The sequence below is a fragment of the Oratosquilla oratoria genome, chromosome 29, assembly GCF_046742065.1.
Source record: "Oratosquilla oratoria isolate Oo_2021 chromosome 29, ASM4674206v1, whole genome shotgun sequence".
NCBI classification, from domain to species: Eukaryota; Metazoa; Arthropoda; class Malacostraca; order Stomatopoda; family Squillidae; genus Oratosquilla; species Oratosquilla oratoria.
Genome location: NC_134805.1, coordinates 27537917 through 27605416, shown reverse-complemented (window position 1 = coordinate 27605416; position 67500 = coordinate 27537917). Strand labels below are relative to the sequence as shown.

Here is a 67500-nt window from a genome sequence, read left to right as displayed (position 1 = left end):
GAAAAAGGAAGGGGGTGGAGTTATGTTCCTGACTAAGAAGGATATAAACGTGAAGTGTGTCACATATGGAAAGAATACAGTAGAGATGATAATGATGGAAGTAGAAGACAGAGATAAGAAGAACAGAAAGTTTGTGATAAATTATGTGCCCCCGAAAACAGCCTCATGGGAAGAGAGTGAACATAAAAGTATGTTAGAGGACACAAAGATAGCATTAAACAAGATAATGGAAGAGGGAGGAAAAATAGTTATGATGGGCGACTTTAATTGCAAAGAAATCTGCTGGGAAGAAATGACAGTAAAGGGTGGAGACGGCTCATGGGGAAACGCTCTACTTGAGATGGTTACTGACCATACAATGACACAATGGATACAGGAGAACACTAGGTATAGAAATGAAGAAGAGCCATCGAGACTAGACCTAATAATTACATCTGAACCTAGAATAGTGGACAAAATTGAATATAAAACACCAATAAGTAAAAGTGACCACATATTGATTGAACTGGAACTTAATGAAGAAAAATATATGAAAAGAAATGAACAATATAGAAAAGGAAGAATGATGTATGAAAAAACAAACTTTGATAAAATAAGAGAATTCTTTCAAAAGGAAAACTGGGAAGAAATATACAAAGAAGAAACAACAATAGAAGAGAAATGGAATATTTTGACAAAAATTTACAAAACAAATAGTGGAAAAGTATGTCCCAAGACAAAAACAAGAAAAAGAATATGTAAAATGCTGGTACAACAAAAGTTGTAGGGAGTTAAAAGACAAAAGAGACAAAGCCTGGAACAGATGGAAAAAAGACAGAAGACCTGAAAAATGGAAAATATATACCTGTTATAGAAATGAATATGTACAAACGTGCAGAGAGGAAAAGAGAAAATATGAAAAAGATATCATAGAAAAGTGTAAAGATCAACCAAAACTATTCTACAGATTTGTAAACAATAAACTGAAAAACAAACAAGACTTGGAGAAATTAAGACAAGAGGGAGTTGAATACACTGAGGAAATGGAAATGGCGGAAATTATGAACAAACATTTTAAATCAGTGTTTACAAGGGAGAACATACAACCTGAAGAGAACGAATGGAAAGAGAAAGTCCCCCCTATGGAAGAAATAGAAGTAACAAAGAATGAAATATTAACACACTTGAGTAATCTTGATGTCAGAAAATCGCATGGACCAGATGAAATAGCAAACTGGATACTGAAAGAATGCAGGAATGAACTAGCAGACAAAATACATAGCATACTAAACAGTTCCTTGAAAGAAGGAAAAGTTCCAGAAGATTGGAAAAAAGCAAATATAGTACCTATATATAAAGGAGGAAATAAAGAAGAACCTACCAACTATAGACCAGTCTCTCTAACAAGTACAATAGCAAAAATTTGTGAAAGAATTATCAAAAGTAGATGGGTAAAATATTTAGAAAAAAACAAAGTGTTAAATCCAAGGCAATTTGGATTCAGACAAGGACGATCATGCGTCACCAATTTAATATGTTTCTATTCAAGGCTAATAGATATAATACAAGAAAGAGATGGATGGGCGGACTGTGCATTTCTAGACCTAAAGAAAGCTTTTGACAAAGTACCACATAAGAAGTTGATTAAGAAATTAGAAACTGAAGGAGGAATACAGGGCAAACTACTAAATTGGATGGAAGACTTTTTGCAAGAAAGAAAAATGAGAGTAGTGATAAGAGACCAACACTCAAAATGGGATGAAGTAATAAGCGGTGTTCCGCAGGGAACAGTTCTGGCCCCAATAATGTTTGCTATATATATTAATGATATGGATGAAGGAATTGAAAGCTATATGAGCTTCTTTGCAGATGATGCAAAACTACTGAAAAGAGTGAAAACTGAAGAAGATTGTGAATCACTACAGAGAGATCTAAATAAAGTACAGGAATGGAGTAGGAAGTGGGAGATGGAGTTCAATACAAAAAAGTGTAGTATAATGGAATTTGGAAAAAGCAAAAACAGAATAACAGGAGCATATAAATTGGGAGAAGAGGGAATAAAAAAAGTAGAAAATGAGAAGGACCTGGGAGTCATTGTTATGAATAATATGTCACCTGAGAAACATATAAATAAGATTTTTGGAGAAACTTATAATTTAATAAGAACAATCAAAGTTGCATTTACATACCTGGATGAAGAAATGGTGAAGAAAATCCTAATCACCCTGATAAGACCAAGATTGGAATATGCAGCAACGATATGGTCACCAAGTACAAAAAAATGTATAAGAAAACTTGAAAGAATACAAAGAGCAATTACAAAATTGGCACCAACACTCTCAAAACTATCATATGAAGAGAGACTAGAAAAACTTGAACTACAGACACTAGAGCAAAGAAGAGGGAGAGGAGATTTGATAGCTATTTACAGAATCATGAAAGGCATGGAAATTACTGATAGAGAGAATCTGATAAAATGGGATGACAGAAATACAAGAGGACACGGAAAGAAAATAAAAAAAGACAGCTATAGAAGAGATTTGAAAAAGAACAGCTTTCCTCACAGAGTAATAGACAGTTGGAACAAGTTAGATGAGAAAGTGGTGTGTGCAAAAACAATACATGAATTTAAAAATAGTTTAGATAAAATGAGATATGAAGACGGTACCCCACGAGCATAGCTCCCCTTCCCGTAAAATACAACTAGGTAAATACAACTAGGTAAATACATATATATATATGTATATATATATATATATATATATATATATACATATATATATATATATATATATATATAACATACATACATATACCAAGGCTTTTTCCCCCTTACAAGGGAGGTAGCCAAAAAGGAAAAGGCATAAAATCATTCCCATCCATTCCATCCCTGAATACACTCCACACCCCTCCACCCTCCCTCTTATCTTAGCACCTCCTGGATGACGGGTCATCCCTGCACCATGTCCACTGCCCTGGGTCAGAAGCAGTGTCGCAAGACACAGCACATCCACAGCAAGGCCGCTTCATTAAATCGGCGACCCCCCCCCCTCTCCGTCCCCCCATGCATATCAGGAGAGGACGGGGAGAAATCCCTTCGGGCTGCGTCAAATTTTGCTCACACATACTACCTCACCCCCCATCCCCCCGCCCATTCCACCTCATGCATCACAACATCATCCATATACAACCATTTTCCATTCACCCCTGTCTTCTGCCCTCTCCCGTCCTTCCTCAACAGACATTCCACTCTTCCGCAAAGCCCCCTTCACCCCATCCATCCACCTCATCTAGGACGTCCCCTCCCTCCACATCTGCCTTCCACACCTCTTTTAGTAGTCTTCCTTCACTCATTCTTTCCATGTGTCCAAACCATCCTAATATTCTTCCATCAACCCTATCTCCCAGCTCCCTTTCCACCCCTGTTCTTCTCCTCACCTCCTCATTTCTCACTCTATCCAGCCTAGTAACCCCCATCATACTTCTCAGACACCTCATCTCAAACACATTCAAACTCCTTCTCTCTTCCTCTCTTATGTTCCATGTTTCTGCCCCATTCAGTGCTGTTGGCACAATCACTCCTTCATACAGTCTCCTCTTAGCATCCATTCCCAAATGTCTATTCCTCATTACATTCTTCAATCCACCAAGGCATTTACTCTCTTCTCTCAATCTACATTCTACCTCCACCTTCACTCCACCTTTTCCTGCCACATCTGCACCCAAGTATCTAAAACTATCCACTTCCTCCAGTCACTCTCCCTTAATACTCACTTCCAGTCTACTGCCACTTTCACCCCTTGTACATCTCATTACCTTACTTTCACCTACATTTATCTTTAGATTTCTTCTATCACATACTCTCCCAAACTCTGCCACCAACTTCCTCAGTCCCTCCTCCAATCCTGCCACAAGCGCAGTGTCGTCCGCAAACAACAGCTGGCTCACCTCCCACTTTTCTCCATTTTCTTTAACCACCTCCAATCACTGACCCACTATCCTTACATTTACCTCTCGTACTACCCCATCCATGTATAAGTTGAACAGCCAGGGTGACATAACGCATCCTTGACGAAGTCCCACCTTCACCTCGAACCACTCACTCTCTCCATTTCTAATCCTGACACAAGCTCTACTACTCTCATAAAAACTCTTGACAGCTCCCAAAAGCTTTCCTCCTATCCCATATATCTGCATAACCTCCCACAGTGCCTTTCTGTCTACCCTATCATAAGCCTTTTCCAGATCCATAAAAGCCCAAAAAACAGCCTTACCTTTTCCTATAGCTTTCTCACATATCTGTCTTACCACAAAGATCTGATCTACACAACCTCTACCCGTCCTAAATCCACACTGTTCCTCACCAATTACTCCCTCTGTTCCTCTCCTAATCCTCTCAATCAAGATCCTCCCATAAGCCTTCCCAACTACACTTAACAAGCTAATCCCTCTGAAACTACTACATTCACACTTGTCCCCTTTTCCCTTGTAAAGTGGAACTATACAGGCACTCCTCCAGTCCTCCGGCACTCTGCCCTCTCTCCAGCAAACATTAGATAACCTCACCAGCCAGTCCACCATCGCTGTACCTCCTTTTTTTAGACATTCTGCATGACATCCATCCAGACCAGGTGCCTTACCTGCTTTCATCATCTTAACTGCCTTCACTTCATCCTTCCTTATTTCTCCTCCATTTTCCTCACTCATCACGGTCATTTTCTTAGCATTTCCCACTGCAACTATCTTTCCCTCCCTATCCTCCTTCACATTTAGCAACTCCCTAAAATATTCTGCCCATCTTTCTCTCACTGCCTTCTCTTCCATTATCATCTCTCCATCTGCACCTTTTACCTTTTCTTCTCTACTTGATTCGCCTCCTCTTCCTCTCTTAATTTCTTTCCAAAACATCTTTTTATTACTTTCAAAAATTTCTGTCATACTCTTACCCCATTTCACATCTGCTCTCCTCTTTGCCTCCTTTACCTTTTGCTTTACTTCTCTTTTATTTTCTTTGTACCTCTCATATGACTCCCTCGTCCTATTTTGTAACCAATCTGTGAAAGCTCGCTTCTTCTCTTCTACAACCTTCTTTGTTTCCTCATCCCATCATTCACTACCCTCCCTTCTATTTCCTCCTGTCCTTCTTGTTCCACACACCATCCTTGCACACTTTGTGACTCCCTCTTTGAACCATCCCCATTCCTCCTCCACACCTACCTCTACTCTATCCTTCACTCCCTCCCACTTCTCCTTCAGCTTCTTCTTGTACTCCTTCTCCTTTTCCTTTTCATTTAAAGAATTCACTCTAAGCACCTCCCTACCTTTTGTCCCTTTCCTCTTTCTCCATCTATCCTCCACCCTCAACTTACTTTCCACCAAAAAATGATCTGATATTCCCCCACCCTCTCCCCTTAGCACATGTACATCCTTAACTCTTCATATCATAATCCTATTTACCATTACATAATCCATCAACGCTCTATCTACCACCCTTCCCTCCACCACCCTCTCCCATGTGTACTTATGCTTGACTTTCTTCCGAAACACTGTATTTGCTATCATCAACTCTCTTTCTAGACACATTTCCACCATCAACTCTCCACTACGATTCTTTCCTGGAACTCCACATTTCCCAACCACTCCATCAATTGGACCATTTTCTACCCTAGCATTAAGGTCTCCCAGTACTATTACATTGACATTTCTCCCTAAATCCTCTATGCACTCATTTAAATCTATCAAAAAGGTCTCCCTTTCTTCTACACTCTTCTCACTGCCAGGCCCATATGCACTTACAAAGACCCACTTCTCCTTTTCCAGTTTCACCTTCATCCACATTATCCTTGAGGAAACCTCCTTCCACTCCACTACACATTTACCTATCTCTTCACTTACTAGAATAGCCACCCCTTCCCTCTCTCGCTCTCTCTTCACTCCTGATAACCTCCCACTTACACTCCCAAACTTACACTCACCCTTCCCTTTCAACTTAGTTTCACTCAAAGCCAACACATCCATCTTTACTTTCATCTATACCACATCCACGACAGCGGCGGCGCCAGGAATTTTTAGTTGGGGAGGAGAAGGGGGGGCTGAGCAAAATTTTTGGGGGCTAATAGTAATATGATAATACACATATATTATCCTCATTTCAGGGCTAGCACTGATGGCTGACAAATCTTTAGCCCTGGCAATTAAAAATTCCACTTAATAAAATTATTTCAATGAGTGTTTTGAATTTTCAATTTGCTCATTTCAGTTGGGGGGCTAATGGGGGGGCTGGCCATTTTTTTTTTTGGGGGGGGGGGTAAAGCGCCCCCCCCACCCAACCCAACACACACACACACACACACTTTTGGCGCCGCCACTGATCCACGCACATTAAAACACCCAAACCTTAGGGTGCTGGTCGGAAAACTCCCAGACCCTCTTATGCCTTTACTTTTTCGTTTAGGAATGTCCCCTGTGGGGCTACAAGGAGAAGATGCCTAGCCCCACTCCCCGTCCCTTTCTTCTCGCCTCTTACGATCCAAGTGGAAATACTTGGTGGCAGTATTCTTTTCCCCCACCACAGGGAATTCCCCCACAGCAGAAAATGAATACTCAGAGAAATGGTACGGGACAGCAGCAAGGGGTTTGGGGACAGCATAACGGAGGGACAGTCGTAGTATAAAAGTGTCATCATTTCTTTATGAAGAGTTTTCCTCTATCATAGACAAAATGATGTGTGGCTCTGGTCCGTAGGGGCGCCCCATATAGACCCTAAAGTATCAACGGCATGCTACTTTGCCACAATAACAAACAGTCAATGTATATATATGCATGCATGTGTGTATGTATGTATGTGTCAACGAGGTTTATGCCTTACCTTACTTTCCCTGCCAGGTCCCTCCACAGGGCCACGTTGTATCCAAAACGGGATCCTTTCTGGGGTCCTTGGTACTCCCAGACGCCCTTGTCGCTGGTCACCAAGTTGTAGGCCACGACGCCCCAGGAACTCTTGTGGTACGGCCCCACGAGGAGGATCATAAGGAGGAAGAGGAGGAGGGGGAGGAGGTTGGCCCGGACAGCGGGTCTCGAACTCCTCCCCGGCTTCTTTCCCCACGGGGAGAACATGACCTCTGAAAGGAGAACAGGAGTCTTCAGCTCCTGTGGTTACGAACTTGAAGCTTCCGTTGCTTCTTTATCGCTCCAGCCGCAACCAACAAGTTTATTCCACTGAGCCCCAATCTCACTCCTCTGTTTTGGTTTATGAGTTATTCATTCTGGTTGCCACCAAGCGATGTTATTCAGCCGAGGGTACTCCACCCCACTCCACTTCCCTCCACATTGAGAGGGTTAAGAGAACTTCTGGGAAAGGTCACGTGATCTCCCGTAATGCCGGGGACGTCCTGTGTAGCTTCCCCTGCCACCGAGTCCCAAGCCACATAAGAGAATAAAATCACCTGGTGACAAATATTATGAAAGATTAAGTACCGATGGAGCCAATGCAGATGAATAAAATCACCTAACGATAATAAGGAAAAAATGGATCAGTTGTAGAATTTCCTCCTCCACACGCGCTTAGGGTGGAGGTTGTACAATTAAGTGTTGCTGGGTGTGGACATTCTACAGTTGATTATGGCTCGTGATACATAACCTAACTTGACCTAACCTAATCTAACCAAACCTAACTTTATTAGGAAGGTGGGAGTCTACAGCTGATCTGTATGTGTGTGGGGGGGGTGGTGGAATTCTACAGTTGATTATGGCTCGTGATACATAACCTAACCTGACCTAAGTTGACCTAACCTAATCTAACCAAACCTAACCTAACCTTATTAGGTAGGGTGGGAGTCTACAGCTGATCTGTATGTGTGTGTGTGGGGGGGGGGCTGGAATTCTACAATAGATTATGGCTCGTGATACATAACCTAACCTGACCTAACTTGACCTAACCTAATCTAACCAAACCTGACCTGACCTTGTTAAATAGGGTGGAAGTCTACAGCTGATCAATGTGTGTGTGTGTGTGTGTGTGTGGAATTCTACAGTTGAGTGTAGTTGGGATGGAGAGTCTACAGTTGATCAGTGTGGGAGGAATGGGGGAAAATCTACAATTGACCGGAAAAAGTAAATTGCCACTAGCGACAGACTAAGTTGATCCTTGTCACTATCAAGAGGATATCATACTGTAGGTCTGCAGCCAGAAGTGGTACTTGGGGGAGAAGAGGACAAATCCAAATGCTTCCCTTCGAAGTCCCACAGGATTCTGAGGACCTGTTAAGCATGAAGACATCTTCGATTTGTCTAAAGCTATTGCACGCATGTTCGCCTTCGCATCCTCTTGTTTGCTTATCTATTCGTCATGATAAATTCTCCGACATATTTCACCACCACATCTTTCCATCTATAGACGGCCGTTTAAAGCAATAGCTCAATATACAGCCGGCCGCACAAGACGATGGCTCCATATACAGCCGACTTTATAAAGCGATGGTTCAGTATATAGCCTGCCGTATAGGACGGTGGCTCGTCTACAGCCGGCCGTATAGGACGATGCCTCCGTCTACAGCCGGCCGTATAGGACGATGTCTCCGTCTACAGACGGCCGTATAAACCGACGGCTTCGTACACAATCAGCCGGTCTAGTGAATAGGCCTCGTGTTCAGCCGGCATTTTAGGCGTAACTTTTTATACTGCCGGCCCTTTAGGGGTTATCGAGTTCTTATACAACCGGCACTTCGTGGGTAACTACTACTTAGGAAGACGACACTGTAACCGGGGAGTAATGAATCCTTATATCAGAGGCGGTTTGGGTTTAACGATTCCTTATACAACCGGCACATTTGGGTCCCTCACCTTAATCTATGTTTCTCACAGGACGCGATGAGAGCAACTGAAGCTCTATCCTGTTGATGTCTCTTTCTTCTTGACTTGGGAAACGTAGGCGAGGCTTTCGCAACGCAAACACATGCACGTACACACACACACACAAGCACGCACACGCTTGCACGCACACTGCTCACCACTTCGGGCTCCCAGCCTACCATACCTCAAGTCCGTTCATGCCGCACTCTTGGCATGAAAAGTTTTCGCTGATACTGCAAGTCGTTTTTGTTCATGTTGATCAAAGGGATAGCGTATGTGTGGAACAATTGAGAGAAGCATATCTCTGGGTCGTATATCTACGATGTGGTTACATATCTAAAACCTGTCAGTCTTAAATATCTGATGTTAGTATATATATATATATATATATACATATATGTATAAATTTATATATATATATATACATATACACGCACACACACACGTATAAGTGATGGGAAGATTTTTTTTTCTTTACTGCTCTGAACTTACATAAGATTTTGATTGCGATACATTGATGATTAGGATTCACGGCTGTTTTTTGGCCCTGCACTTGGTTTGTGAAACAAATACTTTATTAACAAAGTACATGTATATTAATAAATCATCTGAATCGGAAGTTTAGAACAATATCGGGATTCCTATTGGAATCGTTGAAAAATGTCGTATAGTCCCATCACTTATATATATATATATATGTATATATATATATGTATACATATATGTATACATATATATATATATTATATATATATATATATGTATCTCAGTATTTTCTAGGTTTTTAACAAAGATCCGGTCATTCGGAAGATTATCAACCGTCAGAATGCTATCGATTTCAATATTACTTGTATACAAGAGAATATTTCATATTTTTCGAATATCATATATACGTCTTCAACTTCCACTGTACTGAGAGAATATAATCTGAACATTACGTGTACACAGCACAGCCCCGCTTGTTCTCCAAAGATACGTGCGGCCATTTCCGTTCTCCCAGCAATGCCGCACTGTCCAGAACACCTTGTGCTACGCACCCGACGATTCACTTCAGCCAAGAATCGTCCTCCCGGTGGGGTCCCGGTTGACAGTGCGTCTCACACCGGGATCCGGTTCCTAATTGAATAAAGTAGTTTGTTGCGAGAGAACATCTTTGGTGGGTCACCAAGTGTCCACACACACACACACACACTGCGGGTTGTTACTCCAACTCTCGTGGGCGGGGAGTTGGGTGTGTGTGTTTGGGTGTAAGGTCACAGCAGTACCCATAGATCGGTCATATATAAGCTCTCTTCCGGGAGGGAAATAGCTGTCGGTCACGAGTCCAACACGTGATCCAAAGACCATGGTGAATAGCACACCGCCACCACTAACCCTCCCTTGGTCCGATTTGTTCTCATTTCTCTTTGGGGATTTTCCGAAGGATGTGGAGGAGAAGGGAGGGACTGGCTGGAGGAGGAGTTTATATCAGTTTATATCCACTGCTTCATCTTTCATAATATTGAAAATTTTCCTTGTCTGATATAACCTTAATTCCTTCAGCATGAATAAAATCTGTGAAGTGCTCCATCATAACGAAGGAGGTCGACATCATAGGTCCGAAGAGCGGCCGAAGACATTATCATTAGCAGACGACAAACTGTTATTTCAAGAACTGTCTAGTTTCTGCAACCGGGATTTATTGATAATGGGTGATTTCAATTTTACTGACATTGATTGGATGACCCTTGAACATGGCCATATAGGTAGTCGCTTGATTGATTTTCTTGGTGACAATTACTTAATTCAGCATGTAAAAGAGCCCACAAGATATGGAAACTTGCTCGATTTATTGATCACTAGCCGCGAAAGCATGGTAACTGATGTAGAAGTCGGTGAATCTGTTGCAAATAGCGATCACAATTTAGTCAGATTCAAACTCCTAAACAATTTTAGAATAGATACTTGTGCTTCTAAAATACCCGATTTCAGTAAAGCTCAGTTCATAGAACTACGTCAGGAGCTTCAGCTTACAGATTGGGAGGCAAAATTAAACGAAAGACCTGTAGATCAGATGTGGGAAATATTTCAAAATACGCTCACTAAGATGATTCAAACTTACATTCCTTTTAAGGACAGACGTCCCCCAAATCAGGCTCGCCCAAAGTGGCTCGACAAAGAAACTGAAAAAAGTATTGCTAAAAAGAGACAGGCTTATAATAAATATATGTGCTGGGGTGAATCTAATGACTATTAAAGTTATGTATAAATACAGAGATATTTAAAAAATAAAATAATAAAAAGAAAACGACAATACGAAATGAACATCGCTGATAAATCCAAAGAGAATCCCAAAGAATTCTATAGTTACATTAGAGATAAAAAGGTTGTTAGGAATCACATTGGTCCACTATTATCTGCTGACGGTCAACTTGAATATTCTAATGAAGGAATGTGTAATATCTTTAAACAATTATTTTTAGCTCGGTATTCGTAAACGAAACACCTCAAAGTGAATTCCAAACTGAAACCTGTGAAAAGTCTGGGGTAAACTTACTCACTACGGTAAATATAACAAAAGAAAAAATTAAAAGGTGTATAGACAAACTCAAAGTTAATAAAACACCAGGGCCTGACGGTTGGCATCCAAGAATCTAAAGGAAATGAAAAAATGAGATTGTTGTTCCATTAGAAATTATTTTCAAGAAATCCATCATATCCGGAGATGTCCCAAGAGAATGGAAGCTAGCTAACGTTACTCCCATATTCAAAAAAGGTGACAAAAAAAAACCAAATAACTATAGGCCTATAAGTTTGACTTCGATCGTAGGAAAAATAATGGAAACTATCATCAGAGATGATATCGAATATCATTTAGAAAGTAACCGTTTGATAAATGATAGCCAGCATGGTTTCAGACGGAAACGTTCTTGCGTGACTAACTTACTCGAATTCTACAACACAGTTATCTCGAATTTATGACAAAAAGAAACAATATAGATTTAATATATCTAGACTTTGCAAAAGCTTTTGATACCGTCCCACACGAAAGACTACTTATACTAAATTAGCTTTGCATGGAATAAGTGGTAGCCTATTAGGTTGGACTAGTAATTGGTTGAAAGGTCGAAAACAGAGAGTTGTTTTAAATGGAAAAACTTCTGGATGGAAAAATGTTGCAAGTGGAGTTCCTCAGGGTTCCGTTCTTGGGCCACTTCTATTCATAGTATATATAAATGATATAGACAATGGACTAAAATCTACTGTTTCCAAATTTGCTGATGATACAAAACTGTGCGGAGTGGCAAATGATCACTCAAACCAATTAGATATTCAAGAAGATTTAGATAAATTACAGCAATGGTCTGAAAAGTGCCTAATGAAATTTAACACAAGTAAATGCAAGGTAATGCACATAGGTAAAAATAACAGTAAGTACGATTACAAGTTATTTGGAAATTCGTTAACAAAAGTGGATAGTGAAAAAGATCTCGGCGTAATTATCAGTAACGACCTCAATCATCCAAGCAGTGTATTTTTCAGCCTCTGAGAAAGCAAATAAGATTCTGGGATTGATTGCGCGATCTTTTGATTTCAAAAGTCCATCACTCATTAACAAGCTATATAAATCGTTAGTTCGTCCACATTTGGAATATGCTGTTTCCGTATGGTCACCGAATCTCATTAAAGACATTGACAGACTGGAAAAAGTACAACGGCGAGCCACAAAACTGATTCCAAATATCAAAAATAAATCATACGAAAATCGACTTAAGCACATGAATCTGTTTTCCCTAAAAGAGCGTAGACTCAGAGGTGACTTGATACAGGTCTTTAAGATTTTAAAGGGAATTGACAACATCAAAAGTGACAAAATTTTCACATTGAATGAGAATCCGACAAGAAACAATGGTCTCAAACTGTACGGAAATAGATTCAATTTGGAAGTAGGTAGAAACAACTTTGCCAACCGTGTAGTTAATGAATGGAATAAACTTCCTGCACAGGTAGTGCAATGTAGTTCAGTTCGAAGCTTTAAGAATCATTTAGATAAATACCTAAGTAAGATGCTGTAATTATTATAATTTATGTTATATTATTTGTTTTTGTTTTGTTATAATTTGTCTGTCTGATTTTCATTTATTATTAGTTATATGTCAATTTATAATCATTTACTATTTACCTTTTTGTTTGTTATTCAACTATACCTATGCATTTATGTATTTTATTTGTTATTTTTACATTATTATAGTTTTAATTTATTATTAATATGATTTTTTTTTTTTTTTTTTTTTTTTTTTTGCATCCGACCTAGATATGGATCAAAAGGTCTCCTGTCGGCATGCTCCGCCTTTGTAATCCTTTGAGTCGATTGAATGAAATCAACATCGACTTGTGACATTTCGTACTATGACACTCTTCATGGACTTTGTTCTGGTTAACAACATACGATCGAGGGGAGGATCTTGTGTAGAAGGTGATTATATATATATATATATATATATATATATATATATACACACTTTGTCTTCACAGTGGGAGAGATCGGAATGTTGGCTTTTGGGGATCTGGCCGGTATTTAAGGCGTGCTTTTGTCGTCTGCCTCGTTTCTCCTAGTCTCAGATTGGCTGGTACCAGGGTCTGTGTTCCTTCCCGTGCTTGGTAATGCTTACAGGTCTGATGAACGTGTGTTGAAATTATCGCAATTTCGAATCACTGACTCTTCTTCAGTGGTATTGGCTGCATATTATTGTGGGGTTAAAAGCTGCTCAGTAACATGCAGCTGGTACTTTAGGGTCTATATGGGGTGCCCCTATGGACCAGGGTCACACTCATTTTGTGTGACAATCTCTGTTCAGAGAGAAATTATGGTACTTTGTTATACTACGATTGTCCCTATGTTATGCTGCCCCCCTCCCACTATTAATACTGTCCTGTACCACTTCTCTGAATATACATTTCCTTTTTCGCCTAACCCTGTGGTAGGGGAGAAAGAATACTGCCACCTAGAGTTCCCACTTGAGTTGGAAAAAAACATAACAGGGTCTTGGAGGAGTTTTCTAACCAAAACCCTAAGGTTTGAGTCTTTTAATGTGTGTGGATGTGGTACAGACGAGAGTAAAAGGGAAGAGATAGGCAGTATGTTTGTGAGATTGATGTGTTGGTATTGAGTGAAAAGTTGAAAGGGAGGGGCGAGTTTGAGTTTGGGAGTATAGTTGCGAGGATCTCGGAAGTGAAGAGAGGACGAGGAAGAGGAGTGGCTATACTAGTAAGTGAAGAGATAGGTAAATGTGTGGTGGAATGGAAGGTTTCTTCATGGTTAATGTGGATGAAGGTGAAACTGGGGAGATGTGGGTTTTTGTAAGTGCACATGGGCCTGGTAGTGAGAAGCGTGTAGAAGGGAGGATTTTTGAACAGTTTTAAACAAGTGCATAGAGGGTTTAGGGAGAAATGTCAATGTTGGTATATACGTGTGTATATATATATATACACACACATACGAGTTTTTCGATGGGTGTATGCTTTGACTGCCCCCTCCCTTATATGGGAGAAAAGGCCTTTTGGTGTGTGTGTATAGTATTCTTGCCTCATTTTAACCACTTTGGTACAATGACGCCGATGTAGGAGTCATGAAGCCCAAGTGTGTACATGAGGATGCTGGCATCAAAATCTTGATTACATATTTTGTAATTGTATACTAGTTACCCCTGGATTCTGTGAACTGTTTGATCACATTTTCTGTTCATTATTACTCAGAGAGAACAAGTAGTATTGCAGTGACTTTATATTTTATAATGCAAGTAGTGTGATGTATCATACATATGGCAGCCAATGATGCACACAAGAATTTTACTCATACTTAAGTGGTGGACCCTTTTCTAGCCTCCTCTCCATGACGTGTGCACAGAGTGGATCCTGAATAGGGCTGCTCAGTTATATAAGCTGCTGCCAAGCTGTGCTGCATGGGTTGACTATGGATCTAAAGAGATCACCTTCTCCTGGCCCTATCAGAAGACTATAGTGTTATGAGGAAGCATTAAGTTACTGTTTATTATTTGGAGAAAAGTTTTAAAAGTGACTGAATATACTGTCAGTCTCAGTCACTGCTTCACTCTTGACATTATGTCCTGGAGGGGAGGCTAATACTGGGGCACCACAGTGAGGTGGTGGCGAGTCCTGCTTCAAGATCTTGCCACCCTCTCCTTGGGTATGAAATGATGCAGAAAAGGATGCAGGGCCCTGAAATGGGGATTTTTAACAGGTAGGTAAAACCTCCAGGGGGGACAAAGAGGGGGGGTCGCCGATTTAATGAAGCGGCCTTGCTGTGGATGTGCTGTGCCTTGCGACACTGCCTCTGACCCAGGGCAGTGGACAAGGTGCAGGGATGACCCGTCATCCAGGAGGTGCTAAGATGGGAGGGAGGGTGGAGGGGAGTAGAGTGTAATTAGGGACGGAATGGGTGGGAATGATTTTAACCCTTTTTCTTTTTGGCTACCTCCCTTGTAAGGGGAAAAAGCCTTGGTATATGTAGGTAAAATCTCACCATTCTCTGAGATTAAGTATCACATTAGACAGTCAAAATGTTTATTCCATGTCAACTGGCATCTGTCTTGAATTTGCTTTCTTCAATGACAAACTAAAACTGTAGGTAAAGGCAGAAAAATCTTTAAGAATATTTGGCAATTCATTGTTTACATCATCATCATCACAGTGTTTGTTTATGAAAACTACAGAGCGGAAAGAATCAAGATCTACAAGTGGTACTCCAATTAGGATTGTCTTTACAAAGGATTTCTTGTAGGACATCCCTCCATTAAGTACAAATACAGTCACAAGCTTTAAAGGATGTAAAGTAAAAAAAAAAAAGGGAAAAAAAAAAAAAAAAAAAAAAAAATACACCTCTCCTTTTGGCTGGAACCTATTTTTGTATAATCTATTCACCCATTGTGCACACAGTACACATAGTAGCACTGTCCAGTTGGAACAATCATTCCAAAATTTCACCATTAATAAGTCCGAAAATGGTGACCTTGTATTTCAACATTTCATTGTAGAGAAGAATAAGTTTGATGCAAAATCTACACATCTACAGCTTTTCCGCAAACATTTTGTGGAGAGCTTTGCTAGGTATGACTTGTGACACACTCACTATGTCAAACTTGTATGGAATTACTAACTGCTAAAATATTTTTCCTCTTCCCTAGCTATCTTCCAAAACGAAACAAAATTAAAAAGCGTTGTGTAAATACTGTGTAGATGACAACTATAGTAGAACTTAATACACACAGGTGTATTGATGAAATCACACATCTGGAACAACAAATATCTTGTTTGTGGTATTCAAACTCTTCAGGCTATAGTCATACATCTCTTGAGTAGTCTTCTTGTATTAGTCACAACAAAACATATTAGGGCCATCATATACTGAAAAGTATGAAGAAAAAAAAAAAAAAAAAAAGAAAAAAAAAAAAAAAAAATTGTTCAAAATACATTTTTGAGTGACCTTAAACACTGATTACTTGACCAAATATCTACATCCTTTGTCTTACAAGCATAAGGCTTTGTCTCAGACTGATGTGCATGCATACACATCAATATGCTTTTCAATGTAACATCAAAATGAAGGCTTTTCCAAGACACTGTCCCATATCAAAGTGAAGGATCATAAACAGCCGGATACTTGAAGATATCAAGCAGTATTGATGGTCATGCCGGCATATCATTCTTACACGAGACATCTGTCAATATTGCAAATAATTATACTTAGGAAGAAACTCGTATGTGCATAAATAAACGTTTCAAAATATCACTTTCCGGTACATACATACGAGACAAAATAACAATTTTTTTTTTCTTCAGCCTTTTACATATTTTCTACTTTTATCAAAAGTTTTGGAATAAAAAACCCATTTTCTTCATTTTCTTAAGGATATACATAGGTACAAGAACCAACTCCCACATTTGTGGATCTACGTCATGGCTTGCAAGTTGCTATCAAAAGTAATATCTTTCATCTTCAGTTATGGAAAAAACATAACCTACAGTCATTACAAAATAAACTTATGTAAGACTAAGACTGCAATACTCTTTATACACACTAGACCCAGCCCTTTAGAAGAAGTCTGATCCACTTCTCTTCAGAACCGCACCACATACAGAAGTCTGACATGCAGAACTTGCACCCAACCTATCTACCCACCAAGATGAATCAATAGAAGAAATGAATGAACATTCAAGATAAAGCTTTCAAAAAAATAACAAAAGACAATCTCCCTCTCTCTCTCTGCAACTCCAGTCCTAATGACATGATGTATTAAAACAAAGTCAAAGGACTCTTGCAAATCAGAAATGGATATATCAATGACTTATGGGCACTAGCAGCCTCATGTTAACATAACTCAGAATAAAAAAAGTACATTATTTACAAAACATTACTTCATACACTAATATACCTTAAGCATGAGCTTTCTAGTTAAATGGAAAGTTTCATTATATCATCAATGGTGATATACATATATCTATATACAATTTTTGGTATCAGATAAACCACAGACAAGCAATGCTGCAAAACAAATCATACTTATATAGACTAAATCTAGATATATTCAAACATATTCACGTACGAGCAAATATATTTCAATATATCCGTATTTACATATAATCTAAACTTTACAATAAAAGAAATACCGTAAAGAGAATGAATTAAATCTGTGGGCGCATGTGCAAAGTGAGGGTTGTGTTAATCCTGCCTGTTGATGACACTAAGTAAAGCAAGTACTTCTTGTGGGGAAGGGGGAGGTAGCCAGAAGCAAAATAACAATGGTGGCAGAGTACCATTACGGTGAACAAACAATTTTGATTGCATAAATAAATATGTGTATACACATACATATATTCAAAATATATCTACACAAAGAACCTCAATGAATAGGAATTTACTACACTTAAGTATTTTTTTATTTTTATTTTTGAAGTGTTCTAGACTGTCCATAAATATTCCAGGAAATCTGAGAGGTAGAGAGATGAAAGAGAAAAAGTGGGAAAGACCAAGAGAGAAAGAGAAAGCAAGAGCAACAGGGTGAGACATAGAGCATGAGAGATCGAGAGAGACAGTGAGATCATGAGAGAGAGAATACCTTTGATTTCATGCATCACTCTGGACAGTTTGTGTTTAACAGTGTGTGTAAATGTCACTTGGTAGAAGCCTCACTCTGAGTTTCGCAATCACACATATCACAAAAGCATTGCCCCATATCCAGTGACGTTCACTTATCAGTGAAAACATTTAAGAACAGCTTGACATACAACCATTTCTCTAGAAATGATCAAGGACATAAGATGTGCCCAAATCTCTTGCACTATACATTTATTCTTTTTTAATGTGGTGGTGCTCAATTTACCCCATCTATTGAGGTTCTTTGTATATACATACACACACACATATATACATGGTACTTAGGATATATGTATATATATACATATACATATATATAATATATATATATATACACACACACATATATACATGCATATATATTATATACATACATACACCAAAGGCTTTTCCCCCTTACAAGGGAGGTAGCCATATATATATATATATATATATATATATATATATATATATATATATATATATATATATATATATATATATATATATATATATATATATATATATATATATATATATATATATATTATATATATATTATATATATATATATACATATATATTACATACACACACAAATATACATATGTATATACATGCAGAAATATACACCTTTATATTAAATAGAAAAGACATTTTCAAAATATCATCTTTTTTTAATTCCCATACAATATGTGCATTGCTATTTTGCTTAATTAATATGCAATATTCATGCAGTACTGGTCAAGTAGGCAGGCTAAGCTTTACTATTAAGGTAATTGAAGTAACATGTCATGGCAACTAAGTCTTGGTAGGGAGTTCATCAAATTCATTTACAAGTAAATGCTGGTTTGTGCCTTCCAGATGTGTTGACTGTTCCTGCTTGTTTGGATTGATTGTTTTAACCTTTGGTTGAGAATAGTCTGCTTGGAAGGGCATTGTGGGTTTGACATATAACGTGTCTTCTTCTTCTTCCTCTGCAGCAGCAAGAATTCCTTCCTTTTCAGAATCCTTGTGACGAGGCCGAGTATTGATCTCGGCACTCACTGTGGTGACCTGCAAGGGAGGAAAAGAAAATATTCAAAGATTTACAAAGGTATCTGAAAGAAAGCAGAAACTTTATCTATGTATACCTATAAAGTTGATCCATTTTGTATATCAATGTATCAAGAGGTTCCCCTACTGACGTTGCAGTTTTGAACAATCCTACATCCAATATATTCTTTAGTGTTTAACCCTTCCCATTCTGGATCTTCTTCCCCATCTCCACAACATACATACATACTGTATTATACATACATATATATATATATATAGATATATATGTACAGACACACACAAACACACATAAATATACAACTTATATACAAGCTTCACTAAAACTTTGGGAATGTATTCCCCACTGAAAAACAATCCCACTTAGTTCTATAGCAAAATGCAAAAACATGGTCATTTGAAAAGTATGGTAGCCTAAGTCGGTACATTTTCCAGCGTACCAAACATCAATGCCCCATCTCTCCCCGCCCCTTGTCTACATGTTGCTCTTTCAATCATGATTCAGTCAGAATCTGAAGCATTATGACAAAGGTCCAACCAAACAATATTTACTGACCCCCTTACAGGTGGGTTAGTGAAGTCAAAGCATATACTCATTGCACACCCATACCACATCCATCCAGACAACCGTGTCCTGTCTCTCCCACCTTAGCCATCATGGATGAAGGGTCATCCCTGACTGCCGCAGTGCTCAGGTAAGAGACAATGCGGCATAACCCTTCCATAACATAAGCTCAGTAGCCAGAGCTAAATAACAGTGGTATTCTTAAAAAATATTCTTTCCTTATATAAATTTTTCCTTATATAAATCTTACATAAATCTTTGGAAGGGAAGGAATTTTTTTAAGAATACCACCATAAGAATCTTACTGTGGCATTCTTAAGAAAAAATCTTTCCTTGTATAAATCCTTGGAAGGGAAAGATTTTTTTTTAAGAATACCACCATTAGCACCTTTGCTCCATTATGTAGTGACTACATCCCTTCACCTCATCTACTCAAGGGACAAGAACAACACTTGAGGCAGCACCATTTCCTAATCCATTTACAACCACTCTCCACCCCTATCTTTTGCAGTACCTCTTCCTTGCTTGACAGATATTCCTCTTGCATCCAATACCCTCTGAATCACATCTACCTAACTCATTCTTGGTCATCCCCTAAAGTTCCCTTTGTCTGCTTGTGCTTTCTACATTGTTTTTGCTAGTCTTTCTCAATTCTTTCAATCTCCAGTCTTTGATCAACCATTTGGTCTACAATAACAGTAACGATTCTGATAATTCAGTTTAACATCACAAAACTCTCCCCTATCAGGAGGCTAAGACAGTGCCTCTTACAGAGGACTTCGAAGTGTAAAATTTAATTAAATACGCCCTTGGTCCAACTCGCTCACGGCAGGGTTCAAACTGCCATCACCTCAACCTTCGCCACAAGTAGTGACGCTCTAAGCCACTTGCCCAGTGGGTTTTATATAATAAACTTCCCCTCTCAGAAAGGGCTGTTCCTAATGGAGTGTTTTTTGAAGCAGGGAATTTAATGATGTATTTTATGCCCTTGCTACATAATTGCTTGCTACCAGGCAGGACTTGAACACCACTACTCCAGACCTCTACACAAGTAGCAATATTCAAGACCACTTGGCCAGTGAGTATCCAATTAATAATAACAGTGACAATAATAACAATGGTAATAATAATAACAACAGTAATAAATATCATTGTTGCCTCAAGTTTTACTGACTGGAAACCCACAGCCCCACAGTGGTTGCCAATGGTCCTCAGACACTCCCAATAAATAGTGGGAAAAAATATATTTGCGTTGTATTACTGTGAAACTGTTTACATTTCACCAGCTTAAATAAGTAACAGTTGTAGGAGGGAGGCAGAAGCTGAGTGTCAGCTACCCTTGTGTGAAAATGTGAAAGAAAATAATGCTGAAAGTCACTGGGAGATCTTGGGCCCTGTCTGAAGACCAAGTATGCACCTCTGGACAAAGGTGAGGGGGCTGATGAGTTTTGAAGATGGGTGGCAAGGAGATAATTCTCTTTGATGTCCATTTTGTAGGCTCACCCCATCATTGGTATCATACATATTGCAACAGTACATGTCATCTTGGCATGAAAACAAACAGCACATTAATGATGCACCTGTACAATAAAAATCATCCTTCATAGATTATATCAATAAAAATATTTCAAAGAGAAATGTAGCACTGGCAGAAATAAGCTACATTTTATATCAATATAAAATGCATGAACTAATTTCCCTTTTAACCTTAAATACATAAAAAAACAAATGAACAGCAGGACACAGGAACAGATGAAATAAAAGTATAGCCACTCATGATTACTTCCGAGTATGGCATTTTGTGTATAATGCAATAGCTATAAACATACTTTCCAAAGCACACAAATCAGACTCAATTTTAGTGAGCAACAAAGATTATAACTTAACATTCTTATATACATCAAACAAGTCTGGCACTACTTTGGCAATGCAAAATTACTACACACAGAGGTTAAGCAAATCACACTTATGCCAAGCACTTGTACAATCAGCCTCTATAAATCTATCATCACAAAATATAACAATTTTTGAAAAGAGCACAAAATTGTTTTGGATACACATGCTTAGTTGGATGCAAAGAATGTCAACAACAGTTCATATGTGACAAATACATTATAGTTTCCTCAGCAAGTAAACATGTTCTAGTTCATTACCAGTGACTAAAATAAGTTTCATTTGTCTTCAATGAAGTTAAAGGTGGATTGGATATATATCCCCGCATGTTCATTCACTTGTGGTTGAAATAACTTAATCTGGAGATAGAGCATACAACTGTTCATATGAAGAAATGGTCCTAAATTCAGAAAAAACTACAGTGGTGTGAATTCAACTGAAAAGGAAATACCATTGTACAATAGGATATGTAATTGACAAGAAGATTCATGTTACATATCTGCGAGAATTTGCACCCATGTGGATGACCTACTACTAACCATTGGGCATACTTCTTGTACATTTCCCTCAGCCTCTGTAGTGGGGTTTACCTATCAAGCAGTCAAGAGGTTGGTATGAATATCGATAAATGGCCTACAGAAATGGCCATCAATGAAGTCTATGGGAATAATGACAGACAACTTGACATATCTGGGGGTGAGGAGCTCTGGCAAGAGCCCAAGAAGGTGACTAGTTCCCTCATTAACTCTATTACCATAACTGATGCAGAGGGCTACTCAACAACAGCAACTATGGGGTAATTATAAGAGCTTATCTAATACAGTGGTTAGGGCTTCATCAAATGACAGGTTGGTGGGAGGGTAATTAAGCAACAATGTAACAGAACCCAAAAGGAGGATTGGAAGCATTTTGGAGATAAGTGTTCAGGAGAGGACAGTGGACTATCATCATTATCTGGTGGAAGATAAATTAAATGAAGGTTAAGTGGAGAAAGAAGAAATGGGATGGAGTCAAAGATGTACTGAAGTGGGACAAGCTGAATGACGAGAAAGAATACCATGTAAAGCTGAGAGAGGTACAAGATGTAGTGAAATATGTAGGAGAAATGGTACTAGAGGAAGAATGTGTGTGCTCCAAGGAGGAAGTACTAAAAATCAAAAAGACAAAGCGTGTATGAGGAGGATGGGAAACAACAAAAGGTGAGGCAGTGAATGATGGGATGATGAGGCGAGGACAGTAGTGGCAGAAAAGAAATGAGCATACCAGGAATGACTGCAGACCAAACAAAGAAGCATATAAGAGGTATAGATATATCAATCCAATGCCCAAGATTTCATTTGTAACGACTACCCATATCTCCCAACAGCACTCCATAGGGCTGAATTATAAGTCACTCAAGGAATATTATATGACTCTTGACAGGGTAAGGCTAAGGTAGGACAGTTTAGGATGAGGTGTTTGGTGCATTCTATGTGATGACTGCTTCAGGGTGTAGTTTGTTTCTGTGGCCAGACCCATTCTGTGTTGGTAATGTTTTAGTGTTGGATGGTGATCTGAACACAATCATCTACTAAGGTTCAGGTATACAGTAAAGATGGAAGCAAACCACACAGTGAGGGGGGCCAAGAGGAGAACCGATGTATTTACCTTAGGGAAGAGGGTGGAGGGGAGTGTAGTGTGATAGGGATAGAATGGGTGGGAGTGGTTTTTGTGCCTTTGTTTTTTTTGGCTACCTCCCTTATAAGGGGGGAAAAAAGCCTTTGGTATATGTATGTATTTACTTAATTGTAGTATACAGGAAAAGGAGCAAAACTTGTTGGGTCCCATCTCCTATTCTCTAATTATAATCAACCAAACTCGCCTCAAACTTATGTACGGTTCCAACTTAATCTATAGCCTTGATTTTGAATGATCGTATTTAGATTTAAACTCGTGTATTGTTTGAGCTTGGGCTATATCACTTGCTAAGCTATTTTATGTATTATGTATCTATATGGACAATTGTATTTCTTCACATTCTTTAGACATGTGGTCTTACTTTGCTCCCGTGACCTCCCATCTTTAATCAGATGTGAAGTGGGATAGGTATTTTGGAAAGAAGTAAGAAGAGTGAGGGGTAGCAATTATAGTGGAAAGTTGGCGAGATCGTTTAAAGTGTGTTCCGGAAACAGGATACAGACATATATACATATACCAAAGGCTTTTCCCCCCTACACGGGGGGGGTTAGCCAAAAAGAAAAAGGCATAGAAACCTCTCCCACCCATTCCATTTCCTATATATTCCACTCCCCTCTGCTCTCCTCCTCCCCCTCTTTTCTTGACAGGTAACAGAGATTATTCTCTCCGTTATCCACCTTGCAAGACCACCAATATCAGGTGGTCAGCAAAAGGTGGTCATTGGTCCCACAGTATCAAATTAAGAGCATAAGAATGAAGGAGACTACAAGAGACCATAAGGCCTACACTAAGCAGTTTCAAGTCCATTACCACCTGTCATTTTTATCTATAAAGTTTTAACCACAAAGCTTCAAAGACTCAAATCTGAAATGTGCGACTTGATGTCACACTTTCCTTCTGAGAACAAGTTGTTACTCTTTGCAAATACTAGGCAGCATCATAAGCAATATTTGGCAAAAGCAAAGCCTCACACGCGTCAATTCTCTCTTTACCTTCACAGAAAAATAGTTGTTCCACTAAGCTAAATCATCAAGTAACTGAAAAATAAGATTTCATACACATGATAATAAAAATGGACCTTTATAAGGTTCTGCACACACACAATGAATTTGTATCAATATATCAACAATGTTTTGCACCGAGTTTCATGTAAATCTAAGAAGGCTTACTTTTTCCAAACAACAGTATTTCAGTGACAATAAACAAGTGCTGGGCAAGATGCACGCATACAGGAGTCTATTACAACATGGCATGCAATAAGGAAGATCATACATAGTTCAAAAAGGCTCAAGAGTTTGGGGAATTACAGAATTTACATGGGAATGAAATGATGAGCTGTGCCAACTCTTCATTAGGTGAAGGCAATTTGCTAATCTTGTCAACTTTGTATTTTTTCCTAGAAGACCATTTCCTTCAGTGGCCTTAACCCAAGGAAAGGGAAATAATAAGACAAGTACTACTTTCAGTTTCAATTCCATGACGTTAAAAATCTAAGGTCAGCTTTGCTCTTGTGAAGGAAAAATCCAAGAATGGTTTGGATTCCAAAAAAGGTAAAATTCTGAGATAAAGCAATTCAAAATAATTGTAAGGCAAAGAGAAAATCTAAAACTAAGAATGGATTTCAAAGATATGTGAAAAAGAAAGAAAAGAAAAACAAATAGAAACTGTCCTTCATGACTGATGCAGTAAGCCATCTTAATTAATATCATCCAATTCCAATATTTGACGAAAGAATGAAATACATGAGTAACTGTTGTAATCGGCTACCTTCCTTATAAGGGTGAAGAAGCCCTTCATATATAGATAGAACTGCTGGAATAAAATATACAAAATGTTTCAACTTCTTTGTACCTAAAGTCTGCTTGTCAAAGGGCTCTCCCCTTGTTAATGAAGAAAACCATTGGAAAGAACAGTAATGGCGGCAACAGACAAACAAATCTTCTGACAGTCCCTAGACATACTGTCAAAACTAGACCACAGAAACTCAAATGCACGTCATCAAATCGGTGGTGGGTAAATTAATGAAAAACATTAGGTTTAACTATTAATCCATTATACATAATCACGCACACAAACAACACAACATACACTCCATAAAGGATTTGTGGGAAAGCCCCATTTCGGCTGTGGCATTCCTTGGGGAGACGGGACTGCTCGGACACAGTCTAGGGAACAACAACAACAACTATTAATCCAATAATCAATGAGGTAGCTTAGTTAAGATTAATCCACTAATTCTACTGTTAAATTGCTGTAATGACTATCATTTATTTTATATTATATGTTTATTTGTTGCTATCATTTGTCTGTTTATTATTATTTGTTAGATTCTCATTTATTATTAGTTATGTCAATTTATTATTATTTACTATTTACCTGTTTATTATTCAACTATACCTATGCATTTATGTATTTCATTTATCATTTCATTATAGTTTTCATTTATTCATTTATTTGTTTATCATTATTACCGTATATTTCCGTGTATAAGACGACCTTTGTATAAGACGAGGTACAAGATTAGAGCAAATTTTTATGAATTTATCTCATATCGGTAGTATAAGACGACTGCTAAATTACAAAAGCATCAGTGTATCAAACCTACCGTACAAAAATAATTGTTTTCATTACGTTTATCAGCTGTTTTTTTTCCTTTTTCTCTTTTCTTTCTCATTACTTAACTGTATCCTTATACCAGATAAATTACTTACTGTCTCCTTATAAATTCAAAATAAATGAAATAATGTATCATGATTTTCTGAGAACACACGTCAACTAACTAACAAAAATTATTTGTTTACGCTCCTGGTTCATTCCTAGTTCAACTACTGTAATATATTTTTTTTATTGATAAATAAACGTTTTATGTACTGTAATCCAAAATTGTTATTTTCAGTCTTAAAAATTACTGACAAGTTAGCGAAAGAAAAAGGTTGCTATGAACGCAACCAGTGCTCAATGTTTACATTTTTTTCAGCTGTGTTAAATGTGTTTACATAGAGTAGTTAAAAGTACCGTAATTTCATTAATATAGAATTATTCCTCGAATTTATTAACAATTGCCATTTACTATAAAGATATGCCAATAATATATAAGGTAAATATGGTTTAATTACCTTTATTACCAGTTCTTATCATAATGTGAATCATTTCCTGTGTATCGGTGGTTATCGGCAGGCTAGCCTACCAAGTCATCTCACACAGAATTCAAGGTCTATTTTAAGGGGTGAATTTTTGGATTTTAGGGTCGTCTTATACGTGGAAATATACGGTATGTTTTTTTTTTTTTTGCATCTGACCTAGATATGGACTAAAAGGTCTCCTGTCAGCATGCTCCGCCTTTGTAATCCTTTGTAAGTTAATGTTTTTATGTTAATCCACAAAGTGCTGGGATTTAGGACCTTTAAATACTTCCTGAACCAAGGACAGTCCACAGTTTGCTAGAGATAACATCCTATATATGATCAAGCCATGAATGTTTGTCCGCACAAGCTAGAAAGATGCCAATACCAATGGTACTTATGTGCTTGTACTACCTTCCTGTGACAAACACAAGTTATTGATAATTCATTAAATCAAAATCAATGGATTGACAAAAATTGAGCTAATAAATGTGTTTCCTATGCATACCTCTCCCTCTTGTTCACCTAGCATTTTCCACTTATCTGCCGAGTTTAATAACCTATAACTCCACGGCACGGAATGGATTAAAACAGACTATTCAGAAGATGAAGACAAAGAAGACAAAGAAAACAAAAATGAAGACTAAGACAAAGAAGACGAAGAACTGTTGCTTTGAATTTCATTGATTGGAAAAACTGCTGCCCCAGAGTAGCTGACAACAGTCCTAGCTCTTCTACAATCTCCTTGGGAAGAAACTTTAAACTGTAGAGTTGTATAGGTATGGGACTGTTTCTATTATCACCATGTGAAAGTCAGATGAGAGGGCCAGTAACTGCTTGTCAGCTCTCCATGTGTGAAAATGTGTAATAAATGCAGCTGAAGTGAACACAGATCTTGGCTCAGTCTAAAGACAGAGTGTCCCCCCAAAGCTCCACCACCTGATGAAGGTGAGGGGATTAAATTTTTTTTAAAATAAGCAGCTCTGCTGCCCTTTTTGCATGACCACCACACACAAATACCTATCACTGGTCCCTCACTGAAGATGATGATGATATAGTTTAACGTCACGAATTCCCCCCTATTAGTAGGCTAGGACAGTGCCCCTCATGCACCAGGAAACCCTTAAAGAAGATTTCCTGACTTAAATGAACTCTTTCTAGTTCAATATTTTTGCTATGGATGTGCTGTGTCTTGCTGCATTGCTTCTGACCCAGGGCAGTGGATAAGATGCAGGGATGACCCGTCATCCAGGAGAAGCCAAGAAAAGATGGAGGAAGGGGTGGTATGTGGGAGTGGAGTATGTGGGGATGAAACAGGTGGGAGTGGATTTATGCCTTTGATTTTGGCTACCTCCCTTGTAAGGAGGAAAAGCCCTTGGTATATGTGTGTATATAAATTAATTTGATTTTTAGTAAGTCACCCTGCACAACACCACTGCTTCATACATTTCTTATTCTTTCCATCCTCAACTGACCCCCTTAACAACCAAGATAATAAAAATATATACAGGTAAACGTCGACTTACGATGGCATTAGGTTTCGATAGAGCCATCGTAAGACGATTTCATCGTAAGTCGATCCCCAATTTGTGTATCACTCTGTTCCGTGGTCACTGTACCTAGCTTACCTGTATATTAACCACCAGAGATACTGAATATAGCCTATTAAACATGTACAGTAGTTTATTTAATTATTTTTATCCTTTTTACCATATTCAAACACTATAATATGTATTTTCAGTACGGACCTTAAATCTCGCGGGCAGCAGCCAATGCCAGCCGTACGACGTGACGTAATAATACTTGCATCATAAAATATAGTCACCGCTTATATCGATCGTTCTCTCTTTCACCCGCGAATTTTGAAAACCACAGAGAATGGGATTCAGGGCACATTTGAGAGAATGTAAAAACACAGGGGCAACTACAATAAATATAATCAAGACGCCGATATGGCAGCGTCGCGAATCCACTTGCTCCTCATGACGCCTACGTGTGCGGCACCGTATGGAAGGGGTTAAATTATCATATCGTCGTCGTCGTCGTCGTCATCGTAAAGTCGAACAATCGTAAGTCGCGGCCATCGTAAGTCGACGTTTACCTGTATATATAAATCATACCTCGCCTTATGAATATTTTACCACTCAATGCATGTTGTTTCCCTTATGCATACACATACATACATACATATACCAAAGACTTTTTTCCCCCTTACACAGGAGGTAGCCAAAAGACAAAGGCATAGAAACCACTCCCACCCATTCCATCCCCTACACACTCCACTCCCCTCTACCCTCTTATCTTGGCACCTCCTGGATGACGGGTCATCCCAGCATCTTGTCCACTGCCCTGGGTCAAAAGCAGTGTCACAAGACACAGCACATCCACAGCAAGGCCACTTCATTAATTCGGCCACACACACACACACACGCTCTCTGTCCCCTCATACAGAAAAGGAGAAGACGGGGAGAAATCCCTTCGGGCTGCATCAATTTATTTCTCATATTTAACGAGTTATACATACACAGCTTATTTCAACAATTTGTATACCACACCTGCAAATCTAATCCATGTTAAACATAAAAACCTTCACCTGATCCCCAAACACAAAACCCATATCAACACTCTGGCAAACTCGTCTCTCGGGAAAGCACTGCCATGCTTACTTGGTCGTTTGGAACACTGGAGCCTTGAACTTCCTCCTCAATTCTGCCTTCAGTGTTTGCTTCTGTGTGCGCATCCTCCCCATGCTGTGGTCCAAGTTTGTATATGCACATGCATTAAGCAGATATCAAGAATGACGGCTACATCAAAGATTGTATGAGTAATTATATACATGGTAGAGTGTGGAGGTAATTATGATGAGGGTGTGTGAAACAAATGTGGCTGATGGTACGAGGAGAAAGAGGGGGGCATTACTGGTTGTATAGTAGCTCTCCATGTGTAATAAATACAGGTGAAGCTGCTTCAGAGAGATCTTAGACCCAGACTGTGGACTGAGTGTTAGTGCATCTCTTGATGGATTTTGAAAATGGGCAGCATCTTACAAAACCAGTACAAGCAAGTACCAGTTATTGATCCCTCACTAAAGAAGCACCTGGAAATCCTCAGAGGGTTTCCATTTTTTTCTATTTAAATCATATATATAATATATATTATTTAAATCGGCCCAAATTAATTAAACAACTCTCTTCATTTAAGTATCTCCAACTGTTCATGCAATCTTTTACTTCATTTTCACTAAATCACCCTACTTGGAAAACTGTGTGACACTATTCCTTCATACATCTACGATTCCCATCTTCAACTCTAACCCCCTTAACAAACGAGATGAAAAATAAATCTATTTACCTATCTATCTATATACCAAGGGCTTTTTTCCCCCTTACCAGGGAGGTAGCCAAAGTCAAAAGGCATATACCCACCCTCTACCCATTTCATCCGCTCCACTCCCATCTACCACCCTTATATTATATCTCACCTTACAAATATTCTATTTTTAGGTACTCATTACTTCCCTCATGCATAAACAACTTTATTCAACAACTTCTATACCTCACCTGCCATGATTTGCACCTAATCTGTGTTGTACACCTACCTCTACCTAACATCCTGATCAAATACGAAGCCTAAATCAATACTTTGGAAAACTTGTCCCACAGGAAAGCACTCTCATGCTTACTTGTTCATTTGGAACACTGGATCCTTGAACATCCTCCTTAATGCTGCCTTCAGGGTTTGCTTCTATGTGTGGGTCCTCCCCATGCTGTGGTCCAAGTTTGTATAAGCACATATATACCCATATGGATTAAGCAGAAATCAAGAATGATGACTACATGAATGACCATGAGTAATTATATACATGACAGAGTGGAAGCTATTATGATGAGGGTTTGTGGAGAACAATGTGGCTGAGGGTAGGAGGAGGAAGAGGGGAACATCACTGGTTGTTAGCTCCCTACGTGTAAAAATGTGTAATAAATATGGGTGAGGCTGCCACAGACGGATCTTGGACTCACTCTGGATGGGTTTTAAAAATGGGCAGCTCTGATGTCCATTTTACAGGACTAGCACAAGCAATTACTAGTTTTTGGTCTCTTGCTGAAGAAGCACCTGGAAATCCTTAAAGAGGATTTTTTTTTTTTTAATCATATATATATATATATATATATAACACACAGGAACCCACAGTCCGACTGTGGGTTCCTGTGTGTTATATACAAATGTGCTACTACATTTCTATTTAGAAATATATATATATATATATTTATCATCTAAATAAGCCCAAATTAAATGAATGACTCTTTCTAGTTAAGTATCTCTTCAACTGTTCATACAATCTTTTACTTCCTTTTCACAGTTACCCTACTCGGAAAACGGCATGACACTATTTCTTTGGACTTCTCTTAAGATTCCTATCTTCAACTCTCCCCCTTAACAAACGGGATAAAAAGAAAACAATAAATTACACCTCAACTAACAAATATCTTACTATTCAGTATACCTTTCTTCCCCATGCATAAAAAACCCAATTCAACAATTTGTATACCTCATCAGCAATGATTTACACCTAATCTGTATTGAACACATAATTCTACCCAACATCCTTATCAAATATGAAACCCAAATCAACACTCTGGAAAACTTGTCCCACAGGAAAGCACTATCATGCTTACTTGTTCATTTGGAACACTGGAGCCTTGAACGTCCTCCTCAATGCTGCCTTCGGGGATTGCTTCTGTGTGTGCATCCTCCCCATGCTGTGGTCCAAGTTTATAAAAGCACATGCATGCCCACATGGATTAAGCAGAAATCAAGAATGATGACTACATGAGTCACCATGAGTAATTATATACATGACAGAGTGGGAGTAATTATGATGAAGGTATGGGGAGAACAATGGGGCAATGAATATCAAAGATCCGAGGGAGCTGTATTTGAGTATACAGGGTAAGAGTAAAGTGCTTACTTGGAGTACAAATACATACATACCATATATATATATATATATATATATATAAATATATATATATATATATATTGTTAATATATATATATATATATATACACACACACACACACACACACACACACACGCACGCACGCACGCACGCACACACACACACACACACTGAATGGTTCCCTTCCCAGTGATCAATTAATATCTTTTTCAACCTCAAATTACTTTTAATTCCATGCCATCGCAATCGAGACAGAGTTGCTGGAAGGAGGCATCCGTTGGAAATTGAAACGTGGACGAGCTGAGGATTCGAACCCAGCTAACCCATAAAGTTACAGTGACAAACCAATATGCTCTTGATAGCGTATTGGTTTACGTCACTGTAACTTTGTTATGGGTTAGCTGGGTTCGAATCCTCGGTTTGTCCATGTTTCAATTTCCAATGGATGCCTCCTTCGAGCGACTCTCAATCTCGATTGCGATGGCATGGAATTAAAAGTGATTTGTGGTTGAAAAAGAGATATATATATATATACCAAAGGCTTTATGTATGGTATGTATGTATAGGAGTACAAATAACAACTGGAATATCTTATGTGGGGGGGGGGGTGGAATGGAGGAACGTAAGTGAAAGCCTGGAGTTGGTTAATCTTTACAACTTTACATTGGTTTTACTGTAGGTGTAGACAAACCTTTGACCCACAAATACATTACAGTGGTAAGGAAAGATTATGAACGACATCAAGTGGTGGTCCTGGTCTTATGAGACAGTTGGAGAAAATCTCCCTGATGTCTGTCTCCAAAATCCATCAACACCCTCAAGGGGTGCAGTCCCAAGAGGCTGACACTTGATCTCCAGATTAGGCCAAATCTATATATCTATCTTTTTTACTTATTTCCTCCAGTTTTTTACCACTAGCAAGTGTCTCCTTCCTCCTATCATATACCAAGCACTTTTTCCCCTTTGTAAGAGGGGTAGCCAATGCACATACCCACTCCCACACTCATTCCACTTCCCTCCACCACCCTTTCCTATTATCACAAGCCATAGATACAATGATACACTTACTCAACACATCACTGTTTCTTCCCTGAGAGCTTTATTGAAGAGCCCAAGGATTATTGCCAGCTACTGTGGGACTGTGGGTTTCCAGTCAGTGAAACTTGAGACAACAATCACTATCATTATGTGATGTCTAGTAACAAGAGATCTATGGGTATACCTCAGAAAAGGTAGATATTTGAGGTATACCCTTATTATTTACATACAGCAAAGAAAGACATCACATGGTGATGGAAATATGGATAGATGTGAACACAGGCAAGAGATTTTGTGTAATAAATAACTAATGATAAAACTACTGACCAATCTTCATGCAAAACAAGGCTTCCTCTAAAAAAGCATTCCACACCAAGGCAGCCCTATCTAACTTGTTTACATACAACACTAACAACATGCCACAAGACTTTATAAACCAAGGACAGTTTTCATTCCAATATGCACCACAATTGCATAGCTGGGTAATCATGCTTTCACTTTAGGATATTCTCTATAAAGGATTATTTCCAAAATCCCATTTCTTGTGCGAGTCCAAACTTAAATCATCATGAAAACTAGGTAACCTTCATAAATGACAAAATGGGTACTGGTATCTAGGTTATGTGGTGGGTTAATTACTAGATTTCATTTAATGTAAGGAAAAGCCCATTAGGGTGAGAGGCAAATTTAGATTTGTTAGCAAACTACAGCTGACCAAATTTAACCAAATGGATGAGAATAACTTCTACATCACAAAATTCCACTACACGTTAATATCCTGCTTTTATGCTGTAACAGGTACCTAGACATGACCAGGAAGAAGAGGAGGAAAAGGAGGTGAAGGTGATGGTGGATTTGCTCGAACTTGTTAAGAAAGAAAAACGCGCAACAAACCTTACGACACTTACCCTGGCTCCAGAATAATTCTGGTACAGGTCAATGCTACCGTCACCCTCTTCCCGTTCCTCTCCCACGCCGTTCTCCATAGGCCTTGTGCCGTATCCCACATGCGGCTGGACATTGTACACAACCTCTTCCTCTCCACTTGGTGCGTCTCTGAGTACAGCCGGCACAAACTGACACGCTGCCTGTTGGGTCACCCCATCGACCTCTTGGCTACCCTGTGCCTGTCCGTCTTCCCCAGGAGAAATTCCGTTGTCGAACTCCTGCAAAACAGTCGTGGAATACAGATATTACAGTGAGCAGCAAACAATACTTGTAGTTCTCAATAAATAACTAAATAAATAATCAAATGAAAAATTCACACACATCCAGAGAACAGCCTCGAAAATGCCCCCAACACTTTAAAACCTGTCATATGAGGAGAGACTGTCTAAATTGAAATTACCAACTTTGGAACAAAGAAGAGAAAGAGGTGACCTGCTGACCATCTTCAGAATCATGAAAGGCACAGAAATCCTTGGTAGAGAGGACTTACAAATTGACATACGAACAAAGATTGGCCAAACTCAAACTACCAACCCTGGAACAAAGATGAGAAAGAGGAGATCTACTGACCATCTACAGAATTATGGAAAGGATGGAAATACTTGATAGAGATGATGTACTAAATACTAAAGTGGGATAAAAGAAAACCATTAGGACATGAAAAAAAATAAAAAAGGATAGTTACAGAAGAGATCTGAAAAAGAATAGCCTCCCACACAGAGTGGTAGATATGTGGAATATATTGAACAAGGAAACAGCGAGTGCAAAGACTATACAAGAATTTACAATCAAACTGGATTCTAAAAGATACAAAAGTGGGTCACTATGTGCATAGTTCTCTTCCTGTAAAATAGAACTAGGTAAATACAGTAAAATTCCTTTTATTTGACCTTGGCGGGACCTACCCTAGATCAGATGTTTGGAAAAGTCGGATATTTGGACGTACACTAAAAAAATAAATGAATAAATAAAAAACTCATTGGTTTGAGACATTTTCACTTATTCACGGCACAATCAAGCATAATAAACAACACAGCAGAGTTGAGGAGAAATAACCACCAAAGGGCAAACGTAAACAAACGCTGAAATCCCCGCGAAAATAACAGCCGACCTGAGTGCCATGAGTCGGTAGCCTCGAGAGCAACAACTAAATCACTTGATGGTCGGATGTTTGGACAAATTCAACTTTTATCCGACTTGGGACATTGAAGAAAAACGGTCGGATGTTTGGCCTAGTCGGTTGTTCGAAGGTCAAATAAAAGGAATTTAACTTTACACACACACACACACACACACATTGCTTTACCTTGTATTTGACAGGACTAAGATCCTTAAACCAGTGGAATACATTGTGAGTCAGCAACACCAGACAGGTAATGCAAAGGCCAACAATGCTGTAGATGGTGATGCCCTTGTTGAGACCATTACGTATAACTGAGAAGAAGAGCAAGCTCATCTGAAGACACACAATGGAGATGATCACAAAGTTTAAGGCTGTGATGTGAATCTTTTTGCTGATCTTGGAAGGGCCATATGCAAAGAAAATGTTGTACTTGTCCACCAAGTGTTTGAAGATCATGTACAGGAGACCTGTAAAAGAAGAATACAAATTATAATAGTATACAAATCAAAGATGCATGACGAAAGACTGGGATGGCTCCTCATCCAGAATATGAGATGGGAGGGACAAAGTATAGGTTTTTGAACGGGTGTGCAATGAGTCGACTCACCAAAGTCTTTGAATAAAATTGAATGGCTATTTCTTTCATTGGTAAAGAATCCAAAAATTCTGAGCCTGATACTCGCATGACCTTCAGCCAATACATAAAAGAATATTATATATATATATATATATATATATATATATATATAAAAGCATGGGCTTTGGACAGCAGAAACTTTAATCACAGTTTACGGTTTTGAGAACTACATTCAACTATTTCCACCACATGGTTCTCTACAATAACAGCAACAATAATAACAATAAAAATAATAATAGTAATAATGATAATAATAATAACAATAACAATAATAATACCAAGGGCTTTTTCCCACTTACAAGGGAGGTAGCCAAAGTCAAAGGCATAAATCCACTCCCACTCATTTCATCCCCACATAATCCACTCCTATTCACCACCCCTCCCTCCCTATTTTCTTGGCTCCTTCTGGATGACAGGTCATCCCTGCATCTCATCCTCTTCCCTGCATCAGAAGCCATGCAGCAGGACACACCACATCCACAGCAAGGCCACTTCATTTAATTGGTGACCCCTTCCCCTCTCCATTCGCTTGTGCAGAAGAGGAGAGGATGGGGAGAAATCCATTCTGACTACATCAAAATATCATTCACACATATTCCCTCACCCTCCCATCCCCCACCCACTCCCTTCCATGCATCACAGAATCATCCATACACAACCATTCTCCACCCACCCCTATCTTCTGTCTTCCCCCTTCCTTCCTCAACAGACATTCCCCTCTTTCCCAACAACCCCCTTAACCCATCCATCCATCTCATCCTTGGTTGGTCCCTCTTGTTCATTCCCTCCATCTCTACCTTCCACACATCTTTTACTAACCTTTCTTTACTCATTCTTTCCATGTGTCCAAACCATCCTAATACTTTTTCATCAACCCTATCTTCCAACTCCTTTTCCACCCCTGCTCTCTCCATGTTTCTACCCCATATAGTGCTGTTGGCACAATCACCCCTTCATACAACAACAACAACAACAACAACAATAATAATAATAATAAAAAAGGATGTATGAAGACCACCCCAAATGAACCTCTGCACACACAAACTAAAATCTTCCCTACACATTACACGAAATGACATTTCTACAGTTCTCCCATCACCACCACCAAATAAGGGGGAAAAAAGCTCTTACCAAATGGTGTGACGAGTGGACAGGACACTGAATAGATCATAGTTATGGCAAAGATGAGGAGCATCCAAGCATACTGGACTCCAAACTGGAACTCGTACACGATGGCCCTGCACACACTAGCATTCTCTGCTTCTGACCTGCCATGAAACAGAGAAAATAAATATGGTTAATTAGTTTCTTTGTACACAAAGGTAAAATATAGTCCTAAAAATGGAGTAGCCTGCAAACAACTCCCAAAACTACTTTTAATTTATGATCACAATCAATAAATAGGTATTGCATTTTGCTTCTGATAATAAGCAACCGTATCCTTAAAGACAATATTGTGCCAAAGTGGTGGAATCATAGAGGAGGTCAAGGAGAGACTTCATGAGGTTAGTAAAAGAAAAGAAAAGGAAAGTAAAAACATATATCAAGGGTTTTTCCTCCACTTACAAGGGTGGCAGCCAAAGTCAAAAGGTATAATTCCACTCCCACCCAGTCTACTCCCATTCACCACCCCTCCCTCCTCCTTTTCTTGGCTCCTCCTGGATGATGGGTCATCTCTATATCTTGCCCACTGCCCTGGGTCACAAGCAATGCAGCAAGATACACCACATCCACAGCAAGGCCACTTCATTTAATGGACAACCCCCAATTCTCTGTTCCCTCATACAGAAAAAAAGATGGGGAGAAATCCCTTTGGGCTGCATCAAAATATCATTCACACACAACCACTCCCCATCCACCACCTACTCCCTTCCATGCATCACAGCATCATCCATATACAATCATTCTCCACTCAACCCTATCTTCTGTCTTCTCCCTTCCTTCCTCAACAGACATCCCCCTCTTTCTCAACGCCCCTTTAACCCCATCCATCCATCTCATCCTTGGTTGTCCCCTCCTCTTAACTCCATCCACCTCTGCCTTCCACACATCTTTTACTAATCTTTCATCACTCCTTCTTTCCATGTGTCCATACCATCCTGATACTCTTTCATCAACATTATTTCCCATCTCCTTTTCCACCCCAGCTCTCCTCCTCACCTATTTCTCTATCCATAGGAACCCCTACCATACTTCTCAAACATTTCATCTCGAACATACTGGAACTCTTCCTCTCTTACATTCCATATTTCTGCCCCATACAGTGCTGTCAGCACAATCACCCCTTCATATGATTTCTTTTTAGCATCTATTCCCAAATGTATATTTCTCATTACACTTCTTCATCCCCCAAGGCATTAACTTGCTTCTATCAACCTACATTCTACCTCCACTTCCACTCTCCCCTATTCAATATACAAGAAACCCCCTATATACAAAAAGGATATGTATTTTTAAGCAATTTTGTATACTGATAATTTGTAAACTGAAGTGAGACTGACAATGCAGTGTTGCTTGTGGTGTAAAGTTGATTCTATATAGTATTTTTATAATTTTTTCATTCTTCTATTCATATCATTGAAGCATATGACTTTTGTATAAAGAAAACTGTCCTCATTTTTACCTTTTTACCTTCAAATCTTGTTATATCAGTTTCGTATATAGGGGTGTCTCTGTATTTGTAACATGCTCCACAAAGCTCTGTACACTCATCATATACCTTCTCCAAGTCCATTGAAAACCCACAGAAAAATCCACTCAGACAGAATTACTCCATAAATGGTGGTATGCCATAGCTCACCTTGACAGTGACAGACGTATAATGTACATGAAAAGCTCTGGAAAACGAATAATTTCCAAAGCAGTTCCAATGAATGCAGACGTGATGATGTAATTGACGTAGAAAGCTCCATTGTCGGGTAGAAAGATGCACTGCCACCGATATGTCTGGTTCCCTTGGTTGTGAATGATGGTCCATTCAACAAAAGCCTTCAAACTGTAAACAGAGATGTAAATCAACAAATGCTTTCAAATTAATGGACAAATCTGAAACAAGACATCAGAGCCCTTTCAACTTAATTTCACTCAGTGCTGACACATTCATCTTTGTTCTCAGACATACTAGCAATCACTTCCTCTTTTATTCTTTTCTGTATTGCCTCACTCATACACTGCCCCCAGTCCCCCACTGTCTCTCTGAGCGAGCTCTCATGCAGACACCCTTCCCACTTCAAACAACTCTCAACTGGTTTGATCAACTTGCCCCTTTGTCTCCCCTTTTGAAAACAACCCCATGAGTAGGATCAACACTGGGCAAACATGCCACATGCCCATATAGCCTAAGTTGATATTCATGAATTATGCTGGTAACTGGCTTAGACTGAGTCTCACAGTACAGTCTTTGGTTTGATATGAAGTCATTCCAGTGATACCCCATGATTCTATGAGGGCACTTAGTACCAAAGACATCCATGCACATTCATTTACCCTCATTACTAAGGTTACGGTTGGAATCCTTCTCTCCAAACTCTCTTATGATTTGATTTTCCAAAGGAGAAAAACACATAGACCTTTTATTCCATCCCATTTCATCACCTATGACCATAGCTTAAATTGTTAACCCTTACCTAAGATCCACCATATTAATTTCATTCTGGTTCATGACTGCTGCTTTTAGTAAACAGGCAGCTTTTAGGACAATGGAGTTAAAATTATTTCACTCTTAAATCTACCAACAGATTTATCCCCTTTATGAAGGAGGTAGCCAAAGTCAAAGGCATAAATCCACTCCCACCCATTTCATCCCCACATACTCCACTCCCATTCACCACATCTCTCTCCCTCTTTTCATGGCTCCTCCTGGATGATGGGTTATCCCTACATCTTGCCCACTGACCTGGGTCAGAAGCAATGTACAAAGACACAGCACATCCACAGCAAGACCACTTCATTTAATCGGCAATCGCCAGCATGAAACATCTCCATACCTCCTCCACTCCAAGTTCTATTCTAACCTTCACTCCCTCCCACTCTTCTCTCAGCTTTTTCTTGTACTCCTCCTCCTTTTCTTTTCCATTTAAGCAGTTTACTCTAAGCACCTCCCTACCTTCTGTCTTTTCCCTCTTTCTCCATTTATCCTCCACTCTGATATTCTCCCACTCTCTCCCCTTAGAATATGTACATCCAAAACTCTTCCTACTATTCTCCTGGTTACCACTATATAGTCCATTAAAGCCCTATCTACCACCCTTCCATCCACCACCCTCTCCCATGTGTACTTATGCTTGACTTTCTTCCTAAACACTGTATTTGCTATCATCAACTCTCTAGACACATCTCCACTATCATCTCTCCACTACAATTTTTTCCTGGAACTCCACACTTCACAACCATTCCATCTATTGGTTTGTCTCCTACCCTAGCATTGAGATCTCCTAATACCACTACACTGACATTTCTCCCTCTATGCACTCATTTAAATCTATCGAAAAAGTCTCACTCCCCTCTACACTCTTCTCACTACCAGGCCCATATGCACTTACAAAAACCCACATCTCCCTTCCCAATTTCATCTTCATTCACATTAACCTTAAAAAAACTCCCACTCCACACATTTACCACTCTCTTCACTTACTAGTATAGCTACCCCTTCTCTCCTTCCTCTCTTCAAACCTGACACTCTTCCAACTACACTCCCAAAATCAAACTCATGCCTCCCTTTCAACTTAGTTTCACTCAATGCCAATATATCCATCTTCTCACAAACATACTGCCTATCTCTTCCCTTTTACTCTCATCTGTACCACATCCATGCATACTAATAGATCCAAACCTTAGGGTTCTGGTTGAAAAACTCCTCCCAGACACCTCTTATGCCTTTGCTTTAGCAATGTCCCCTTTGGGGCTACAAAGAGTAACATGCCTAGTCCTAATCCCCATCCCATTTTTGTCGCCTTATTAAGTTTTAATTCCTTGGTCTGAGGAGCTGTCCTGCAACTTTGTAAAATGATGAGGCATGTTATTGTCGAGTTAAAAGCTACTCAGAAGCATTCAGCTGATACTTTAGCATTTATATGGGTCACCCCTACAGACCAGAGCCACACATCATTTTGTCTGTGATAGAGGATATCTCTATTCATAGGGAAATGATGCTACTTTATCATACTGCAACTGTATATGTACGTACGTACTTTCTGATTCTGCAAACTCACCTGGTAAGACCAAGGGAGGGGAGGATGACGACCATAAACAAGAGGAAGGTGAAAGTCTTGCGCATCACTGCATGGTTCTCTGATGAGCGCGTCCAGTGTGACATAAATTGGTCCGAGTAGGCCACCATTACTGGCATAAGGGCTGCCATGGTCCACAAGAGTAGGGTTGGGAGGAACTCTGATACCAAGGGAGACTGCAGAAGGAAGGTTTTGAATTAATTAAAGGTTCTAGCAATGCAAGATACTCCTTACCTGAAGTGGGAAGATGAAAACCTATGAAGATATATATACATTTTTTTTTTTTTAATTACTAAAAACACTGCACATTACAAGACAAGTCTATTTCTATACTAAGTACAATTACCTCCTGATTCACATATCTGATGTGTTCCTGGACTGAAATTCAGTTATGCAAATAAAATAAAATTTCTTCTGAAATATTGATAAAATTAGGGAGAATACAATCTACATGTATCTATACCCATATTCTATATATCTATACCGATACATAAGAGAAAAAATTCAGTTTTAGTAATGTAAATCTCATTATCCTTTTCAACAATTTTGTGTTATTAGAAATAAAAATCACAGATGTTAGCTAGTCATAAAATAAAGGAAGCAAAGGAACGGAAGACTCAAAAGTGAGAGAATGTAATGGTGACATTTTGTGTTTTTATGTACATATTTCCAGTTTTGTTTATTTATTAATATATATATTTATTATTGTATATTTTGTGAGCATTTTTGTAATCGCAATGCGATTCGTGCCTGTCTTTCCCGCCAAATGCAAGATTGGCGTGGGTTAGTCTTGTTTTAGCCTCCTAAGTGAACGCACGCTGTCTGTGCTTGAAAAATGACTTTAAAAAAATAATTCTATTTTTTTAATTCAGCCACCCCATGCAAGAAAAGAGGTTTTAGGAAAACGAGTGGAATGACGAGGAGGGGTTGGTGGAGAAGAAGAGAGAAGAGAAAAGTGCGTACAAGGACGACGACACAAAAGGGTAGAAGGGATGAAAAATGCTATCCACCTACCAGTTTAGTGATAGAGTCGATGACGAAGGTGATATTGTTCATGACGAAGGCAGGTGTTGTCAGGAAGAACAGGATAATGAACAGGATCACATTGATGGTGACAGCCTTCAGGTACCAGTGTCGCGTCGTGACAGACAGGTTGGACCTTCAAAAAAATTAACACATCTATACACTGTACACAATGACCAAAATCTATCTATCTATATACTATGGGCTTCTTTCCCCCTTATAAGAGAGGTAGCCAAATCAAGGCACCCACTCACCCCATCCACTACCTTTTTTCCCCTCTTAGCTTCTTGTGGATAAACAGTCATCCCCATCTCTTGCCCACTGCCTAGGTAAGAAGCAATGCAGTAGGACACAGCACACTTCACTTACATAGCAACCCTCTCCACCCTGCCCTCCCTGTCTCCTCATATGGAAAATAGAGAAGATGGGGAGAAATCCGCTCAGGCTCTGTCAAAATATCATTCATACACAACCATCCTTGACTCACCCCTATCTCCTGCCTTCTCACACAATGCTCCCTTAACACTTTGGCATACTCATGATGGTATTATCTTCAACCCAAAAACTCCTATAGGTAAATGACAGCATTTATGTCATAGTAATAAAAAAAATTGCCAAAAATCCACTTATTACCTGATCATAATGGGATTTGTTTTAAAATGTGCACCAGTCTTACTGTTCATTCTACCCCCTATCACACACATACATCACCAGACCATCAAATCATGGCCTACAAACATCATTGGATGGTTAGTATTACATACATTTACTTTACTTTCCTGTAATGCTACATTTATTTTTCTTCTTTTTTTCCTGTCATAATTATATATGTATATTCTTTTCTTGTATTTGTTATTGTACTATTGTAGACCAAACATTTGTAAACCAAGTAAGAGAAAGTTGAATGAAACAAGGCCAAAAATAATGTCAGGAATGAACAATAGTTATAAACATTACTCAAAAAACAATTTTTTTTTTAAAGTAATATTGTATTTCTCTTATAGTATTGGTAATCTTGTTATTCTATTAAACCTGATATGCATAGACATTTGGGAATGGATACTAAGAGGAGACTGTATGAAGGAGTGATTGTGCCAACAGCACTGTATGGGGCAGAAACATGGAACATAAGAGAAGAAGAGAGAAGGAGTTTGAATGTGTTTGAGTAAAGGTGTCTGAGAAGTATGATGGGGGTTACTAGGCTAGATAGAGTGAGAAATGAGGAGGTGAGGAGGAGAACAGGGGTGGAAAAGGAGCTGGGAGATAGGGTTGATGAAAGAATATTAGGATGGTTTGGACACATGGAAAGAATGAGTGAAGAAAGACTAGTAAAAGAGGTATGGAAGGCAGATGTGGAGGGAGTGAACATGAGGGGACGTCCTAGGATGAGGTGGATGGATGGGGTGAAGGTGGCTTTGGGGAAGAGGGGAATGTCTGTTGAGGAAGGACGGGAGAGGACAGAGGACAGGGGTGAATGGAGAATGGTTGTATATGGATGATGTTGTGATTGCATGAGGTGGAATGGGCGGGGGGATGGGGGTGAGGTAGTATGTGTGAGCAAAATTTGACGCAGCCCGAAGGGATTTCTCCCCGTCCTCTCCTTTTATGCAATGGGGGGACGGAGAGGAGGGGTCGCCGATTTAATGAAGCGGCCTTGCTGTGGATGTGCTGTGTCTTGCGACACTGCTTCTGACCCAGGGCAGTGGACAAGGTGCAGAGATGACCCGTCATCCAGGAGGTGCTCAGATAAGAGGGAGGGTGGATGGGGTGTGGAGTGTATTCAGGGATGGAATGGGTGGAAATGATTTTATGCCTTTCCCTTTTTGGCTACCTCCCTTGTAAGGGGGAAAAAGCCTTGGTATATGTATGCATACGTCTTTTTAGAGAATTTTACTGTGAAAATTAGATACCAAACTGAACGACGTAACTTGAAAAATATGGTCAGAAATCAGAAGAGAGAACAACAATTTTTATGTCACTTACGTTAAACATTTATGTCATCTTAATAAAATGGCCAGAAATTCATTTTCATCCAATCATCATGCGATTTGTTTTAAAACATGTACCATTGTCTTCCCATTGTTTCTAACACTCCCCCAACTAAAAATAATGTTGGGAATGAATAATAATTATATACATTACTCAAAAACCAAAATTTTTTTTCAAGTAACATTGTATTTCTTTTATATTATTGGTAATGTTGTTATTCTATTTTACTTGATATGCATACATATTTACAGAGAATTTTATTGTGAACAATTTGATACCAAATTGAATAATATAACTGAAAAATGAGGTCAGAAATTGGAAAGAGTATAAAAATTTTCATGTGACGTCCACTACTGGGCAACACCCAGGCAAACCTTGGATGTACAGGGATGCACTCGCTGGGCATGCCAGTGTTAATAAGGAGGTGGATGAGTCAAAGAATAAACACCCACTTGCACAACCCACTCTCCTTACTTCTGGTTCTTACACTCTTAGCTAGCTATTCCTTATTCATTATTTCCATATGCTCCAAGCACCTCACCGTTCTGACTTGTGGTATTGGGCAGTTTTCTTCCGACACCTGTTCATCTCACCTTCCCATTCCCTTGTCCATTCTCAAAACAGTTATCACACTTTTCAAACACCTCGTCTTCAATGCACAGACATGAACTTACCAGTAAATGTCGTTTGGTGGAGGAGCTACTCTCGTAATCCAGTTATGAGGTTTTAGGTCCCGTGACACCGAAGAGGTTGGAGGATTGTGGCGGCACTCGCAGCGCCTCTGGTGGTCCTTCAAGACCTTTTTGGCACTCTCCTTGGAATCAAAGGTGATAAAGGCCACGCCTGTGGGTCGCTGCAGTGCTCGTACCTTTTCATTTTCCACCTCATGGGTCAACCTCCTCTCCTCATCACTGTAGAACTGGATGGCATCAACCTGCGGAAATACACGGGCAGCAATGGAAAAGTATTAACAATTCTATAAGTATAAAATTTCTATTATATATAACTTTCTTACATAATATTTTTATCAGGACCTTTCTGTCAATTCTATTACAGTTTCAGTTTTTATTATACAAAACTTTCTTACATGATATTTTTCTCAGGACCTTTCTGTCACAAGTTCATTAACCCACAAAAGAGAGAAAAAGAGACACAGACAGACAAAGAGAGATTGAGTTAGGAGCATAAGTGCACTGATTATAATGCTTGCTGAGCTAACCTTGGGGCATCCAAAAATATCACAGCAACCACAAATAACGCCACATCGGTAAGGTCTCATGTCTAGCCTTCTTCCTGTCTCCTTCAGGTATGTTTCACAGTAAATACGAGCATTGCGAGCAACTTCCCTGAAAACACAAATAATATAAATACATACATATACCCATACTTCATCCATCCCAACCATCCATCCACCCACAAAAAAAAAAATCTACCCTCTTCTATCTATACACCAGAAGCTTTTTCCCCCTTATAAAACAAAATTATTACCGATCCTATGAGGGGAGAGAACTGGATTTACATGGGAAGAATTAAATAATATGAATAACATTCTAGTACCGGACTTCAGGAGAGTAAATTTTGATGGGATGAGAAAGTATTTAGGACAACTAGTCACTTACAAGACCAACCAAGGGAACTGTGATGAGTAAAACACTTGGTCAGCCCAGACATTATTAGCACAGTAAGGTATCCGGTCACAGAGGGTAATATGCATACCTTGGGTCAGGTCACTTACAAGTGTGAGGTCAACTGCCCGGTCAGTGATCTAGACGAGATTTACAGTAACCTAACAGCTTTAATTCTGCATACATATACCAACGGCTTTTTCCCCCTTACAAGGGAGGTAGCCAAATTCAAAAGCATAAATCCACTCCCACCCACTTCATTCCCACATACTCCACTCCTACCTCCCTCTTTTCTTGGTTCCTCCTGGATGACGGGTCATCCCTATATCTCACCCACTGACCTGGGTCAGAAGCAATGTAGCAAGACAACACATCCACAGCAAGGTCAATTCATTTAATCGGCAACCCCCCCCCTTTCTCCGTGCCCTCATGCAGAAAAAGAGAAGACAAGGAGAAATCCCTTCAAGGCTGTGTCAAAATAATGCACGAAATAAATTTATTCTCCTCAAGTCAATATGGAAGAATAGTAATACTCTCAAATGGATGACTGATCAGAATAAAAGGAGGACTTTATGCCAGAATAAAAAAAACAGGGAAACACACCTTAGATCCAAATATAACGATATGGCAAGACTGGTTAAAAAGAACACACGCACACCGAAACCTAACTACAAAATTACGGTTGCCAGACAAGCGAGATCCAACCCAAAGGGCTTCTTTCATCTCTACAGAACAAAAAATAAGGAAAGGATAGGCCAAATTAAAAATGATGAGGATATCATGAGAGCATCAGAGGAAAAAATGAGTGAAGTGTTTAACAAATATTTTCTCTCAGCGTTTACAAAGGAAAGGTTAGATATGGTACCTGACTGTGATCTGATTTTCTGTGGTGATGAAAGTAGACTAACATCAGCATTAGTGAGGTAGAAGTAGTTAAATTTTATAGCTACAAAATCCCCAGGTCCAGATGAAGTTTTCCCAAGAGTGCTTAAAGAGTGTAAATTTGAAATCTGCGACCAGTTAACAGATATATTTAACAAGTTTGTAGACACTAGTATTGTACCTATTGCTTGGGGCCAGGCAAACATTGTTTCCATTTTCAAAATGGTAGATAAATTGTCTATATGCAACTACAGGCCAATCAATTTGACATCAGTTATAGGTAAAATGCTTGAATCAATAAAAGCTAAAAGAATTAGAGATCACATTGAGAGACATAATTTGATTTGAGACTCACTGCATGGGTTGTCCAAGGGTAAGTCATGTGTAACTAATCTTCTATCATTTTACACTAAAGTATACAAGGTATCAGATAACAATGATAGTTATGATGTTATTTACCTTGACTTTAGCAAATCTTTTGACAAGGTGTCCCACCAGAGACTACTAAATAAAGGCAAAGCCAATGTAATAAGATGAGAGTTTGAATGGAAGAGCTTGAATCAGTGACAAAAAACAGTGGGTCACCATAAACAGTGTAAAATACAAATGGGGAGGTTTTCTAGTGGAGTTCCCCAGGGCTCGGTTTTGGGTCCCTTTTTGTTCATTATGTATATAAACGACTTGAACAATGGGATTAATAGTGATGTTAGTAAGTTTGTGGAAGACACTAAGATAGAATGCCTAATTAGGTCAAGACACCAGGATTCTGCAGATAGATCTTAACCCCTTCCATACGGTGCCGCATACGTAGGCGGCATGAGGAGCAAGTGGATACGCGAGGCTGCCATATCAGCGTCTTGATAATATTTATTGTAGTTGCCCCTGCGTAATGACATACTCTCTAAACTGTCTTTAATCACATTTTCTATGGTTATCAAAATTCACGGGTGAAAGAGAGAACGATCGATATAAGCGGTGACTATATTTTATGATGCGAGTATTATTACGACACGTCGTACGGCTGGCAGCGGCTGCTGCCCGCGAGATTTAAGGCCTGTACTGAAGAGGTTAAATTGTTCACATGGTCAGTGAAGTGGCAAGTGGACTTCAATATCTCAAAGTGCAGCATGTTAAATGTAGGGCTACACAACCCTGAATAAAGAGATAGCTTAGATAACATGTTTTTAATTAAAACTAAGTGTGAGAGAGATTTGGGAGTTCTAGTGAGTCCTGACCTTAAATCCAGGAAACAGTGCATTAGTGCCAGGAATAAAGCTAACAGAACATTAGGTTTCATTGCTAGAATGGTCACGTACAGAAGTGCAGAGGTAATTATCAAACTATCTAGCATTAGTATTGCATGATTGAATGAAATATTCAACCCCTTAGATGTCTAGCATGCAAAGGGATTCACGCACACATTTTAGCTACAGGACGTCAGATCACTACCTCTCCAGAAAACTCCTGTGGGACCTCCCATTGTGTTGCACCTCACCATGGTCATTCAGCTGAGCCAAAAGGACACCTGCAGTTGCCATTGTCAACTGCAAGTTGTTATATGACTGATATAATTTTCTACATGTTCCATGCTTGTATATTACATGAATACTGGGCGTCCATATTCAGTTCATGTATTGTACATTGTAGAAGTAGATTAAGCAGCAGAAATAGAATAAATTGTACATAACATTTTTATTTGGCAACAGCCACCATTTGAATTTATATGTTAAATAGCACCATTGGCAACTGTCATTGCTTTCCTTGTGTAGTGATTTGAGATGTTGATCAGTTTAGATGGAGAGATTAAAGAAAAACCACAACTTCATTTGTCTCAGAATGTCTCCAAACCCAATGTAGACTACAAATAGATCTACATTAATTAGACCCATCCTTGACTATGCAGTGCAGTTTTGGTCTCCATCCTATAGAATGGACATCAATTCACCAGGTCCAGTACACAGGAGAATGGCCAAAATGATACATGGGCTCAGAAATTTACCTTACGAGGAGAGGCTTTGGCACCTTAACTTACTCTCTGGAAAGACTCAGAGTGTGGGGTGATCTAATATAGGTGATCAAGTGGATCAAAGGCTTTAACAAGGGTGGTGCATACAAGGTCATCACACTAAGACAACAGGGTGGGACTCTCAGTATTGGATTTAAACTGGACAAATTTAGATTTAAGAAGGAAACAGGCAAGAACTGGTTTACTATTAGGGTGGTCAACAAATGGAACAGACTTAGTAACCATGTAGCGAGTGCTGAAGCTATCTGTTGTTTTAGGAAATTGTTAGACAACTTTATGGATGGGGATGACAGATGGTAATGGACATGGAACTGCCTAGTATAGGCCTAATGTTCTCTTGCAGTCTCCTTCATTTTTACAAGGTAGCAAAGTCAGAGGTACATACCCACTCCCACCCAATCCACTCCCATCCACCACCCTTTCTCCCCTCTCATCTTAGCTCCTTATGGATGATGGGTCATCCCTGTATCCTGTCCAATGCCCCGGGTCCAATGCAAAGTAGCAAGACACAGTACATCCACAGCAAGGCCGCTTCACGTAATTGGTGACCCCCAACTCCTCTGTCCTCGCATCCATAAAAAGAGAAGATGGAGAGAAATCTCTTTGGGCTGCATCAAAATATTCACACATAAGCACCCCGTGTCTCCCCATCCCCAACTTCTCCCTTCCTTGCATAACAGCATCTACATAAAGCCACTTTCCAATCATCCCTATCTCCTGTCTTCTCCCTTCCTTGCCTAACAGACATTCCCCTCTTGCTCAATACCTCCTTTACCCCATCCATCCATCTCATCCTCAGTCATCCCCTAAAGTTCACTTCCTACATCTCCCTTCTACCATCATAACTCGTGAATAATGGGTTCTCCCTGTTCCCTGCCCACTGCTCGAGTCAGAGGTAAAGCAACAAGACGCAGCACCTTCACAGCAAGTCTTGTCAGCTGAAACTGATTTATTCCCATATGGCAAACAAACTAATTTTAAAACATGTACAGGAAAATCACTCTGCAGACCAAGAGTCTTCTGCTAGAGAGACTTTGGGCAAGGGATTGATTGATCACTCTGCATTCTACAAATGAACTACAAATGAAAGACCGACAGGTTATAAAAAATTAACATACTTTTCCTTGTCGTACGCCATGAGCGAGCGAATGTTATAGGCAAACTGGAGATCCACAACTTCCACATCAGAATATGCCTCCCTGGAAAATAATAAAATGTTCTACCATTAAAACCAAGAAAATATAAGTGACAGAAAAAATATATATTCATCCAGAACTAAACATTATCACTGCACTACCTAACAGTTTAAAAGGAGAGAAATCCTAAGCTCTCTCATGATCGTCTTAATTCCTTTTTTTTTTTTTTTTTTAATTAATTAGCAAGGGACCTGGAGCAACAGATTGAGGTGGCTAGACAGAAAAGAACACCTTCACATCTCTCACTTCTTGGGATGAACAATGAGAATCATCTCCCCACTACTCATCTTAGAGAATTATTAACACCCTCATCTACAGGTGAAGCATATATTGACATTTTCTTTTGCCCCAATGCAGTGTAGGAAAAAATATGAAGAGGTGGGCCCCTAGTTTCCTTGTACCCATTGGAATGGCAAAACAACAATTCCCTTGCTATCCAAATGGGGAGGGGCATCCAATCAGATAATTTGGGGAAAAGAACTTAATAAATGTGGTTGATTTATATCTACATACATATACCAATGGCTTTTTTCCCCTTACAAGGAAGGTAGCCAAAGTCAAAGGCATAAATCCACTCCCACCCATTTCATCTCCACATATTCAACTCTCATTTACCACCCCTCCCTCCTTTTTTTCTTGGCTCCTCCTGGATGACGGATCATCCCTGCATCTCGCCTACTGCCCTGAGTCAAAAGCAATGTAGCAAGGTATTACACATCACAGCAAGGCTGCTTCATTTAATCAGCAACCCCCATCTCCGTACCCTCATGCAGAAAAAGAGAAGATGGAGAGAAATCCCTTCAGACTGCATCAAAATATCATTCACACAGACTCCCTCACCCACACCCTTCCATGCATCACAGCATCATCCATACACAACCATTCTCCACTCACCCCTATCTTCTGTCTCAATCTAATAAGGTACTTATGTTTCATCTGTGTTTAAATACTCAAAATATCTCCCTTTCTCATAATATTTCTCAGTACTAGGCCTTTTACTTGAATCTTTGAGGCATACAATCTAGGAGCTGGTCCTGGACGTCACCAAACCTCTGCACACCACTGCTCGTACCATCTCATCGAGTCACCTACGACATTCGAGATAAAACTGTAGTAGTGTTCTTGTTCCCTGCCACATGATTTTACTCAGCTGAGGGGAACTCTGGTCATGATTGAGTTAAACACTGTCACGGTGTTTTTTTCTTTAATTCATTATCTAAACTCAAGCTGCCACTTTATACATACACCAAGGTGCCACTTTATACATACATTAAGCTGCCACTTTATACATACATCCATATACCAAAAGGTCTTTTCCCCCTTATAAACGAGGTGGGCGGGTCAAAGCACTTTATACATACTGGAAATGGCGCAGCATGGTGTCTTTGTGGCAGGACCGTCGAGGCACGTGTGTTATCATGATGGTCTTGGAAACGCTCGTCTCCTCCTGCTGCACCTCCAACTTCTTGGAGAAGCGCCGTGTGAAGAAGATGCCCAGTGGAAGGAAGAAGATGGCTAAGGTCACATGGATCCACATGAAGGGGGAACTGGAAGAGTGGGTAGGTAGGATTAGATCAAGTCTTCATACCAACTCCAAATACAAAGATGAAATGAAATGAAAGAGGTTCATTATAAGCTGAAAACAATCAATATCCCACATGAAGAAAAAAAAATAAAAAAATAAAAAAATAAAAAATAAAATAAAGATTACTGCATATGTGCAGAGGGAAATTTCCTCCTTAAAATAAGTGGCAGACGAAGTGCACAACCGTGTTAAAATCTACGAAAAATCTAAGAGCTCTACCTTGGACGCAGGTTGGACAAGGTAGTGTGGCCGAACTGCTTCTGGTCACTGCCCTCTAGATCACCCTGGAAGTTGATGGGGAGGACAAGAACGATGGAGATGACGCAGATAATCATCATGTAAACAATGATGTGCTGTTGGAACGAGAGGTACTGGACCGCATCTAACCCACTCTTGGCTAGGATGTGCTTCTCCCTGTAATGAAACAAAAACCATTTCAGTAGAGACAACGTAACATTTAAGTGGAAACATGACAAGGTAGCATCTCTCACTCCTCTTATCAATTATCCATTCTGTTGTAGATAGACCAAATTCACACTCATAATTTGTGTGTAAATGGTGGCTATTCTAACCATTCCAACTACCTTGAATAAAGCTTAACCTTCTTTCTCCTTAATATTAAGAAAGATCACTGACAATACATTAAAATCAAAAAGAAAGTTTCATATTTACAGTATTTGATATCAACAATCTATGGAAACTAGCCAGCAAAACAAAAACGCTATCTTACTTGATTTTGAAAAGTGCTGGTAGCCAGGCAAAGTAACCCTTGTCTATTTGGATGTTGAATTCCGTGGAGGATGTGAAGTCTTCCAACACCACTTTCCCAATATCATTCTCGTTACCGTAGAACAATTGTGTCCATCTGAGGTGGTGAAACATTTATTAGCGATTGTTACTCCTCTCAAATTATTTTCTTAAATCTTTGTACAAAAATATGTTTCAATAAAAAATAAAAAGGTTCAACCAAAAACAAATGTGTATTGTAAGATTTCAGTTGTTTCAAACTAAATCATAATCTGATTAATGAGAATCATAGAAAACAAGATGTGCAAAATCAAACCAAACAATCAATGCAAGTAGAAAAAAAAGTGACACCCAATTAGAAAAGCTTGTATAAACAAAGGACAAACATGAATTCCAGTGTTAGTGTTTGATGCAATTTTTATCATTTCAACATGATGACACTGTAGATTTTGTTCTGGCAGCCTGACTAATTCATTTAGTGCAGAAACATACGAGGGACTGATGGACTCCATGACCTTAGGTTCCACAAGTCTCAAACAAGTTCCTTAACTAAACAAAATCCAGGCCTAAGCCACATAAAAAACTACAAAGCATACGATTCTGTTGAAGGATATATGCAATTAGTAAAATGTTCAGAGTACAATTATACATGACAAAACCCGACACAGCTGTTAAGTTTTGATCAACCAATCAACCAAAGCATGTGAATTTTAATGATTAGAGCAGTCCCCATGCATTACCATCAACCATAATGGCTTGCCATCACCAAAGCTGAAAACATGTTTTGACACAATGCAACCTACATATTATACTGACTGAAGCCAAGTAGTTTCGTCCTGCAAAGAAATGAAAAGAGACAAAACGGTGAGGTGCCTAGAAAACTGCATAGTTTATGTCTCAGGGTCCTTTACCATTGACCACATTCCAAACATAGTACTGCTACACTGCTTTTCCCATCATCCGAGACTCAGGTTCCAAAATGTTCTCCTTACAATGGAATGGATTTGAATACAATGGAAGAGCAAACCCAATGAGGACCATTTGGTCCTTGACAAAGCTGCCTGTAAATAAAAGGGCGTGAACGGACGCAAGCAAGTAATACAGTAAATACAGCCATCATGAAATTAAAATGTTAAAAAAAAAATCTAACAAGTCAAGTACTCATAGTATAGGACTAATATGGAAATCTGAACACATTGAAGGACTGAATAGACATATGATATCCTGAAAATCTGGTAAGCATAAGATGTCTGTGACAAGCAGTTCCAGAGGAGTCAGTTCTGGCACCTACAATGTTCTTAATATATGTGAAAGATATGATGGAAAAAACACCATTAACATGTTTGCCTGCAAAGCTAGGTGGGAAGGCATGGGGGAGGAAACATCTTTGCCCCATCACTTGCATCCCTTTCCCTCCAAAATGGGAAAACTAAAAAGACACACATAAACACATGTACACAAAAACACACACACACACATGCACACAAACATGCACTCACACACACATGCACATGCTCACACACACACATACATATTAAGCTGATAATGCTAGTTTACAGACAGAGACGCTTACCGGCTTTCACACTTCTGAACCAAGGCCAATCTTCCGTAATTCCAGGCCTTTTTACGCAAAACTGTAAACAGAAGGATGAGTATCTGCAAAAGAATGAAATTAATCAAAATTTATCTTAAGTTTTCATGAACTAAAACGTATTGATTGCAAGGTAACATTTCCAGTCATGAAAAAAATCATTACACTTGATCATAATTCTATTTTCAGTGAACAGTCTTCCAAATAATACTTAATAGCTTGGATGGGGGAGGGAGAAGAATGCCACCACAATGTTGCCATGCATGTTAGAGGAAGTGATTAAATGGAATGGAGTGAGGGGACTAGAACCCCCCCCACTCACTCTTTAATTTCATCATTTGAAAATCAAAGTCAAATCTTCCATGTGAGACAATCAAATTCATGTACCGTATTTTTCGGACCATAAGGCGCTTCGTACCATAAGACGCACCCGTAATTTGCTATTCCCCGTCCTTACATAAGGCGCACCTGACCATAAGGCGCACCTGGTTAGGTAGGTCAAACACCACCAGAGGCGCCACCGTCGATGACGAGCACAATAGCGCGTCATTTTATGCGCACGCCATGCAAACGGTCAAATTTACATACCGCGGGAAATTTCATTCATACAAATGTTATGCGAGTGTATTTACTACGATCGTAGTAAATTTCAAACAATTACATTATCAGTTACATGTCGGTAAATAAAAACATAAGATAAACATGGCGGCTTGCATTCAGCAGTAAATCGAAAATTGGTTTATGTTTCTGTAAAAAATGAGCTAAATGAATTCAGTGTATTGGCAACTCACCAAAATGAACGAAAACTACTAGTCTCGCGGATTATTCTAATACCAAAATAAAGGCAGCGTGTTACGGAAGAGCTGAGAAATCGGTGGTACTAATTAGTTTTTTTCCGCCATCTTATCTATGATCACTGGTGGTATGAATCAAACTTCACTCTATTAAGTTTCTTACTATTATGTTATTAGTGTAATAGACTTATAGTTGAATTATTTGAACTTTTTTCTTTAAAATGTGTGATTTTCATGTAATATGATCAAAGAGAAGTTACGTTTTTATCCTCCGTAATATTACGGACCACAGCTACGATTCGTCCTGCCCGCTATCTATGATCATTGGTGGTATGGATGAAGCTACACTATTAAGTTTGTTACTGTTGTGTTATTAGTGTAATAGATTGCATATAGTTGAATTATTCAAACTATTTTCTTTAAATTGTGTGATTTTCATGTAATTTGACGGTATTCGTAGCTGTGGTGGGTAATTTTACAGAGGATAAAAACGTAATTCTTTGATTAAATTACATGGAAATCACACATTCTAAAGAAAATAGGTCAAATAATGCAACCATATGCTAAATTCTTATATAAAATTGTGCCCGTCAGTAAAAACCGTCATTGTTTACGTTTGATCGGCGATTAAAGGTAGTCAGACCGCACGTTTCGGCCCGATTTTCCCTTCAAAATGCAATATCTAGAGAACTAGGACAGCTAGATGGATAATTCAAATTGCATTGTACTCATAGCGACTTTCTGCATCCCATGAGAACTACTTGAGCTCAAATATAAGGAATTCCTTTTTCATGTTGACCTAGCTAACCTGGTCTCGTCATCGGATAATCATGCAAATATGAGTGCATTCAGAACTGAACATTTTCGTTGTTGAATGAGAAAAATCGGTTGGGATTTAGCAAAATTACAAAAATAAATGATATATTTTTTATTTTGGTCAGTGAAATCAGACCACCTCCATGGACGGTCTGCCCTGCCAATACCCCTATAAAACAACAAACATGTTACGGGAATTGTGGGGAATAAAACCAACAGTAGCAGTTTATTCCCGGAATTCTCTATTCACTTATAAACACAATATTACAAATGAATGTAAATTTTTAGTTTCGACCATGGGCGCAATATAGCAATAGAAATTTAATTATTAATTTTGTAAATTATAATGTATCAACGTAATATGCAATTTTGCGAGCGGAAATAAAAAACAAAAAAATTGCTGAAACGGATTTCGTAAGTAACGAAGTCGTGTCGGACGAATGGTGCGCCATGTTTGTTATGATAGATGCCGACATCGAAGAAATGAAAGGGTGATAAATTCGTCTAACCTAATCTAACCTGTGTTTAATAAATCATTACCTGCAAATTGTCATCAGGCTCGTCCTCGTTGTCGTCGTGAGAGACGTTGGCGTCCCGATCCTATGCTACCGACTTCTTTCATTAGCATATTACGTTGATACATTTTAATTTACAAAATTAATAATTAATCTTATATTGCTATATTGCGCCCATGATCGAAACTAAAAAAATACCCAAATGACTACAGTCTGAGTGGAGCAAGACTAGACCAATGCAAAATGGCTGTCTGTGTTGTGGACACTATCATGTCATAGCCATGATAGCGTGAATGAATGCGGTGGCATGGGCCCGAAAACTGTCGAAGTTTTCGCAATTTTCTTGTCAAGATACATGCACTTTGGTTATAACTTGGTTGTAACTTTTGTTAAGCCTATGCACTGTCGCCGTCGGCAGGCTAGCTACGAAACGTGTCAAAATAGTACGTCACTATCCGAGGCATTTTTTTTTGCACTGAAGCCACACATAAGGCGCACCGCACGATAAGGCGCACCACCCGATTTTGGCCGATTTTAAGGATTTTGCCCGCGCCTTATGGTCCGAAAAATACGGTAACTTAAGTTCACCTTTTGTAAAACTTAGAAATACACCCTACTGACAGTTTATAAACATTTGAATAAAAATATCCCATACTAGCTTCATTCCATTGCATTCTTGAATCTAAATCACTGAATTCCATCCATGTAGGATCTATGCTTGTATTGAACAGCAGAGTTGCCCATTCTTAAAACTCTTCAACTTCCTCCAACAGGAGAGAGTTGATTGGTTTGATGTATTTCTTACATCTTTCCACACATGGAGAGCTGAAACTGCAATTGCTTCCCCTCCTCTACTTTCAACTGATGACAAAGAAACAGTCCAACAGTAATAAAACACAGACAACAGTCCAAATTTTCTTTCCAAAGATCTGCACAATGGCCTGAGGATTGTTGCCAGCAGTTGTGGGGCAGCAGTTTCCCACTCAGTGAAATTAAGGCAACAATAATCATTATTATTATTCCAGTCATGTGAAACCAAAGATGGGTGCCTGTTAATGGCAGTTCTGTAAGATAGATGGTAGAACAGATCATCTCCCTGCTGCCCATTTTCATAAACCATCAAGTTCTCCATCTCCATCAAGAAGTGCAGCCTTTAAAAGGTTGTACTCGCTCAGTCTGAGAACCCATCCCAAACTCACTCCCTATCAACTTCAACTGTATTTCTTCCATATTCTCATATAAGAATAGACGACAATAGAATACTGCTGGTGACATAGGAGCAGTACCACCAAAAAAAGGAAAAAAAAAAAAAAAAAAAAAAAAAAAAATCCTATTGGATAAAGGGGGGGAAGGAAGGGGGTTCAAGGAGGGTTAAGTATATGCTATCTTGAATATGAATACAAAATATCCTGAGGTTATACATACTATCCAGCCAATGAAGTTGATCAACAAATTCTCTGGAATCCCCTCATAGCCGCCATTGAATAATATATTGGTTCTATTTTTTCCGAGGTATTGGTTGCAGTTCTCGTCATCTGGCAAATCAGGAGTTTCTGTGGTTGTTGTAAAGGGAAAGGTAGTGATCGGGGGAAGTGGAGACACCGTTTCACCATCAGCTCCCAACTCCATCTGAAAATGGCAAAATAAGAAGGTTAATGACAGACGATACATAGTTAAAGGTTAAACCATTAGTTAAAACAAACAAACAAGTCTACCATTATACTCCAGATACTCAGCAAATTGATCGATTTCCTGTGAATGAGATTATAAAATATACAGTTCAGTTTTAAAGAACTAATGAAGAGTACCTGCATATGGTGGTCATGAAATATTGAGAGTACACTTTCAAAACCCATTTACATCACCACCTCTATCATGAGATGCAGCACTGAGAAGTTGAGAAGTCCAGTCCCAGAACTGGATCTAAGATCTATCAACTCTTAACTCCATTTCTTACACCTTTTCACACATGGAGAGTTCACAACTGTTCCCCTCCCATTCTACCATTTTTAGACTACGAAAAAAAAAAAAAAAAAAACACTGGGACTGCAGGTTTCACCACTTAAAGAAACTTGAAGCAACAATTATCACTATTTCCACATTTTAAGACTGAATAGCACATACCTCAATGACATCTACAGATCTTTTTCTTCTTTTACTTATTTTTTACATTAAACTAATAGGTTGAGCTTAGACTGTACTAGTCTCTAACTTATGATATGTACAATACACATATTCACTGGAAACAGGTAGAGAATGTACTGATGGGTTTTGAAGATGGGTAGCAGGAAAAGGATTATTTTTGACATCTATTTCATAGGACCACTATTTGCAAGTATCTATCATTGGTCCATTATCTGTACAGCTATGCACACTTTCATAAGCAGAACCACTATCAAGAAGATGTTATTTAATGTACAATTCAGTTTCTCTTATTTTTCGTTTTAACAATTTTGATACTGGAAATCCCAAATCAAAGCCAAGACGGAAATGAAACAAACTAGAAGATATCATATGAAAGTGCAGCAATCTGTGCTGTTTATCAAGTTTGATTATAAATATTAATAGCCGATACTGATTCAACTAGCATACACAAATCTAATTAGCATCCACTATGGGCAACCTTCACAGCTGCACCTCTGTACACAAATCTCATAGGGAGGCACTAAATCCATGAAAAGGGGTCTGAATTATTCAGATTTTATGTTCTGGATTTGCATATGGCAAGGCCCTGACACTAATCACAGAAAACATCACACTGAAACAAAACAAGAAACTCGAAACTATCAGAAGTCATCAGCATAAAAATTATGTAAATACTCAACATTCTATGAATCACATTCAATATGTTCTCAGCTTGATTCCCCATAATCAGGAAGTGTAGGGAACAACTATTTTTTGCATGTTGAACCTTTATGTTCATAATTTGGAGACCTTTACCTCTTTTTGTAACAAGACCAATACTGTACTAGGTTACAGTTTGTGCTTGTAAGCAATGGATATACTAGTACTTGTTTTAGAATGGATTCTGAGACATACTAATAGGTTACCTTATCTACTGTACAATACACAATTTAAAAACTGGACTTTTATGCTATCAAAGGTTGTCTTATCTATGTTGACGTAATATCTCAGATAAATGCTCAGTGAAAATTACTGTCAAACTGTATGTATATAGCAACATTAATTGTATACCATGATCCTTGTTTTGTGGTATGTCAATATCTGGTATGCTCTGCCCAAAAGTGATGTTGCTTAAAATCAAATTAATACTTCAAAGTCCACCTTACATGCTGCCCTTTGTGATACTCTTTGATTTCTCCAACTGCCTATATGGCTCAAAAAGAAGCTTTAGAAAACTATCTTTGTTCCTTGCAGTACTTCCATACACATTGATAGGTATTTGATAGGTACAATTTCCAGTCAAATGGATAGTGTACCCATTACATTCTTGCACATACATTTATCTTTTTTTTTTCTCCAATTCTTTCGTCTGCTAACCTGCCTTCTGATCCTTGATTATGAGCTATAGATAGCTATCTAGGCAAGTGATCTCGGATGTAATCTAGGTGAATAGTGTGATCAGGGGAAGGGATGTCATCTTAGATGATATTTCCAAGCTAGTGTTCCTACACTACATAAAATCCTACACATCTATATCCTTAACACAAATCTAATATAGTGAAAGCATCATGGAGCTGTTCCTACCCAAGAATGTGACGTTACTACAAGAAGGACCAGACAAGTCATTTCATTATGTACAATCGCTATTCATCGACCCACCGGAGGTGCAGTCCCGAGTGGGTGGTGCTTGGTGTTCATAACAGGCCCATGGGTGCATGGAAAAATTCAATAATTGCTTATTTCCTAATAGATGTGTCATTAACCTCTTCAATACAATGGTGCCTATGTATGCATCATGAGGAGCAAGTGGGTACATAAGGATGCTGGCATCAGCATCTTGATTATATTTATTTTGTAGTTGTAGGTGAGTGACCCCTACATTCTGTGAACTGGCCTGATCATATGTTCTGTGGTTATTAATATTCAGAGTGAAAGAGAATGAGTAATACAGCTATAACTTTATATTTTATAATGCGAGAATTGTGATGTATCATTATATGTCAGGAAGCTAATGCTATCTGCGAGAATTTGACTTGTATTGAAGAAGCTAAGGAGATATCATTTACATGTACCAAAGCAACCTTACCATTAGTACATTATACATAGATATACCAAAGGCTTTTTCCCCCTTCATGGGGGGTAGCCAAAAAGAAAAAGGCAAAGAAACCACTCCCACCCATTCCATTTCCTATATATTCCACTCCCCTCCACCCTCCTCCCTCCCTCTTATGCACCTCCTGGATGACGGGTCATCCCTGCATCCTGTCCACTGCCCTGGGTCAGAAGCAGTATCGCAAGACTTACCATTAGTGATGTAGATTAATCACAACACACAATACCACAACATGTACCAAAATAAACAGTACTTTTTAGAAGTACACACCTATATGATATAGAATTAGAAAATTAAATATTAATTTTGTAAATTATAATACATTAATGTAACAAATATTTTTTTTGGCGGAAATCAATAACAGAATACGCTGCTAAAAGCTATGCACAAATGAACGAAGTCACGTCGTCTCCTTTATCCCCCATCTTTGTTTTGATAGATTCGGGGGTTAAAGGCAATGACAATGGCCCTGATGACCTCTAAAATTACAGGCACTGCATAACTAAATACAGGTTACATTAGGTAGGTAGGTCAAGTTAGAATAGACAAATTTATCATACTTTAATTCCTTCAACCTCCACATCTACCAAAACAATGATGGCATCTCAAGCAGTTGAAATGGCTACGTTTGTTTGTCTACAGCTTTCAGCAAAGTTTTCTGTTATTAATTTCCTCCAAGAATAATATTACTATAATTATAATTTACAAAATTATTTTTCTATTGCTATATTGCATAGGTGTACATTTATAAAATTTTACCAAATAAACATTACCCTTAGTGATGTAGAAAGTCACAAGTGTACAAATCATGTAAACTGATAACATTCATTAGATAATAAATTTTCACACCCAAGATGTGTTAGATGGGAGCCACGTAAGATAGTCTCTTTACTTCCCAGGGAAAATTCATTAAATTTAAAGAATGGCCATGGAGGGAAAAATTAAAAAAAAAAAAAAAAGAAAGTGCTTGAGGCATTTCACTGGAACATATTGAACTTCAGTAAACACTATTGTGATTTTTCTTTCACTTCTGGAAATACAAACAACAACAAAAATATCATGCTTCAACATATTTTTTATCCAAAATACTTGTTTCTAGCTAAGGGAATGTAAAAATACCTCAAATGAAAGTTAAAATGTAAACAATATTTCACTAGGCCACATTATGTAACTAACGCATGTTTAGATTAGTACAAAAAATAAATGTATCTACCACTACTTCACTGTTATCACATTTCTTGCGTACCAAACCGTGATCTGTGAGCAATCAATAAGTTAGAATAAATACTGGCCCCCTAACTGTATGTACGTAATGTAGGCGAGCTCTTTCACATTTATATTCACTACTACTTATTTGCACAGTAGTTTTATTTCTTCATGACAGAAAACCACTAGAACAACACTCACACCAGTGGATTAAAAACAGTCTAATGCAAGGCAGTAAACGAACTGGATCAATCATGAAAAAACGGGGTAAAAACACCAGTTACCTTGCTCACACTACCCTTGTAAAGTTCGTCAACAAACGCAGGAGCCCAGCTGATTCACCTGACAGATGGGTTCCAATAATGCGCGCTACTGGCAACTGTCGCGTTCGGTGACACTGCGGACTTTCGTTGAATATATACTGCTGTATTTGTACATACAAATGTTACGTGTGAGATTCTTACAGAAACAATATTTAGATTAAAATATAAACAAAAATATCCAGACAAATGCGAGTGCATTACGTAATGCTTGTTTAAGAGCCCTAACGGTATGTTCTAGAGACCGTTGGCATTTTAACATATCTCCTTAATTAATAAGCTTTATCATTTAACCTTTTTGATGTCTTTATCTTTATCATATTACGACAGTTTGATAACTGCGTCATAACTTGTAGACGTGTTAGTCAGTGATGAAAAATTAAAATCAAATGCAAATATTTTCCTACGACCTTGCCTTTCCTTTAAAAAACATAATTATATATAATACATATGTGTACACATATATGAGAAACGATAATTTTCTCTTTTACTTCCGGTGTTCTATGCTCCTATTCATGAAAAGCCTCGTGATACTGAATCATAGCAGTAGATGCAGCTGTGTCATTTGGACTGTCGGTTGAATTGAGGTTGCTGGGTTATGTAATTGGCGCCTACGCAAATATAAATCACGTTTGGAGGGGCGTTAGGCAATAAAGACGACATTCATAAATTGACGACTAAATGCTTTCTATGATGCAAGTATACTTGACACTTAGAAAAGTATCAACATTCATAGATAATCCTTTGGATTGCTTGGAGTATTTCCTCAATACAGTGACTACTTAGCAAAATAATATGACGGCCATACATTTTCCCGCTAAGATCAACCAGAGAAGGGATCAGGCGTAACTGTGACGGGCCTGTGCATGTAGCAACTGGTAACCTGGTGATTGTAAGTTGATATACTTGCGGTTACAGCTTCAAGGGGCTGGAACCACGGTATTTGTGTGTCTTGGCGCGAAACCCAGATATTGCCTATCAAGGAACAAGGTACTTAGACGACCTTACGATTGTAATAAATAAGTAGAATGAAATTAAAGAAATTTGTAAATATATTACTAAATCAATAGACAGATAAATAAACAAATAAATAGATATAATGAATGAATAAATGCATAGACAAATAAATAGATACATAAATAGATAAGTACATGAATATGTAAATAAATAAATAAAACTAGATACATAAATATACAGATAGATAAATAAATGAAGAAATAGGTTTAATAAATGGAGGATTTTTAAAGCCTTCTCGCCCTTATCTATGCCCCCCTCTTTTCGAATATTATTTCTTCGGCTGACAATAAGACAATTGTGATATCATTTGTGCTAGTGATGTTATGTATTTCGAGGATATTCAAATACGGAACTGCAATTGTGGTATGGGACATACAAAGAGATAGGGATGTCGGGATGGAAGGTGGTGACCAGTGTAGTCGTCTTTTACACACACACAGTCAAAGTGACAGCGAAGATTGGAACTCCAGAAAAAACATCAATTTTCGTGGATATCAACGACGAGGGAGTATCTTTTTGTAATTATAGGAAAGGGGAAAGCTCGTGGTGTAGTGGGAAGGCGATGAAAATGGAGAAGGGGAGGGATTACTGAGGAAAATGAGGAAGGGGAAGACTGGGCCCAGGGGCCAGGCGCCTTGTAAACAAACGAAGAGCGGATAATTATGGTGTAGAAGAAGAAGGGATTAGCAAAAATGTAAAGATTAGATATACAGATAAGAGCAGCACAATGAAGGGTGAAGATAATAATTCCCATGGATTTAATGAGGGGGGGGCGATACCAACCTCCCCCGATTAGCAAGCTTAAAGGAAAAACATGAGGAAATGACCGAACATTGGGAGAGTAGGTTCGGTCAACTTACACGGATTGCGCAGAGTTGAAAAATTGGAAGAACTAGAGAAGGTGAACAAAAACCTAACTAAAGAAATAGAATAATTAAAAAGACAGTTAAAAGAAGTAAAGGATGAGAATGAGGAATTAAAGAGGAATAATAAAGAGAATAAAGAATCCATAGCAAAAGAAGCACAGGGTTGGAAGAAAATCCAAAAGAACAACAAAATTGTATTTAATGATATAGTGACACAACAGATGAAAGAACAAACTGAAGACACAGTTATTAAAGTGATGAGGGAGAAGGAGAATATAGTAAGAGACTTAGCAGATAAAAAGAAGTGTATAATTATATTAGGGATGGAAGAGAACAATAATCTAAATAGGACTGCAAGAATAAAGGAGGAAAAGGAAAAAGTAAATAGTATATTAGAAGTAGTTTAAGAAGATGAACCTGAAGTAGGAAAACAAATTTAAGAAATATATAGGTTCGGGAAATACAATACTGATAAGACCAGACCAATTAAGGTTAAATTCAGGTCACAAACGACAGCAGAGAATATCTTAGCAAAAACAGGGAAACTAGCAGACAGTGAGCAATTTAAACAGGTATGGATAAAAAGAGAAATGAATAAAAAGGAAAGAGAGGATGAGAAATCAAAAAGACTAGAAGCTAAGGGGGAAAAAACGAGAAAAGAACAGAAAAAGAGATAGAAAAAGAGAGATTCTATTGGAGAGTAGTGAATATGAAAGTGAGGGAATGGTCCATAGCAGAGAAAAACGGAAGGGAAAACGAAAACACGATGGAAGTAGCAGAAAACTAAAAGTGTCTTACACAAATATAGATGGATTAATAACAGGCTTGAACGAACTGAATGATTATCTGAAGGAAAAAGAACCGGACATAATGGGAATTGTAGAGACAAAATTGAAAGGTCCACTCCCACCCAACAGTGTAAGACATGGTGCATATAACTGTTGGATTAGAAACTGAGAGGTAAAACAAGGGGGTGGAGTTATGTTCCTGACTAAGAAGGATATAAATGTGAGGAATATCACACATGGAAAGAATAGTGTAGAGATGATTACGATGGAAGTGGAGGACAAGGATAAGAAGAGCAGGAAGATTGTAGTAAATTATGTGCCTCCTAAAACAGCTTCGTGGGAAGAGAGAGAACACAAAAATATGCTAGAAGACACCAGTATATCACTAAGATAATGGAAGATGGAAGACGAATAATTATAAAGGGTGACTTTAATTGTAATGAAATCTGCTGGGAAGAGATGACAGTGAAGGGTGGAGATGACCTATGGGGAAATGCATTACTTAATATGATTATTGAACATACAATGACGCAATGGATACAAGAGAATAATAGGTATAGAAATGAGGAAGAACCATCAAGACTGAACCTAATAATCACATTAGAACCCGGAATAGTGGGCAAGATCGAATATAAAACACCAATAAGTAAAAGTGACCACATATTGGTTGAACTGGAACTAAACGAGGAAAAATATATGAAAAAACGAACAATATAGAAAGGGAAGATTGATGTATGAAAAAACAAACTTTGACAAAATAAAAGAATTCTTTCAAAAAGCTGACTGGGAAAGGACATACAAGGAGGAAACAACAGTAGAAGAGAAATAGAGTATTTTGACAAAAAATCATAAAGAAGGAATGGCCAAGACAAAAGCAAGAAGAATTACATGTAAAGTGCTGGTACAACAAAAGATGTAGGGAGTTAAAAGACAAAAGGGATAAAGCTTGGATAAAATGGAAAAAAGACAAAAAACCTGAAAAATGAAAAATATATACTAGTTATAGAAATGAATATGTACAAGTGCGCAGAGAAGAAAAGATAAAATACGAAAAAGATGTCATAGAAAATGTAAAGATCAACCAAAATTATTTTACAGATTTGTAAACAACAAACTGAAAAGCAAACAAGAATTAGAGAAACTACGACAAGGAGGAGTCGAATACACAGAGGAAATAGAAATGGCAGAAATTATGAATAAGCATTTTAAATCGGTGTTTACAAGGGAGAACATACAACCTAGAGATATCGAATGGGAGGAGAGAGTTCCCCCTATGAAAGAGATAGAAGTATCAAGAAATGAAATAATGAAACACTTGAGTAATCTCGATGTCAGAAAATCGCATGGACCGGATGAAATGGCAAACTGGATTTTGAAAGAATGCAGGAATGAACTAACAGACAAAATACATAGCCTAATAAACAGTTCATTGAAAGAGGGAAAAGTTCCAGAAGATTGGAAAAGAGCAAATATAGTACCTATATATAAAGGGGGAAACAAAGAAGACCCTACTAACTATAGACCGGTCTCTCTTACAAGTACGATAGCTAAAATCTGTGAAAGAATGATCAAAACTAGATGGGTAAAGCATTTGGAAAAAACAACGTACTAAATCCAAGACAATTTGGATTTAGACAAGGACGATCATGCGTCACAAACTTAACGTGTTTCTATTCAAGGCTAATAGATGTAATACAAGAAAGAGATGGATGGGCTGATTGTGCATTTCTAGACCTGAAAAAAGCTTTTGATAAGGTGCCACATAAGAAGTTGCTTAAGAAATTAGAAACTCCTTCCACCTCTACCTTCCACACCTTTTTTACTAATATTTCTTCACTCATTCTTTACATGTGTCCAAACCATCACAATGCTCTTTCACCAATCCCATCTCCCAACTCCCTTTCCACCTGTTCTCTTCCTCACCTCCTTGTTTCTCACTCTATCCAACCTAGTAATCCCTATCATACTTCTTAGGCACCTTATCTCAAACACATTCAAACTCCTCCTCTCTTATGTTCCATGGTTCTGCCACATACAGTGCTGTCGGCACAAACAGTCCTTCATACAATCTCCTCTTAGCATCCATTCCCAAATGTCTATTTCTCATTACACATTTTAATCCTCAAGGCATTTACTTCCTTCTCTGAATCTACATTCTACCTCCACCTCCACTCCTCCCTTTCCCGATAATTTGCATCCATGTATCTAAACATATATATATATATATATATATATATATATATATATATATATATATATATATATATATATATATATATACATATCCACGCATGAACTTTATGAACTTTAATGTAAAAAAAATGGGAATGGGTGAATGTTGAACAAAGATATCAACAACAACAAAGAATTACTCATCATAAGAAGAACCGCAGAAACAAAAGAAGGGAAATACGTGGGAGTGTTTGCTCACAGATAACTTATCACCTGACAAACACATTGGCAAAAATGATGGTGAAACACGCAGCCTACTGGCGAAGAATAAAGTGGTTTCCCACAACATGGGCGATAAAAAAAATATAGTAAAAAGAATTAAAACAAAGTAAAAATAAAAGCTAAATAGATAAGATAAATTAAAAAAAAAAAAGCCTCATGCATCTTTGATTGGAATACGCACTTGTGGTATACTTTCCGCATAAAGAGGTCATCACACTGAGCTGTTTTTTTTTTCTCCAACCTCCGATTTATCGGCGTAACCGCCCACCTCCATCTGTCGGAGGAAAATTGACCCAGCGTGATAATGCCTTTCGCTGGAAAATATAAATAATATTGAAAGAAAAAAAAAAAAAAAGAGAGATTGAAATCACTGAGCCTATTATCATGGAAAGAGAGGAGGTTAAGAGGTAACTTGACATTTTAATTCAAGGCAATAAAGAGAACATTATGGTTATTAGAACAAATAAAAAGAGTGCAGAAATACATTAAGATGAATTAAGTTCTTGAATACCATTGAAGCCTATAGAACCCAGGTTAAACGCTTACGTGATTTAAAAACTAGTTATGGTAGCTGGATACAAAGAGACGGGAACCCATGAGTATAACTCCCTCCTCTTGTATATTGAAGTTATGTAAACACACACACACACACACACACACACACACACACACACACACACACACACACACACACACACACGACTCGTGGCGCAGTGGTAGAGTTCCCGGCTGCCACTACGGCGGTCCTGATTCGAATCCCACCCAGGGCTGAAATAATTTCAGAATCGCTGCGCTGCGGGTCGTTACTCCAACTCTCGTAGGTGGGGAGTTGGGTGTGTGTGTGTGCGTGTAAGGTCACAGCATTATAGATCGGTCATATAGCAGCTCTGAGCTCTCTTCCGGGAGGGAAATAGCTGTCGATCACGAGTCCAGCAAGTGATCCAAGACCATGGTGAATCACACACACACACACACACACACACCTGTGGGCAAGGAATTGGATGTGTGTGTGTGTGTGTGTGTGTGTGTGTGTGTGTGTGTGTGTGTGTGTGTGTGTGTGTGTGTGTGTGTGTGTGTGTGTGTGTGTGTATGTGCGTGAATGTGTATGTGTTGTGCGCGTGCGCGCGCGCGCGTATGTGTAAGGTCACTGTATTACCCATAGATCAGGCCATATTTGAGCTGTGAGCTCTCATTTGGGAGGGATAGCTGTCGATCACTGGTCCAACACGTGGTTCAAGACCGCGAGGAATCAGAGAAATGTGGACGAAGAAGTGCATGGGTCTACAGGAGTTCGGAGGTTTCAGTCCTGATTGTGTTTCGTTCGCTTTGTGTTTCGCTCAATGGCTTTGCGTTTCGTTCTATGGCTTCCCCAACGGAAGCCTTAGAACGAAACACAACGAATCGCGCCATGAACTTTTGACAAATTGGTCATAGTCAATATGGATCTAGAATGATAAACAAAGGAAAACCTGGACTCGTCACCTTTGCCCTGAGTGCTTGGAGAACGACGTTATTTGGAAATTGATCATTACCACCAGGTTTAGCACGGAAGTACACATGCACCCAGGGATAATGATAAGAAAATAATGAGTCTGATCCGATGTGATATCTGT

The 67500-nt window shown here is 38.7% G+C and overlaps 2 protein-coding genes across 12 annotated transcripts in view; both read right to left on the bottom strand.

The window, feature by feature from the left end:
* LOC143040694 (integrin alpha-8-like) overlaps positions 1-8888 on the bottom strand; it is a 59943-nt gene extending 51055 nt beyond the window's left edge. Inside the window, exons 1-2 of one of the 2 annotated variants that reach the window (XM_076212009.1) lie at positions 8821-8888; positions 6848-7424 (exon numbers count right to left, since the gene is read on the bottom strand). In XM_076212009.1, coding sequence (XP_076068124.1) covers positions 6848-7095 — 248 coding nt within the window. In that variant the 5' untranslated portion in view covers positions 7096-7424; positions 8821-8888. The remainder of the gene's footprint in view (positions 1-6847; positions 7425-8820) is intronic. The other variant, XM_076212010.1, reaches the window with a different exon arrangement.
* A 9651-nt stretch (positions 8889-18539) lies between these two features.
* Positions 18540-60860, bottom strand: Tmem63 (transmembrane protein 63). 10 transcript variants are annotated; one of them, XM_076212005.1, is made up of 21 exons: positions 60727-60860; positions 56425-56628; positions 52857-52939; positions 52087-52119; positions 51267-51401; positions 50756-50950; positions 50313-50498; positions 48874-48954; positions 44442-44568; positions 43897-44156; positions 41225-41369; positions 40193-40386; positions 37783-37977; positions 36114-36250; positions 34529-34812; positions 33183-33440; positions 30952-31035; positions 29958-30041; positions 28942-29025; positions 24146-24190; positions 18882-19018 (listed from the first exon to the last, which is right to left on the bottom strand). In XM_076212005.1, exons 2-20 carry the CDS (start codon positions 56626-56628, stop codon positions 24170-24172), a joined length of 2790 nt encoding a protein of 929 aa, XP_076068120.1. In that variant the 5' UTR covers positions 60727-60860; the 3' UTR covers positions 18882-19018; positions 24146-24169. The 10 variants fall into 10 exon arrangements, with proteins under 10 accessions (XP_076068113.1, XP_076068114.1, XP_076068115.1 ...); XM_076211998.1 differs by lacking the exon at positions 24146-24190 and having other exon boundaries at positions 18540-19018; XM_076211999.1 differs by lacking the exon at positions 24146-24190 and having other exon boundaries at positions 18540-19018; positions 60644-60728.
* Positions 60861-67500: the final 6640 nt, after the last annotated feature.

Bases quoted from the DNA above. Each gene is read 5' to 3' on its own strand.
- Tmem63 (XM_076211998.1), bottom strand. From the start codon at position 56,628: ATGGAGTTGGGAGCTGATGGTGAAACGGTGTCTCCACTTCCCCCGATC. The intron at 52,120-52,856 runs GTAAGCGTCTCT...ATTTCTTTGCAG, and splicing joins GTTCAGAAGTGTGAAAGCCG to GACGAAACTACTTGGCTTCA. The intron at 44,157-44,441 runs GTTAGCTCAGCA...GTATTTCCGCAG, and splicing joins ATATTTTTGGATGCCCCAAG to GTTGATGCCATCCAGTTCTA.